The 71094-nt window shown below is 47.2% G+C and overlaps 5 protein-coding genes across 8 annotated transcripts; 4 read left to right on the top strand and 1 right to left on the bottom strand.

Moving 5' to 3' along the window:
* Window positions 1-879: 879 nt before the first annotated feature.
* On the top strand, window positions 880-11582 carry prickle1b (prickle homolog 1b; the record flags this gene model as incomplete). The annotated part of the gene is made up of 7 exons (XM_084482856.1): window positions 880-1030; window positions 3739-3852; window positions 5558-5695; window positions 8574-8777; window positions 9078-9264; window positions 9430-10431; window positions 10522-11582. Exons 1-7 carry the CDS (start codon window positions 899-901, stop codon window positions 11580-11582), a joined length of 2838 nt encoding a protein of 945 aa, XP_084338982.1. The 5' UTR covers window positions 880-898.
* A 1992-nt stretch (window positions 11583-13574) lies between these two features.
* pphln1 (periphilin 1) lies at window positions 13575-36241 on the bottom strand. 2 transcript variants are annotated; one of them, XM_084483057.1, is made up of 11 exons: window positions 36222-36241; window positions 35514-35569; window positions 35193-35257; window positions 33057-33335; window positions 31735-31796; window positions 29126-29254; window positions 28155-28336; window positions 27874-27954; window positions 24614-24669; window positions 20590-20739; window positions 13575-13914 (listed from the first exon to the last, which is right to left on the bottom strand). In XM_084483057.1, coding segments are annotated over exons 2-11 (1200 nt in total). In that variant the 5' UTR covers window positions 35515-35569; window positions 36222-36241; the 3' UTR covers window positions 13575-13719. The 2 variants fall into 2 exon arrangements, with proteins under 2 accessions (XP_084339183.1, XP_084339182.1); XM_084483056.1 differs by lacking the exon at window positions 36222-36241 and adding an exon at window positions 36067-36153.
* A 56-nt stretch (window positions 36242-36297) lies between these two features.
* On the top strand, window positions 36298-40633 carry zcrb1 (zinc finger CCHC-type and RNA binding motif 1). 3 transcript variants are annotated; one of them, XM_084482688.1, is made up of 8 exons: window positions 36298-36417; window positions 36539-36644; window positions 36790-36818; window positions 36995-37106; window positions 37606-37713; window positions 38043-38152; window positions 38859-38940; window positions 40209-40633. In XM_084482688.1, exons 2-8 carry the CDS (start codon window positions 36561-36563, stop codon window positions 40365-40367), a joined length of 684 nt encoding a protein of 227 aa, XP_084338814.1. In that variant the 5' UTR covers window positions 36298-36417; window positions 36539-36560; the 3' UTR covers window positions 40368-40633. The 3 variants fall into 3 exon arrangements, with proteins under 3 accessions (XP_084338814.1, XP_084338816.1, XP_084338815.1); XM_084482690.1 differs by having other exon boundaries at window positions 36303-36353; XM_084482689.1 differs by having other exon boundaries at window positions 36326-36457.
* Window positions 40634-41071: 438 nt separating this feature from the next.
* LOC311363500 (YY1-associated factor 2-like) lies at window positions 41072-58269 on the top strand. Its single transcript, XM_084483446.1, has 4 exons — window positions 41072-41211; window positions 41686-41811; window positions 53654-53812; window positions 55606-58269. The coding sequence occupies exons 1-4, from the start codon at window positions 41186-41188 to the stop codon at window positions 55943-55945; spliced, it is 651 nt and encodes a 216-aa protein (XP_084339572.1). The 5' UTR covers window positions 41072-41185; the 3' UTR covers window positions 55946-58269.
* A 351-nt stretch (window positions 58270-58620) lies between these two features.
* Window positions 58621-69581, top strand: gxylt1b (glucoside xylosyltransferase 1b; the record flags this gene model as incomplete). Its single annotated transcript, XM_084482749.1, has 7 exons — window positions 58621-58832; window positions 59629-59827; window positions 60734-60865; window positions 61547-61798; window positions 62998-63121; window positions 63588-63760; window positions 68134-69581. The coding sequence occupies 7 exons, from the start codon at window positions 58621-58623 to the stop codon at window positions 68320-68322; spliced, it is 1281 nt and encodes a 426-aa protein (XP_084338875.1). The 3' UTR covers window positions 68323-69581.
* Window positions 69582-71094: the final 1513 nt, after the last annotated feature.

Raw genomic sequence — 71094 nt, 5'->3', positions numbered from 1 at the left:
CTCGGTTCATTAAAAACTCTAATCAGGTTGTAAAGTTAAATGCTTGAGTGTGAGTGAGTGAGTGAGTGAGTGTGTGTGTGTGCCATCCAGATGATGCAATGCGTGACGATGCATGAACTGTATACCATTATATTCTTTCCTGGAAACACATTCGGACACAATAGGAAACACATTCACAACAGTGTTTGTCCGCTTCATGCAAAGCATTCGCATAACAACAGTCACTGTACTGCACTGCACATGTGCAGTGCAGCCCGTACCTACTCTGTGCATATGCCACATCTGTAAGCCCCCTTCACACTCCGCCAGGGGGCTTATACCGTATAAAAGCCCCAGACGAAGGGGACAAACAGAGAGACAAACAGGACAGGTAATCAGCAGTGGTAAACCCTCACATAAAGAGGCAGGATGTCATGTTAAATGGACAATCCAGAGTATTTTCATAGAGGATCTACTGAAAGCCCAGGTGGTCTTGCCCTCCGCACAGGAACTATCTGGGAGGACTGTGTGTGATGTTTGCAATGAGAACTTCATGATTTAGAGTAGACAGCACAAGGTGGGTGCATGTGTGATGCCACCATGGAAGGATAGACTAATTGAATCCATCTAGGCAGACCTTTGACCGAAGAGAAGCGTTGTTTCTGCTGTATTTTCTGAGACAACTCAACATGTTAATTGCGAGCAACATCCTCCTCTGTCCGCCTTTCACAAGAACAAGACTCAAAGAACCTGTTTGAAAACACAACCTGGCATATTGTCCACGTATAATCCAACTTTAAAAGCCGAACCGACCACTAAAACGTCTCTTCCTCTTCCTCCATTCCCCCCCCAGCGCCCCTGTGTGATGAACCTGGAGCGCGGCGAGAGAGGGGACCGTCCACCGGCCAGAGGCCCAGAGATGGAGCCACGCGCCGGGGCCAAGATGTGCAAGGTGCCCCTGGGCTTCCAGAGGAGCTCCACCTCGGACGACGACTCCGGCTGCGCCTTGGAGGAGTACGCGTGGGTGCCCCCGGGGCTGAGGCCCGAACAGGTACGGCCGCGACCGGGACCGTTGGGGCAACGTCACGGCATCAGGGTGTGTTTATTCTTGGGGGTTGTTTTTGACTCGTCTGGAGGAATCTGTAGTCCTAAGACGTTTGTAGGCTGGAGGGTCTGTAGGCCAGGGTTACGATGCACCTTATTAACCCCTTAGGCTACGGAACCACAGTGCTCTATGGGTTGGGTCTGTAATGGAGCACCTCATCCTAGCTATCGTTGTTGTTTACAGGGAATGGGTCAACCTAGCAATTGTAAGTGCTTGGCACTTGATCTACGAATATCCTTACTGTATCCGCAGCGATATATTGTTGTTTCTCTTTATTCTGACACATGTACTTACTGTAAGTCACTTTGGATAAAAGAGTCTGCTAAATGCCCTTTCAGCATAAAGTGTTTTCGAGCTCTATTCTTTCAAAGCCAGACTCCCAACAGCAATCATTGCAACCAGAGTGGATATTAAAGCATTACATTCGGTTATAAACATCCAAAATAACATGTGTTTCAACTAAAACTGAGGGGTAACGTTGCGTGTCATATAAAGTCCACCCGTACAGTATACAGGCTCCCAAGTCTCTCTCAAATAAAAAAGTTATTCTCAACCAACGCTACACCACCAGAACATTGAGTTCCTCTGACCTTGTTTAAGGACAAAACACGTGTGTGTGTGTGTGTGCGCGTGTGTGCGTGTGGACCAAACGTCCACACGCTCCGGAGATCCACAACCCCATATGATCCATCATACGTTCCAGATGTCCACAAGGAATACAAGGAAGACCTCAAGGGGCTTCCAACAGAAACGGGTTCAGGCAAGGCCGCTTCTGGAAACACGACATGATGTTTGTCATGTGAGGGGATTATCATCGCTGGGCTGCGTGTTCCATGCCGGCCTTGCTCATAAGCATTCACATGTGCGTCGGCGGCTTTAGTTTTAATGAGACTTTAAACATGTTATGTAGATTTCACCCAGATTTGTTAGCGATTGGCTTTCCCTCCGGGCAGAAACAGGAATTCTGCTGCGTGTGTGGCTTTTTTGTTTGTACGGGGGTTTTTTTTGCCTTTGCGGTGACAAGTGGAATCCATCGTAAACGGACATAAACTTCCGTTAAATAGGAGAGGGACAGGCTGTGTTCGCCCCCCGAGGAGCCCCTAAACACGGACACACATCGTAACAACAGGCCTTTGACGGCAGCGTCTCCTCCTCTCTCTCCCCTCCTCTCCTTTCCTCCTTTCCTCCTCTTCGGCTTCTCTCCATCTTATTCCACGTCTTACCCTTTCTTTGCTCTCCTCTTTCCTATCATACTTTTCTCCCCCTTCTTCAATTCCTTTTTTTTTCTATCTTTCCTTCCCTCTCTTCGTCTCCTCTACTCTCTCTTCCTCTCCTCTACTCTAGCGTCCTCTCCTCTCGCTCCCTCTCCTCTTTCCATCCACCCTTGTGATTTCCTCTCGTCTCCCCTTACGACTTTCTATCATTTCTCCCCGCAAACCTCTCGCTTCCTCTCCTCTTCCCTCCACTCATCCTCGGCTCCTATCCTCCTCCCTTGTCTCCCTGACTTCCCAACCCATATTCCCTCTCCTCTTCTCGCTTCCCTCTCCGCTCTCCGCTCTTTTTCCCACCCACTCTCATCCCCCTCTGTGAGACCGCTGTGCTGTCAGGTCTCATTTTAGCAGTGGGTTGAGGCCGGGCCGCGGTGAAACCACAAGCCATCTCTACAGCGAAGCCATGCAACAGCAGCAGCAGCAGCAGCAGCAGCAAACCACCGCCAGAACAGCCTCTCGCTTCTCCACGACGTCTCAAATGTGTAACCACCCCCGATGCCGAACCCCCCCAGGCCCGTTTCCCTTCGCAGTGTGTGCACTGCAGCGTGGACCATAGCGCCTTAGATAAGTTCCTTGACTTTGAAACACAGTTTTTTTTGGCCGGGGGAAGCTTTGTTTCTAGGCTGTGTGGCACGTTCCGAACAGTATTCCCCTCTTTCTCTCTCACTCTCTTCGTCTTTCCCCTCCTCTCTGTCGTTCTCCCTCCCGGCCGGCCTCGACGTGTGGCTGACTGGTTCAGCATTCGTCGATTGTTCCTTCTCGGTATAAAATGTCCCAGGAGGACGAGGATCCATCTGGCCGGGCCTGCCTCTGATTAGGGGTTCGGATCACGTGATGCTCTGTGGAAAACTAGATCACACTTTGTTTGCTTTGTTTCTTCCTTCTTCGTTTCTTCTTCTTCTCTTATCTTCTCCCTCGTGGCTTTTCTCTCTCGTACGTTTTCTGGTCGGAAAACAAACCGACGTCTTTGTACAACGTCTGTCTTCTGGTCTTTCATTTGCGGTCGGTTAGGATGACAAATGTACTTTTTGTACTTTTTCCTAAATGTAAATGTCAATGTAAAAGAGGCCATGCGTATTCAGGACATTAGTCAGGACATCTCGTCCAACGACTGCTACAGGTTAGACTGCATACATTTTGGATTCAAACCCACAACCTTTCGGCTGGGTATCAAACACCCTAACCACTGGACCGACCGCCGATTGATGGAGGCCACCAATCAATCAATCAATCAATCAATCAATAAATCAATCAATCAATCCTAGGGGCCACTGGGGCTGAGACAATCGAGCCAGCGGTGAGCCTATCCTAGCCCAAACGGCCTCATTGATTGTCCTCCATCAAGGCTGACCTTTGTCCCTCCTCCCCGGTGCCCCCCCTCAGGTGCAGATGTACTTCTCCTGTCTCCCCGAGGACAAGGTGCCGTACGTCAACAGTCCCGGAGAGAAGCACCGGATACGGCAGCTCCTCTACCAGCTGCCGCCACACGACAACGAGGTACTGGTTCTGGTTCTTCGTGTTGCTGTTGAACAGACCATCGTGTTCAAAAGTGTCAGTGTACAGTGGGAGAATAGATATATAAGAGAGAGAGAGAGAGAGAGAGAGAGAGAGAGAGAGAGAGAGATACTGATACTACAGATACTTGGGATACTACATATAATTGGGACTTAAGTATAGCTGTCTTCAAATAATCAATGTTAAGTTAAGAGGGGAATGCAGTTCCAGGCAACCAGTAATGTATCATCCATTAAATGAAATTGAACCAGACCCAAGCAGGTAGACAAGGGGTCTAATAAGACACTGCTCTTAAAAAAACACACGCACACGCACACGCACACACACACACACACACACACACACACACACGAGCACACACACACCCCACCAGGCTTTTTCCTTTAAAAAAACGAACCAACAAACACAAAACAACACATTCCCTCACAGATAAAGGATTTACTTCTCTCTCTCCAAGTACAATTGTTTTATGGTGTGTCAATTTGCTCAGCTTTTGTGAATCCACCCCTTTGTCTCCAGGCTCACCTTTGTGGGTAAAGTTGACATTAGGAGATATGGTGGTTATCACCACACACACGTACACACAAACACACACACACAGCTTTTATAATGTTTGCCGGCTGACTCGGCGGCTGAGGAAGCAAACTGCTGAAGAATTCCTCGCATAGCTGTGGTTTGCGAGGATAAGGGCGAGAGGGGGATAGAGAGAGAGGGGGAAAGGAGAGAGAGAGAGAGAGAGAGAGAGAGAGAGAGAGAGAGAGAGAGAGAGAGAGAGAGTGGGAGAGGGAGAGGGTGTTAGGAAAAGAGAGGGATACTTAGCAAGAGAGAGAGGATTAACAAGAGAGCGAGAGGGGAAGAGGGAGGGAGAGAGATGGCTATTGAAGGAAAGGATAGTGAGATGGGCAGAGAGATAGAGTCGGCAAGAGAGGGAGAGAGAGAAAGAGAGGGAGAGGGAGGGAGAAATAAAGTGAGCCAAAGAAAAGGGACAAGAGATAGAGAGAGGGAGGCTGTGAGTTAGAAAGACAGCGAGACAAGGGGAAATGTTAGCAAGGGAGAAAGAACGGAAATTCTGTAAGTGTGTGTGTGTGTGTGTGTGTTGCCAATGTTTACTGTTGTTTGGAACACAGCCCGGCCGGTTGTTAGCGGCGATGCATCGTCCTTAATCCACTTCCTGAAGCGCTGTCTTCAAACACAGCGGACGGCTTTGTGTGTGTCACGAACGCCGTCCGCATGAAACTGCACTGATGGGGGGGGGGGGGGGGAAACCACACGGCATCGTACGGCCTGCTGTTGGACACACTCGCTCAGAACAGCGCGCAAAAGACGTCTATAAGCGTTGTATACACATGCATGTCTTTTTCGATTGCTGTTCTTCCGTCGTCCTGTGTGTTTGGACTCCTCGTTATCCTGAGTAGGTTTCTTAAACAATCCTTTCTCTTTCTCCCTTCTTTCCCTTTCCTTCTCTCTCTCTCTCTCTCTCTTTCTTCCTCTTCCCCATCTCTCACTCTCTCTCTCTCCCTCTCTCTCCCTCCTCCCTCTCTCCCTCGCTCTCCTTCCCTCCTTCCCTCCGTCTCTCTCTCTCTCTCTCTCTCTCTCTCTCTCTCTCTCTCTCTCCCCTTCCTCCCTCTCTCCCTCCCTCCCCCTCCCTCCCTCCCTCTCTCTCTCTCTCCTCCCTCCCCCCTCCCAGGTGCGGTACTGCCAGTCCCTGAGTGAGGAGGAGAGGAGGGAGCTGCTGATGTTCAGTGGCCAGAGGAAAAGGGAGGCTCTGGGCCGCGGGACGCCCAAAGTGCTGCCCCGTGCCCTGCAGCACAGCCGCTGCGAGAACGTAAGGCGCTGCCGCCGCCGCCGCCGCCGTGCTAACGGGCGTGTGCGCCGCACGCCACGCGCACACGCCCGAACATAAACACACACGCTTACAAATGTACACACGTTTGCTGGTTAACAATCATACACACTGTTACTGATCAACACACACACACTTGTGACCCCCATAGTTACACGTGTATACTCGCTCACATCGGACACACACACACACACTAATGAACCAGAATACACACGCGCGCAAAGACACACACACACACACTCAAACACACACACACACACATTCTTCACGAGTGACTTCAACTCCATCTTACAGTGACACATGCTGCACCCCGAAGCTCCATTCTGATTGGCCAATGAGATGGCTTCACTATGATATCACCCCAGTACAGTCACCGTCAATAACTACAATTGCCAATACAACCGTATCATTTACTCAGTATATATATATATACTGTGTACATACATATATCTATATATATACATATAGATATCAAACATACCATTCCACAGCCCTCAAACCTCAACACAGCACTTTTCAAACACAGTACCCCACAGACAGGCTAACTCTCCCAGACTCCTATTTCCCAAAATACATACATACAGTATCCCCCCCACCCCCACCCCCACCCCCACCCCCAAATCCCCCCGGGCTTACCCTGAGACAAACACAGGGGTATTAGCGAACGGATCGCTCCCGTGCTAAAGCCATGGTGACGGGAAACCACATCCTGCTGGAGGATGTGGGTGGTGGTGGCTCGCAGGCACAGGGGCTGGGCAGCACCACCAGCACCACCAGCACCACCACCCCCACCACCACCACCACCACCACCACCCTCAGTGAGAGGGGCTCGGTAGCCCAAGGCATGCTATCCAGGAAGAACACACTCAGCCCTGATAATCTCCCCCCAACCCAGAACAGCAGATGTGGCTTGTCATCACTTAAGTCTCTGAGATGCAAGGTCACCCACATACACACACACACACACACACACACACACACACACACACACACGCAAGCAAGCAAACACATACACGCACACATGCGCACACAAATGACTGCATAGTAACAGATGTACACAGCTATTTTATCTCCCCTGCATCACTGTATTTCTATCTATCTCTCTCTGTATATCTCTGTCCCCCTCTCTCTCTCTCTCTCTCTCTCTGTAATCTGTATTAGAGAGAGAGAGACATATTATACTTACACACATCCATTCATACACATGCACACAGAGCCCACACACACTCCTCTATTCACGATGCATGTGTACAGCACATAGTAAACTCATGTTGATGTTTCTATGTAGTAAGCCAACAGACACACACGCATGCACGCACACACACGCACACACACACACACACACACACATTCCACATTCCTCTGCTTACTATGGGTGTACATAGCACATAGTAAACATTTATGAAGTTTCTACACAGTAACAAGCACAAGGCCACACACACACACACACACACACACGCGCACACATGCACACACACAAATTCCTCTTCCTACTACGCATACATATGCCGCGCATTCTAAACATATTGATGCAGCTACGTAGTCTCTCACACACACACACGCACGCACGCACGCACGCACACACACACACACACACACACACACACACACACAAACACACCCATACACACACACACACACACCCTCAGGATTGAGTTTCCGGGTGCTGGGGCTCCTGGGGATACATTACACCCCGTCGTTAAGGCCTGGGTCCGGCGTGGTAATAATGGTTAACAGCTGGGCGCGGTATCCCATGGCCACCACCACCGCCCCCCCCCCCCCCCCTCGGTGCGTCTCATGGTTCCACGGGGTTATATAAAGACTCGTGGTTTGTATGTCCGGATACGCTCGACCGAGCTCTCTCTCTCTCCGGGGTCATATGACTGCCCGAGCCGGGGCCCCGGTGCCCGGCCGAACAACAGGAGAAGCCCGTCTATAAATAATTAAAGACTTTTGATGCGCGGGGCCGAGGGCTATGCCAGTTCCCGGGTGTCTGCGCGCTCGCTGCGGTGTGTTTCAGGGGTTTCCGTGGCTGTCGCGGTGCGCCGCTTGAAGGTTGAAGGCTGAGCGCTTCAACCGGAACCGAAACCGGCCCGAAAATGTTAACGATAACGGGCGAATTGTATTTAACAAGCCGTGACAGCTGTATAAAGGATATCGGGGATCTACTGTAAATATCTCCGATTCCGTCGACGGTATAGTGTATCTCATATGGCGCGAGCACCTGTTGTGCGGAACTGCCATTGTTGTCATCCCACTTGTCACTGAGACGTCGAGCTCCGCCAGTGGCTCTTCTTCCTTCCCCCTAATGCTTTGCTATTTATTGGACATTCCACGTGTGTCAGGGGAGTTAATATAATCACACGGGCCTGTTTTTAATAGAGATCCCCCATAAAAAGTCTTAATGTTAACCATATTTACAGTGCTCAGGGTCGGTTTACGCCACAACCACATACAAAGCTTCTCCCTTGACGTCCGAAGTTACTCTGGATTTTTTTAACACAACATTATTCATGTATGGTAAATGGACTGCATTTATACAACGCGCTTTACAATATTGCCTGACATTCACACACAAATTCACACATCGACGGCGGAGTCAACCACGCAAGGCGACAGCCAGCTCCTCTGGAGCAGTTAGGGTGAGGTGCCTTGCTCAGGGACACCTCGACATTCAGTTAGGAGGAGCCAGGGATCGAACTAGCAACCTTGCAATTACCAGCCAACGTGCTCTACCACCTGAGCTACTGCCGCCCAAAAATTAATATAGCCCTCCTTGATAGTGATGGCATTTTAAAAGTCATTGTCCGTCCATCTCTCCGTTTGCTCATGTCATCTCCATTTTGTTTGGTTCTAACAGTGCAGTGGTGGCATCAATGGAGGGGAGATGGCCATCTTTGCGTCCAGGGCGGGGCCAACCCCCTGCTGGCACCCGGGATGCTTCTCCTGCTCCACGTGTCAAGAGCTGCTGGTGGACCTCATCTATTTCCACCACAACGGCAAGATCCACTGTGGGAGACACCACGCCGAGGTGCTGAAGCCACGGTGCTCCGCCTGCGATGAGGTAAGACTTAGGTCCTAAACAGCCAGCCAGCCAGATGAATGTCAAACAAGTCTGCCAGCGCTCGATGAATGTCGTTCTCATCCGGTTCTCAGACATACCATAAGGTGTCAGTACATTGTATCTCTGCTTGACTTTCTATGGGTACCATCTACTACGTAGACGCACAACAAGAAAAGCAGATTTGTGAAATACGTCTATGCGTTTCTGTAGTAACAGTAACACTAGCATTTACATTGAATCTCGTACAATATGCTATACTGACCAAATAAAGCTGTAAACTGAAACGTGTGTCATTCTCAGATCATCCTGTCTGATGAGTGCACAGAGGCCGAGGGCCGACACTGGCACATGAAGCACTTTGCCTGCTACGAGTGTGAGGCCATGCTGGGCGGCCAGAGGTACATCATGAAGGACGGCCGCCCGTACTGCTGCGGCTGCTTCGAGTCGCTCTACGCCGAGTACTGCGAGGCTTGTGGTGAGAATATCGGTAAGCCATAAGTCTTTGGTTTTGTTAAGCAAGGAACTTCTGGTTCCTTCTTCAACTTACTTGTTCTGGTGGCAAATGAGGCAACTGCATTTGCTGTAGTCGGTGAGGTGGGTCCCTTCGTTACACGTTTCTAATGAAAGTGTCGTCTCCCTTTCAATCACCTAGGTGTGGACCACGCCCAGATGACCTACGAAGGGGTCCACTGGCACGCCACCGACCAGTGCTTCTGCTGTGCCCAGTGCAAATCCTCCCTGCTGGGCTGTCCCTTCCTGCCCAAAGAGGGTCGCATCTACTGCTCCAAGGCCTGCAGTCAGGGCGAGGACGTCCATGCCTCGGATTCGGCCGATTCGGCATTCCAGTCAGCCCGCTCCCGCGAGTCCCGCCGCAGTGTCCGCATGGGGAAGAGCCGGCCGGCGGATCAGTGGAGACAGTCCCAAGTGTTGAGCCCCCCGCCTGCTGCCGTGAACCCCTCAGAGTGCAAGTGCACCAACGGCGCCGTTGATGGGGGCATGGACACCAATGTCAATCAGGACATTGATATCGTAGGGTGTAAGCTGGCCCAGGCAGGGCTGGAGGAGGAGAGGTACTGGAGAGAGAGGGAGGAGCAGGAGGCGGGCGGAGACGAGGACCCGGAGGAGTGGGCGCAGCACGAGGACTTCATGACTCAGCTTCTGCTGAAGTTTGGCGATTGCGGGATGTTCAATCAACCCTCGCCCGATGCCACCAGCCCCAGCAGTGAGCGAATTAGACCGAAGGAGGTCTCTGATCCCTGGCTGAAACCTGATGCTACTTCCATGGGGATGAACCTATCCTCGCCAACTTCTCCAAGTCCATCTCAGAGTCAGATCTACAGTCAATCCCAAAGCAATAGCCTCAGCCCTGGATTTATCAGCAAGAAGAACCTCCCTGAGATGTACTGGACTCAGTCCCAGGATGGCTTGGGAGACTCTGCCTACGGGAGCCACCCTGGCCCAGCGAGTGCCAGGAAGATACAGGAGCTGGAGCTAGACAGAGAGGAAGACCAATGTGGACCAGGCAGGCAAACCTTCTGGAGGGACCCCAGGCAATGGTACGAAGACTCCTTGGAGTGTATCACCGACGAGTTGAGAAAGGCAGAGCAAGGCGTCGGAGACTCCATGGACTCATTGGCCCTTTCCAATATCACCGGTAAGAAGCAGACTTTTAATGACATGGATATGCATGTAAACAAATGTTTTGATGATATCTGACCAACTCTCTCTTTATTCCTTGTCACAGGTGCATCGGTAGATGGAGACAGCAAAGAACGAACCATCCTATACTCGCTCCACGGTTTAAAGCCGCCTCTAGAGTCCGTCGAGGACTGCGAGAAGATGAGCAACATGGGAACTCTCAACTCATCCCACCTTCACCACAGCGCTAACTCCTTGATGGTCCCAGAGCTGGACAACCACCACCACCAACACCAGCACCAGCACCAACCCCATCTCCTCCAACGCCAGCAGAGGTCGGCAGTGGAGGTGGACCAGGAGGCCTCCAACGAGATGGGAATGATGGGAATGAGAGGATGTGCTTCCGGAGGTTCCTTCTCATTATCTCCCAGCTCCCAGGAGGTCTCGTCTCCGTCGCTGCTGCTCCAGGCCCCGGCTCTGAGGAGGAGCCGGTCCCAGGGCCGGCCTCCGCAGATGGTCAAGTTCTCAGAGGACACCGTGGACAACGGATGTTACGACGGCATGGAGGTGAACGTCAGGCAGCACCCCATGAGCGAGCGGCCTCAGCGGAGGGTTCACCGCCGCGCCGAGGAGCCGGCCCGGGAACACGGACGCCCGGCCAGCCACCACGGTCGGAGCAGGCCGGCCCACCACAGCGGCAGGCAGCGCCGGAGCCGCAAAACCCGCTCGGACAACGCCCTCAACATGGTTCCCCTGGAGCAGATGCAAAGGCCCTACGAGACGCAGCGGGCGGGTCCGGGCGAGCCTCAGGGTGGAGCGCTGTTCGGCCAGCCTTCCCAGTGCAGACTTCCCCCCCAGTTTCCTCAAAGCCAGGTCGATTACGCCGTCGCGAACTCGGCGCCCCTCGGCGACCCGCGGGTGGAGCGCATCATGGATCTGTACAGAGACGAGGACGACTGGTGCTCCACCTGCTCCTCCTCTTCCTCCGACTCGGAGGAGGAAGGGTACTTTTTGGGTCAGCCGATCCCTCAGCCTCGTGCCTCTGGTCGCTACCAGTACTATACCGAGGACTACCCCACCAGGGTCACCGCTCTATCCCCACAAAGCCTAGGCTCACGGACTAGTCGCCGCAAAAGCCACAAAGCCAAAAACTGTATCATCTCTTAACATCGTGAGAAAAGCTTGCCAGACCTGTATTTATATAAAGGGGATGCACTCCATTAAGCAAGGAAACCAGAATTTCTGATTTGATAGTTACTTGGACGTGGATCAGGTTTGTGAGTTTAGACAGCAGTGTGGAAAGAGTTTTTGTATAGAAAGTCATCAGGTAGCTCACTTACATCTTGAGTGTTTGGATTTCAGGTAATGATTTACCAAAGTGACTGCCACTTCATTTTTTTGCAGTTTCAAAAGGTCATTCCAGAAGTGTATAGTTGTTATTATAATCTATTTAATTGTGATTCATAATGCTTTTTTCATGGATGCTTATGTGAAGTAGTGTGCAGCGGACCGCATGGACAAATGCTGTGTATTATCCTTTTTTCTTTCATGGACTCTATACCCATTTTCCTCTTATTGCCAAATGCCATACATATCAGCTCTGATACACATTAAGTTTATCCTTCAAATATGGGACACAAACTTCTGAGTCAGCAAAGGACTAAATCTGATCAGTGCAATATAGAGTTTGAATATCAGGCTTGTGCGTTTGCCTGACTTGTGGAATTATCTTTTCTAGCACTATAATGGAGGGCTTCAACAAAAAAAATGTTTGGAAGCATTTTATTGTATCCCTATAGTTTTGATATTTGCCAATAAACAACTTTGATTTGTTTTTCAATTTGTAGTCTGAAAGTTTTGGAACAATCCCATTGTAAAAACGGAAGTTTGATTTTTTACCAAGCAACTAGAAACTAACCGAATAATAATTTAATAGAGTAAAATGATACTGTATATATTAAGTTAAGAATTTAATACCGGTATTTTTGTATCCTTGTTTTAAGTTTTTTTGTCACATCATTAAAAAAGAAATGCCATTTGTAATCACAACTTCATAGGTCTTCAAAACACAATTGGTTGCTACCACACAAGTCAATTTTGGCAGAGTAAAATGTCAGCTTCTCATTATTCTACAAACAAGTCTCAATAATATTTCCAGCAATATTATATTGTAAAAGTACACAACGCTCTTGTCCTGGTATTAGTGCTTCAATTCCTATTCAGTCAAGGTACTTGCTATGTCTGTACCGCCGTATAAATGCTTTGCAATATAAGAGCTTTTAATAAAAACACTTTGGAAAGCTTCATATGGGACTAATATTTCATTACAATTGAAGAAATGTTTTGTTTTCAAACCATAGTTAACAAAAGTTGTTCACTATTTACCTACCAAAGTGCTCTTGAGCATATGGTGTGAGGTATCCTTATTTAATTGGGTTTCATGAACTACATCAACAACATAAAGACATGTATTTGTTAAAGGGTTTTATTTTATTTTCAAAAGTTAAATCAGAATACATCATTTTTAATCACAATACACAAACATTGTGCAGTATGACAAAATTCCCCTTCCTGTTTCAAAGGCAAATAAAATTCGAACAAATCAGAACCATCCTCGGACAAACTGTACACAACTGGAGCATATTTGGAGGCAGAAACTGACAAGTCCACAATGTCAAAGTCTACTGCGTAACGACACACATGCTACAAAACAGCTCAGTGTCACTTATCTGCGTCCACATACGCAATTCCTACTCGGTTAACAAAAACAGTCAATTCCATGGAAGATGTAAGCAAATTAAAACCGCATTGGCACCGTTTGCTCCAGAAAACGACTTGACAACATTTAAAACCATAACACATCTTTAAGAATAAATAAAAAAAGGGACCATACATTTTTCCGTTTCATTTACGCTTTATTCGGGTTTTCCGTTATATGAAAAGTAATAAAAAGAAAACTGTTGCGAGTACGTTTAACCGGCTCCAAAAACAAAATGGATGTGTACCACAGCAACACTGTTCATCACCACCGACGTACGCACTGTACTCCCAGCATGCCACTGGGTTTCCCCCCGATGGGGTGACCCTGACACACAGGAGGTATTGTTCACGCGAGTGGCTCGACACTGAAGAAATCCAGCACTCCATATCTTCAACACCGCCCCCCCCCCCCCCCCCCTCCCTCCCTCCACGCCCCTCCACCCAAAAGAACAGACCTGTTCTGCTCACGCGTCTCTTCAAGATCTCCGGTCTCCCGATTGGCCACCGTTTACGCTAGAGAGTCTGTGATTGGACGAGCAGCGGGTCAGGCTAGCGCGTCCGGCTGCCGTACCGCCTCGTCCAGCTCGCTGATAAAGTGCTTGAGGTCCTCCAGGCACCGCTCCCGGATCTCCCCCAGGTTCTCCCGGAGCGGGACCTGCAGCTGCTTTTCCAAGTTGGGGTCCTTGGCCACCAGCATCTTCACCACCATGCCGAAGGTCTCGCAGTCCTGGCGGTACACCTGGAGGAGAAGACGGGCAGAGGGAGAAGGAGGTGATGGAGCAGGCTGAGTGCATCCCAGATGGGAGGTGCTACGATCAGGTCGGTTTAATGCCCAGACGTTGTACGTCCTGGCACTTAATGTACGCACCCACTGTACGTCGTATTTAGTTACAGTACTTGGTAATGTAGCGTCTTCTCCTAGCTTTCTTTGTTGTATACGGGGAATGGGTTAACCTAGGGATTCTTAGTGCTTGGCACTTGGTTCTATGAACATCCCTACTGCACCAACATGTGCAGTAGGGATGTATATTATATGTTTTTTCACTAAATAAGTCGCTCTCGATAAAAGCGTCTGCTAAATGCCCTAAATGTGAATGCAGACGTATATTTAGTCATTTAGCATGATTTTTATACAAAGTGCCTTATAAGTTGGGGCCGGTCTCGATGACAACATAATTGAAAGTCGTCAGGAAATGGGTCAAGTTTTGGTTTGGTTTGCTACAACCGCTGAAGGGACAGAAATAAGGAAGGGAGAGGTGATGAAATGTCGGTCTGGGAGCTACCATTTCACGCAGAGCCACCTCAACAAAACGCCTCGTAACAAAACAGAAAACCTTTAAAAAAGACAGACTGTCTATCCAACTCAAACTTTTTCTCTTATAAAAACAGATTTCTTTCCTTTGTCCAGAAAATACTTACAACTACAGATGGGAGACCGCAGGGTTCATAATGTATTTGTCAGGACTTCACAGTACAGGGGAGAGAAAAATTGCAAATACTATTGTTTCAAATTTTACTACTACGGTTTCCAATTTTAAAGAGAGTCAGTAAAACTTGCAGCCAGTGATTAAAGAAGGACTCCCAGAATAGAGAAAGCAATATATTCATAAAATAGTCTTCTTTGAAACACTACACTTTCTTGTGAGATTAACTGAGGTCAGGAACTACTGGTTTACTAAAGCAAACAACCAGCATATGCTCAAGCAAAGCTGCCCAGTCGACCAGTTGAAATTTACATTTTGTTAATTCACATCTAATTAGGCACAAGTCACCCCTGCTTTCAAAGCTTGAATAACAGAACAAATCCCAGCCAAATTAGCCTAGAGTCTTACAGCTCGAAAGGAGCTGTGGGCCCTAATGCATGGCGCCTTAGACAAAAAAAAAAAAAATCATAAAACAAAAAATGTAAATGATTTCACTCAAATTGCCCACGGGTAGAAAGCAAATAAACGAAACAACGCTGTGTCTGCATTTCTGCTCCTTGATTGCACAGCACAATTGCTCCACTTTCCTCCAGAAAACACTAAACCCACTCGTTCCAGCCTGCTCAGCAGCGACTAGTGGACTCCGTTCCGTATCCTCCTATTTCTTGTGGTTGTTCGGTCTCTTCACGACTCTTGACAACTGTCTCGCTCTTTTGTCTGCCGCTCACTATCCTGCGATCCCCCCATTGGATGCTGGTTCTTATTCTGCACTCGTCTCCGTTTTCCCCTTCTATTGTTTCTCCATTCCGTCCACCCTGGCCTCTCGTTTCTCCGGTGACCAGAAGCGAAGCGTCCCCCTGTTATTTCAGCTGATTAAGTCGGGTATCGAGAGCAGAGAGGAGAGGCGAGCGCTTCGCTAGGGTGCGGAGGGCAAAGGGCTGCGGGGCGAACACACACAGTCCCGTACAGTAATGTGTGCGATGGGATGTATGCATCATGAGAAGCCACATGCATTAGCACACATAACCAGGGATGTTTGTGGGGACTTTGGGGCGAGGGGTAAAGGCAGCGTCCCCGTTCGGTGAGGAAAAAGGATGTGTGTGTGATGGGCTGCAGGCATTATGAGGACCTGCATGCATTTGCACACATGACCGGGGTTATTTCTGGGGCTCTTTCCCCCAGATATTAACGATGACTACTGTGCTTCCGAGGACAGGGTGGAGCGGGGCGGGGCTGGCAGACTCCCTCTTGGGTTTATTTATAGATGGTTCGTTAGCTCCAGTACAGACCATCTGTATGGGCGAGAATGTGCTTTAAAGCAGAATGATGGGGAGAATGTTTCCTGGAGCCCTGCATCATTATAAAACCTCTGCTTCCGTTTTTATTTTTGAATGGATCTACGAAAATAAGGACTCAAAAGTTTCAGTATGTATATCTGAACCTTCTTCTGGTTAGTGCCTAGTGGACATTTGCACACTGACCAGAGATCACTCTATTTTCTCTGTCCGGTGGTGCAATGATACAACACTTGTCCTAAGTGGAGGAAACAAAGAATAAACACAGACAAGACTCTGATGTTGCAAACAGTGACAGGAAGTATTCCAGAGGGGAAACCTGACTTGCACTCTGGCCCTTTCTGTATCTCTGAAGTACAGCCACATTCCTTGGAAGCATGCAAGGGCCAAACTGATGTCACAAGTTGTTATAGAAACTTCATGTCTTGGTTTGAACCATCTGTAAATTGGTCAAATAGCTACATAGGTCAAATCGTCAGTACATTTATGCATTGCAATGATTATGCAATGAATTGATACAAGAAAATACAATACAAGAATCAATCATGAATGTACTGAACAATACATGAATGCACTGATGTATCAATCATGAATGTATTGATTTACCGATTTTAATGATTTCATTCCAAACTCTTTAATTCAAGTAGCCACTCGTGAAGGTCCCAAGACCCCAGAAACCACAGAAGAAAACTACTTGGGGCTTTACCCTATTAGAGTAGCCCTCGGGTGTTTGCTGCAAGCTTACTTTTGACGACCGTTCTCGAGGAAGTATCCAATCACACCTCTCTAAACAAAAAAGGCAGGCTGAAAGTACTTCGTAGATAACAATGTGCTGAAGTAGTACTTCCTGTATTCAAACGCATTCTCTGAAACCCCTCCCTTGTTATCCAATCAGGAAGGAAGCAAGCCGGGCCCCAGGGTGGAGGGCCCTTCCTGATTGGCTCTAAGGAGACATTGGATCAGTCGTAGAATAGATGATTTTATGCAGTCAGAATGTAAAAATTAAACTAAACATAGTCACGTAAATTTGGTCCCTTTTTGCAAGTACTCGACAGAGGATAAGTGGATATTAAGCCAGATATGCTACATTGGTGAAATACTGCTTTAATACCAATGTGTTGAAGGAGAATGAAGCCACGTTTGCATGAATTCGCTTAAGATTCGCCAATGTATCCAATGAGCAGATTTAGCTCTGTCTGCATAAAACGTTCCAACGCCACTTGATTGCCAAAGAGAACTGTGAGGGAAAAATCTGTCGGGTAATCAGTCAATCCTAAACTCATTTGACAAATCTTCCCCCCTGCTCTTCCCTATATTATTCCTAGACCTGCATGGGAATCTTCATTCCATGAGTGGAAGGTGAAAGAGTCTATGACGGTCTGGCCAACAGGTCTCTGGAAGAGCGGAGAGAGCCAGCGCTGGAAGCTGCTAGAGACATCAGTGAGCTTAAATCAAGCCCCCTTCCCTTCTACCCCTCATAACCTTAAGCAATCGCGTTGGTCGTGTCCATGACAACAACAATATTTAGCCACGGACCCGACCGGCGCAGAATCCCCCTCTGTATCACGGCCCATGAACGAGCAGACGATAAAGCATGGGGCTCGTATCCGTCGGTGCCTCTCGCCGTCCCGTCGCTGAGGCCTCCAAAGTCAACGTTGTGACGGCGAGGGAGGGAAGGAAGATGTGGTCGAGTTTCAGCAGACCCTGTTTCACTTAGCAACGTATACACGCCCCCGTACCGACGCACGGACCCGTCGGGGCTGGGTCGACATGTTGCGTACGATGAAACGCTCCGTTCTCTGTTTGACGGGAGTGGCAACCCCGTTTTCTTTCATGAATGGAGGCTGGCGTTGAACTCGGCGGTGTGTGTGTGTGTGTGTGTGTGTGTATAGCGTAGATGGCTGGACCAGATTGAGGCCCTGAAAAGGTAAAATATGTGTCAGACGTAATCCAAGCGACTTAAAGACCAGCGACAACCCACGACAGAACCAGTCCTACAGCAGCTAGGTGGGGAGTGTCCGACACAAGAAGGAAAACCATATCTTAGACTCTGTTGCTTCGTAATGCTTGTTACAAGAAGGCAAAGCAATGGCTAATAGTGCATTTATACAGCGCCTTTCTAACCAGTGGCCACTCAAAGTGTTTTACAATATTTCCTAACATTCACAGAAGGAAATATGCGCTTTGACACACCGACGGCGGAGTCAAACATGCAAGGCGACAGCCAGCTCGTCGGGATGAGGTGTCGGGGTGCGGTGTCTTGCTCATGGACACCTCCACACTCCGGAGCCGGGCATCGAACTAGCAACCTTCCCGGTTGCCAACCCACTCTACCTCCTGAGCCACATGTCGCCTGACAGTAAGAGCTAGTACGGCCCAGATGGTATTAATGGAGAAAGTGTGACCATGTGACTTATACTAAACATATTGTGGGAGACTCCAAGAAGAGAAAGACGGCTAAACAATCGAGTCCTTCATGAGGGAAAGCTGTGTAGCCTCACTTGAGCAATGCTCAAGAGCAACCGCCACCCTTACAAGGAAACATACAGTAAATCCTCCTTGCGTTACAATGCACTTTTCCATGAACCACACTTTCACAGACACTTGGTTCCATTACAGGAGCGGTAATCCTCCTGTAAGCAAGCCCTGTTCCGCTAATCCTTCATATCCTCGGAGAGAACACAGGGCCGCATGCAGAGGCCGCGGCGAACGACTCCCAAGTGTTCCCGTATGAGGAACCTTCTTCCCTCGCGTCGAGCCCCTGATCAAGTCCAAATAGGAACCAGCCGCGGTTGTAAACTCTACTGCCGTGCCGTGACGCCTCCTTTCACATGCTGTGCACCATTTACAAGGACTGAACACAATGCCCTCGTAAATAACCGAAAAATAAAAAAAAAAAGGTCCGAAAAACGTCCAGCTAATCAAGTCCACACACGAGGAGGAGGGTGGAGGAGGGGGAGGAGGAGGGGTGGAGGGTGGAGGTGGGGCGGGGGACGGTGAAGGAGAAGGGTTATGTGGACGGGCTGGGGATAAAGAAGCATCAGTCAGCGCGGCAGCATGTCCTGATAGTTGAAACGGGCTCCGAGGCGCTGCTTGTTAAGGCTGCTCCACACCGGGCCAACCGTTGGCCATCTGAAACGTTTGGGGAGACTCTGACGAGTTCGGGAACAGATCTGTTCTGTGTGTTCAGCTGTGTTGGAAGCTTTTGGAACCAAGTGGACGGTGTCTGGTCTCTCTCGAATTTTAGCCAAGGCTAAAATGAATTCAACATTTCAACTTTTCTGCCGAAAGGGTCAGACAAGAGGCAACAACAGAGTGGTTGGATAAAGGCCGTTGGCCGTTGGTTGGAGTGTGGGCTGTGTGTGGGCCCGTTTAGGCTCCGTGGTGCAGCTCCACGAGAGGGCCCTGTGGCGCACCAGCTCCGCGTGAGGGCCTACTCAAGGGGCCCCATGTTGCGCATCTTGGCGCGAGGGCCCCGCGAGGGCCCGCGGGGCAGAGCTAGGTTCAGCGGGTGCGTTAAGGCAGCGGGACAGGCGGTGCAGGAATGCCGTTCATTAAGAGCGGAGGTGGGAGACTGTGGGAATCCTTAGACCAGGAATCTTTTACACTACGGTACACACTGAGCGCTCATTAACAAGATAGAAAATGTTTGCCAAATGTCCTCCATTAATGTGTTTATGGGTTTCCACCATATGTGCGCGGTCACATCTGCGCACCGGCTGCGTCTGTTTATTGATAACCCGTGTATAGACATCCATCACGTTTCAACATTCCTGCAGATTAGATATGAAAGACGTGCTGATCCTCATCCTGGCTTGAGTAATATGTAATCATGTGCCAGGTGCAATTTGTCTCTCTGTGTGGGTATTTCCAAAAGGCACAAGTGTGTGTGTGTGTGTGTGTGTGTGCGCGTGTTTCGTAGGAACCTATAGGTGCCTTTCCAGTAAAACAACAAGAGCCAGCGTGCACATGTCGGTAATCGCTGGGCTTTGAGATCGTAAACTTTCTCATCCCGCCTTGGCAGGGAACCAACAGTCATTTGTACGTCTTGCTCTTTTTGGGCATAAAAATAAACGGTTTCTTCAGGGTGAAAAGGCATTTAATGGAGCTCCTCGCTGAGGGGAGGACCCGACCGGCTCTCCCTGCCACGGGAGGGAATGTATTAATGACTGGTTGTTTGGTGAACGTCAGCCAGGCTGTAATCCACGAGAGAGACACAAGACGGAGGGCCAGGCCAGGCCGGGCCAGGAATATGTGCTGAAGACAGATATACAACGGTAGAAAATATACAACGGTAGAATTGAGTTTGTGCGATCACAAAAAGGATGCTCTCACTACTCATAAATGGACTGCATTCATACAGCGCTCTTCTACCCAGTGGCCGCTCAAAGCGCTTTACAATACCGCCTCACATCGCTCAGGGACACCTCGACACTTCGCTAGGATGAGCCGTGGATCGAACAGGCAACATTCCGGTTACCAGCCAACCTGCTCTACCTCCTGAGCCACATGTCGCCTTGGACTATCGTGGGTATCGTCTGACAGGTTTTACACGCCACAACCATGCCGAAATATAACAGCATGGTATAATAACATGGTATAATAACGGGCATGGTATATAACGGGCTTTTCAGTCAGTTCTTAAAGAGAGCGTGGAGACTCCCTGAGGAAGACACAACGGGACGGACGAGGCACCTTCTCGATGTCCAGCGCTTTGGCGGAGATGGCGTGGGCTCGCCGCTCTTGGAAGTCGTCGGCGGCTTGGCCCTTGTGGAGCTCCTCCGCCGGGGCGACGGGCGTCGCCACGGGCTCCTCACGCTCAGCCTCCACGGGGTGAACGTCCTCCTGGGAGGGGGAGAGAGAGAGAGAGAGAGAGAGAGAGAGAGAGAGAGAGAGAGAGAGAGAGAGAGAGAGAGAGAGAGAGAGAGAGAGAGAGAGAGAGAGAGAGAGAGAGAGAGAGAGAGAGAGAGAGAGAGAGAGATGATAGAAGAAAGGGAGGGAGGGGAAGAGAGATAGGGAGCGTGTCACAATCGAGAAGCAAAAAAGCCCCTGGGCTCTTAGGAGACTCCGCTGGAACAAAAAGGTTGAGCAAACACATGGAGGTGGACGTGCCAAGTGCTGATAGAGCCAGCTGGCCTGTCCAACCGCGTGAAGCCTTTTGCTTGCACACCAAGATAAAAGGTAACGTACCAGAGTTCAAACTGAAACACAGACATAAAAATGACTTGGTTATGCGTATGAGTAGATTATTTAGGATAAGTAAATAAGATATTAACATGCGCCGACATTCAGCTAAAAATACATATGGCCTCTCGAGGGGCCTATAGGAATGGACTAACAAGGGGAAGGGAAAGGAGTCTCTGGAACGGACAATCACAGGGAGACGACGAACAGAGAGAGCGGGGGAGAAAATGAGGCCAACTTGGAAGGCTGCTTGATTTTCTCCTGCTCGTTTCTTGGCCAAACTACGCTAGCGCGAAGGGGGCTGTGACGAGAGAGAGCAGGCGACGGTGAAGGCCAAGGGAGGAAAAACGCTACGGGGAGAGAGAGAGAGCGAGAGAGGGCTATAGGAACCGCGTGGGCCAGCCTTGATTAAGGAGCCGTTGCTCTATATGCACACAGCGTGTGCGAGGGAGCGGACAGAGTCAGGATGCATCCCTGCGCTCTATGCGGGAGTGGAGACGGGGAGAGAGGAGGTCACTGGGGGCCCGAGTGTGGTCCGAGGGTCGAGGTAAATAGATGGAGAGCTCCGTGTACATAGGGCCATCCCAATTATTTCTCCTGCTTTCCCCGTCCCCAGCCCCTGAAGCTGTATTCGGAGGTTGATTCTGGTCGGAGGGTCTTTGTGTGCATGGACGTGATCCCATATATACTCCGGTCATGGGTACGGCTATTCTGTGTGATCGACTATCAAGTGTTCTGTTTGTGTGTGAGTTTGGAGTTTTCCAGTCTTCGGCGTTGGTCACATTGTGTGTTTCGATGTTGAAGAATAACATGTTTTATTAAAAGCATAAACTGAAAATAAGTCAGTTTATGAAAAGATGATGTGTGTATTTAAGACATGATTTGTATTCCATGATATGCTTTAAGGATTTAAGTCTGCGGTTGAGAATCCACTCGGATGAAGTCATGTGTTAGGGTTTAATTATTTGTTTTATTTACTTTTATTTCCATTAAAACTAGCAGGGCTATCCAGATTTCTTTGGCGTTTCTTAACCAGTCTCTGCTCTCCGAGTTCACTCGTTTGTATTTGAACATTTCGTTTTTCGTATATAAACACATTTAATCCTAATCAGACGTGGCGGAGGAGCCACTTTAAAAACGCCAATCGTAAAACGTTTCTACATGTCGGCCGAAATCAACAAGCCAGTCCTGAAAGCCCGGCAGCGATGGAACAAGAAGGAGGAAAACTAACAGTGGAGGCTCAAACCTCCGTGACAGGAGCGCTTGTGTACCTTCAGCTAAATCAATTAGCAGTGCTTCCTACGCAGCGAGCACGGGGCGGGGGGGGGGGTGGGGGGGGTGGGTGGGGTGGGTCTCGCTAACCCCAACACCAGCCCCGGTTGAGTGACACGCTGCATGTTGTGGGGAATTAAACCCTTTCTTGAGACGAGGTTTGGGCAGGGGGGGGGGGGGGGTAGTGGTGGTGGGTGGAGGGGAGTTAACCACTAACCACTAGACCACCCTGTTACTGTTCTCCCGGGCACAGCCTTAAAATGCTTTCCCTCCACCCCCTCCAGCCCTCTGAATCCCCCCCCACCAGTTACCTATCCACTCATTTGGGTCGAAACCTGGACTGGTTCCAGAGTGAAGCCGTGTTTGTCGAGTTGCCCCAGCAGGGAGGCAGGGCGGAGGAGAAGGGAGGGGAAGGGGGAGGACAGGGTAGTGGCCACCGGGGGCCATTAGGGCAGCTTTTACTGGGGGCACGGCGGGGCCCTTTCATCTCGCCCAGGGTTACGGGTCTGTGGCCCAGAGAGCAGAGCGCAACAATGTGGCACCGCAAGGCTAGATCAAACACGGTAGTGGAAGAGTGAGAGTGTGTGTGTGTGTGTGTGTGTGTGTGTGTGTGTGTGTGTGTGTGTGTGTGTGTGTGTTCACTCGAGAAAAAGACTTTCATCACAGCAGTTGTTGGGAGGGGATGCTTTGGGGAAACTGTGTGTGTTTGTTATTCCATTTTTGTGTGTGTTTGCATTCTTGCATGCAAAGCTCGTGGTGGGTTTGCTCAAGAAGACGGCTTGATGCCCTAATTAAAGAAGAAAAACTGTCAGTATATGTGTACTGGTGTACCTGTTTACTTAATGAATAAAACATACGTTTAAACTAGGAGTATCAATACAATGTCAGCAACTTCCACATTGTTTTTTTCCAGCATATGTGGAAAAAACAACAACTGTTAATGTCATGTTTAACCAAGTGAGGTTTGTGGCAGGGGAAACCAGCTCTAATCAATTAGCCTGAGAGAAACTTCCCCAAAATGAGGTCAAAGGCTTCAACTCTGCTGGGCGCGGCCGCAGCTCTCAGCTTTATGATATGGCACGGTGTGGTGTGAGATGTATCGGTGAAGGCCCGAGGTCTGGCGTCTCGCCGGTAAAGCCGCAGCTGACGCCTCTTCTGACCGATTTGCGTGGTCAAGGGCAACCCGTGTCCCCCCCCCCCCCTCGTCTCTCTGCCCCCCCCCCCCCCCCTTCCCCCACCGCTTCTGCGACCGATTCTGTCAACTCCTAGAGTGGTCGGCTACTGGGACATTTGTCACACATCCGAGACATCTCACACACGTGTCTTCAAGGCCGAGGAACCGGCGAAAAACAAGCGCTGCGTGTGAGGAGCTCTGAAACACACCGACGGTGTTTCAGAGCGCCTGACACGCAGCGCTCGACTCCGGGCCGAGTGCGGTTAAGATCCTGTGATAGAGCCGTGACTCAAGTTATTAAGTGGAACCACGCTCCACCCGGGGACTGGCCTGGGTGGTCCCTTATCAGACTGCCCCGTCTACCCCCCACCACAAGCCTAGACCCCCTCTCCTCCTGCTACCAATTCCGCCCCTCGCCCGCTGGGGGTGTCACTTTACCATCCGTGTTTGACGACCCGAAAATGAGGGAGTGCGGCCCCCCCGATCCAGAGCCGACACGTTTTGAAGTGTATAGAGTTAAGGCCAGAGTGACAATTTCTTTCCCCCCCCCCCCCCCCCCCGCCCTAAAAAAAAGCCCTGCAAAGACTCAGGGCGACAGCAGTGAGCTCCCCGCCCCAGGTAAACAAGGGCCCCGGGGCTCCGCACCCCGGCTTTCAAGGTCCGCGTGAGGGCCACTTTAAAAGCCATTAACATACTTCAGAATGGGACCAAACATTTCAGGAGCGGTATGAGAAGAGAGAGAGAGGGGGATGATACTTAAGGGCTTCCAGATGCCCCCCTCCACCCCCTTGGACAGTTATATAGAGGTCTAGTTCATGCTATAAATTAAATAAACATTTCTTATCGAACCCGGGTCTTTTTGGGGTGGGGGTAAGGGCCTTGACGAGAGGAGTGCTTTCTTAAAGTGGTGCATGGGAGGTCATTATGGAAGCCTCGTGACCAGGAGTGGAATCGGTCGTGTTTTATGTTTTGACCTCTGATTGGGCAGTTCACGAAGCATCGACCATTGCTCGTATTTCTCATGTAAATGTGAAGAGTACCGTGTGTGCTTGTACAGGTGATTCCTCGTGGATCTCTCCATGAACTCACCTTGATGGACGGTGTGCTCTGCGGAGAGACATCTCTGGACAGGCATGGGACTTTGTCTGAGCACGAGAGAGAGAGAGAGAGAGAGAGGGAGGGAGCACAGACACGGTGAGACCCAACTCAATGAGGGATTAACCTTTAGTCCCTTAGCAGATCACCAAAAATGATCAGACACATGTCATCCAGGAGGAGCTAGGGCTGCGGCGTCACTACACTCGTGTACCTCATGGGATCGGGGAGAGGAAGGATGGATGACTGGAAGCAGAGGGTAGAATTACTGACAGTAAATCTGTGGACTCGGAAGACAGTGTGTGGGCGTGCATGTGTGTGCGCATGTGTGTGCGTCTATGAATGTGTGTGCGTATGCATTTTTGTGCGTGTTTGCGTGTGTGTGTAAGTGTGTAAGTGTGTGTGTGTGTGTGTGTGTGTGTGTGTGTGTGTGTGTGTGTGTGTGTGTGTGTGTGTGTGTGTGTGTGTGCTGTGTGGTAGTAAAGGGGGCGAATGCACTGTGTCAGCATCCGGACGTGTACCTGAGCAGGCACATCTGGAACATTCTAGAAACAGATGGTTGGCAATCAGGCTTCAGACTCCAACGGACAGTTTGCCATTCGCCCGGGGGGCGGGCAGGGGGGGGGGGGGGGGGGTTGGGGGAGAAACGCTTAAACGCAGCGGGCCAGTGCCCAGTCTATGACGATCGCCGCACATTTCCACTTTAACGACCATGACGTCATCCCGCTCTGTCTCTGCCTGTCCGCCCTCATACCCCGTCTCTACTCCTGCCTTCATGCCGCGACCGGCTTTTTGAGATGTCTTTGGAGAGCCGGGCCGTGCCACCCAAGGTTCCCCTCCGTGGCCAATCGGCCGTGTCTGTGACCGAAGGAGGGAATTCTGGGTAGTTTTGTAGCGTGGAGAAAAAATAACAACGTCCCACTGTGGCGACTGTTTTGCTTCTGGAATATATCGCTCGCACACACACACACACACACACACACACACACACACACACACACACACACACACACACACACACACACACACACACACACACACACACACACACACACACACACACACACACACACACACACACACACACAGCGGGTGGAGCAGAGATACAGATGTAGTGTGCCGGCGACATTAGTAACGGCTCGCTCCTTCTGCGTCTAGGTTTCACCAATACCATATCCATGATTAGCTGCATGAACCCTGACACGCCACTCAGATATCAACGCACCGGCCCAATACACCATAGTTGTATTTATTCGACAGAGTAAACAGCTACGTATCCGTTTGTGGAACGCCCCCCCGGCCTACGATGAAACTATGGCCAGTGTGCCACCGTGTGAAAATAAACTATGACCTCTTCAACTGCAAGGGGAATCCGCTGGCCGCGATGGCGGCTACATGTCAGAACTCGTCGGGGGCCTTTCTAGCGTGTGACCGGCCACATTAAAGTAGCAGTTACTCCAGAAGCCGAGCCGTTAGTGGCGTTGTGAAGTTTACCAGGCCAAAGCCACAAATTACCGTCTGGGAAAGGGCGGTAAGGTCTTTAACCTTTTTCCACGGCCGGCCGCGCTCCCGAACCGTGCCTAACCGAGAATCTTGTTTCGGAGAACAACCCCTCGTCTAGCCTCTGGTTTGGGTGACCAAAACCACAGCAGTCAAGAGTGTAAATCATAGCGGAGGCCGGGTCTGCTTTGGTTCCCAACGCGATTCCAGCACGTGCGTTTGTTTTCAATTGCGCTTGACCTGTCGGGGTTGGTTCTCTACGACATAAATCATGGGTATCTGGATTTGTTAAGAGTGGATTTATCTTTAAAAACCCAAGCATCAAATTGTCTACCGTTTGGACCATGTTGGCTTATCTCACGTCTAGTCACTGAAATCCACAAAGATGATATAATGAAAGAATCACAACGACAATCACAGTACTTCATACATCAGTATCCATTTGGTAGATACTTTTATCAAAAGTGTCTTCAGATACAGGGCCTCATGGAGCCGGTAGGGCTTAGGGCGTCTAGCTTAAGGATGTTCACAAGTGGGTTGTGGACACTTGGGATCGACCCAGTTCCTCCAGTCCTTGACTGGAACACCCTAGCCACTACATGATGCTGCCTTCATTTCAATGAAGTGAGACGTTAAATAAGGGTTGAACATGTGACACTGTGCAGGAACTTTATGGAATAACGTGAAGACTTGGGTGGAGTTGGGGGGGGTTCAACTAGCTATTTTAAATACAGGATAATGGAACCACTATGCTGAGTATTTTTTTACAATCCAACGCCCATTATGTAGAGTGCGTTGCTTATGCTGTGCCCACAAAACCAAAATATGTTTTCATTTGTCTTAACTACGACATTTTCTTTTACAAACAGCCACTAATATGGACGTTTAAGGCTTAACATCTTAAAAGTGTTTTCTTTTTCTGCTGAGTCACCCAAACAGCGCTCACTTGGAAAACTGGCCACAACCAAATATCAGCAAGAGGAGGATCGGGCATAAGACATAAACAAATCGATAGAAGCAGTGATGTCCAGTTAAAAGCCACAACGTTGAGACCGATTACAACCAGGGAGGAAAATAAGTATGCCCCCACAGCACGAGACAACACACTGGTGCACCCTGGGCTTGATGGAAAGCGATCCAGACAGTAAATTACAGAGCTTCAATGCATTTTTCCCAGCTCGGAGAAATTCCCTGATACGACTCCAGACCTAGACGATTTTCTTATTATGGCGTGTAAAATACAGTACTCTGGGACTAAGGAGCCGGTGATGGGACTCCAGCCCTCACCACTGAAAATGACTCGGTGGTGAGTGAATGGAGGAACTATTACTATTTAATGACTGATTGGCAGCGATATACCGAATGCCTTTACAACTAAAGACATGACAAAATATGGAGCTGTATTCACTGTCGTATTGGATATGACCGAAATGTTGACATTTGCTTACTTTGAGAGTATAATCTAGTGGTGGATGCTAATAGGTGGAATCTCATACTCAGTATTTTTGAAAAGCCTGGAAATTACATTAATGTATTAGTTTTTGTTTAATCTAGCAATTATATATAAAAAGGAAATCTCAAATATAATATACCACGCTCAATGCGGACATTTTAAATCCAAAAGGACATCCGAATCCCTACATTATTTAACATTGCCTCCCTTAAAATGGATCAATAGAAGGAACTGCATGGAAGAGAGAAAGACAGTGGGCGATAGCAGGGAGACGACTCAAATTACAGCGTGCGGTACTGACCTAAACCGTCGTGGCCGCTGTGGAGGGGAAAGTGTGCCCCCCAGAGGTGATCGGCTGCATGTCCCTCCGGGGCGTCCACAGCTACAAAAGCCAGACATCGATGGAATCAATCAGGAAAACGAATGTCAAACATAATTCAAATCGTTCATCAGGTTAACTTCGCACAACTGCTACAAAACGGACAAAAAAATAAATTAAAAAAAGTGTAAGGAACAGACTTAGGACAACTACAATGCACTTGCTACATCAAAGAGCCAGTCAGAAGGGGCCGGGGGGCTGACCTTTGCCCTGCTGGGGGGTGAAGGGCAGGGCCTTGGCGCGCTCCGGGGAGTAGCTGCGGCTGCTGACGCTGGAGCCGGAGCGGCTGTGGGGCGAGCGGGGCAGGTCGGTGCGGCGCACCGGGGAGCGCTCACGCAGGGGTGGGAAGGGGGCCGCCTTCCTCCTGTAGGTCTCCCTGTCCTCACTGGGGTGGGGGAAGAGAGAGAGAGAGAGAGAGAGAGAGAGAGAGAGGGGGGGGGAGACAGAGAGAGGGGGAGACAGAGAAAGAAAGAGAGACAGAGAGGGAGAGAGAAAGAAAGAAAGAGAGGAAGAAAGAGAGAGAGACAGAAAGAAAGAGAGAAAGAAAGAAAGAAAGAGGAAGAAAGAGAGAGACAGAGAAAGAAAGAGAGAGAGACAGAGAGGGGGAGAGAGAAATAAAGAAAGAAAGAGGAAGAAAGAGAGAGAGACAGAGAAAGAAAGAGAGAGAGAGACAGAGAGGGGGAGAGAGAAAGAAAGAAAGAAAGAAAGAAAGAAAGAAAGAAAGAAAGAAAGAGAGAGACACAGAAAGACAGTAAGAGACAGAGAGAGAGAGAGAATGAGAGATGGGCCAGATCAATGCACTTTTCAGAAGGTGAAACTTGGACTTCTATCCCATCTACATACCCTACGCACTGTTTAGTGGCCCAACAGGCGCTTTAGCCCAAAACGACTTCCATGCGTTCATATACATGTCATTATGGAACAGGTTCAGGGTCAGGGCGCCGTGCTCAAGGGTTCCAGCAGGTCTCAGTGGGGGGGGGGTAGAACCCAGGAGCTTAGGGCTGGCAGGCCAACACCCAGTGAGCCAACAACCAGTAGCGCTGGACCGCTGGCCCTTAATCGAACCTGGCTCCCGACAAGACTAGCTAGCTTAGGCTTAGAGGCGCGGGCCACTGAGCCGCGCCCGAACCGGGGGCTTCAGATTGGACTTCCCTCCCCCCCCCCGCCGACCGACCTTCTGTCCAGGCTGAGGATGGCCTGCATCAGGGAGTCGTCGCCGCTCTCTGGGAGGGTCCTGGCCGCCGGATACATGCCCTGCTGGCTCCGCACCGCGTGGGGGGGCGGCGCTCGCATGCTGGCAGGACTAGAACCATAAACATATATAGTATCAGTATCGGACACACACACACACACACACACACACACACGTATTTATACTCTATATGGTGATATGCCTCTTTAAGGGAAAGAGCTTCAAAGAACTATGGTTGCATGTGCTGTATCACGGTTGCTTGGGAGAAAGGCCAGACTCCCAAGAAATGAATAATCTTTTAGTTATTCAGCAGACAGATTTAATCCAAAACACAATTTGTAATCTTAGTCAGTCCCTTCATTTAATTAGATAAAGGGACAGATTCATGAGCAGGGAGGGGTTGGGGTGTCCTGCTCAAAGATGCCTACACTCAGATGGCCTGCAGGCGTTGTGGTTCACACACAGAACCAGGGAATCAAACGTCCTACCCACTACATTATCTCGCCTCCAGTGGCCGTCGTTGTTCGCTACCGACTCAACGCATGATGTGCAATGCGGACGAGATGCCGATGCGTCGCTGTGCAGAGAGCAGACGCTAGAAGCAGCATCGTGAAGTTTTTCCCACTGCAGTTGTCCTGTAAGGCAACGAGGAAACCCATTCACCTCACGGTTATTTAAAAAGTAGTGATTGTGCTCCCCACACCCCCTGATGTCGGGGAAGTTCACATCCTCACACGCTAGGTTCTTCCCTCCGACACTTTACCGAAAAGAAAAACATCCGTGGGTGGACTTCAGTCACGGGTGGAAAGGCTTTATCTTTTTGAGAGCACAAAGTGATATTGAACTCGACTCTGTGTTTGGAACAAAAAGCGAAAAGCAGCCGTGGAAACGTTCCAAAGAGCAGGGTTCAGATAAGAAGGGGAGGGCGAGCAGCGAGCCTAATATGGCCTCGCCTCGGCACCAGCATGTGGTGTAAACACACACGGTGGAACGGGTCCAGCGGGCCCAGATAATGGTCCAGGAATGTGGACACGACTGTTTCCGTTCCTGCGCTTCGTCAAGGATCCCGACACCAGGATCCAACATCAACTGGACCCGATAACACAACCGGTCCAAGTGTTATATTCCTTTATGTTCTTTATACATTACAATGACTGGTCAAAAAAAATCTAAGTGTCTCATTTTAACATTTATACTACTTTATTGTGTATGTGTATATGAAGTATTCTTTTTATTTGATGTGTGTCTTTTTTCATACATGTTAGGTTGAGTATGGCAGACTGGCAGTTTGTATACGCTTACTTGTTTCTGACAAACCAAATCACAGCCATGGGAACTGGTTCAAAACCAGCTCAAAGCTGGTTGGAACAGAATGGACGTCAATGGGTCTCCGACTGCACAATTACAGACCGTGGCTACACCACGAAAGGGGGGGTGAGCTGCACAAAAATACTGGCAGATTTTAATCTGAACATAGAAAGAGTCATCAATAAACCTATTAAAAACCTGGCCAAATCATTTAAGGTTGAACTATAATTCTGCGCTGAAATAGCAACATGATTGAGTTACTGAGTATCTGGCGATCTACATAACAAGAAACGTTGTACAAAATGATCATGTAAAATAAGAAAACCTCCAAAACGACTCTACCGGGACGTAGCAGGAAAGCCGCCTCAGTGTGTACATTCTCTGGAGGGTGCGTGTGAGCTACGGCAGCACCGCCCTGTGATCTATGCCTGTGATGCAGAGACCCACGAGGCAGCCGGAGCTGGCCAGTGGACGGACGCAGAAGTATAATTCACCGCTCGGCCGCAGCACAGCCCGGGTGTGAGTCTGAGCCAGCCTCGAATGGAGTGCGGCGAACGGGGAACGAACAAGGTGGAGGCAGGGCCGACGCAGGTTGGACCAGACGGCCGTGATTTACGATGTACTGTACTATACAAATAAACCTTTCACACTAGGTTATTGAAGAATGGAGGCGTGCCCCAGCCCCCCCTCTGCTCCCCAGGCCAGAGCCCTCCCTATGGGATAGACCGGAGGCAGGGCCCACCACACTCTGGTTCAGAGCACAGACCGGATTGTGTTGTGGTACGGCGATGAGGTTTTTACAGTGTCAACCCGTGATGAAATAAACTATTTATATCTATTGTAAATATTTGTCTCTTATGCCAACCAAGGTAATGCAAATAGGTAAAAAAAAAAGGGGGATATTACTAGTTTGTAAGGCAAGAAGCGAGTAAGCCACAAGGGCAACGTAAACAAGACATGGCAAAAAACTGAGACTGAGAAATTAGATATACCTGCACTGTGAATAAACTAATGTATTTTAATAGTTTACTCAATAAAAACAAAAATAAAAAGGTTTCCAATATGCAGTACTTTACAGTTTAAAAAACGGAACATAATTGGGGAGGAAACAAATACACAGGGCAAGGGTTAGGTAAGTGTTAGTTACCCTAAGTAGTGCTACTTAACCTAAGGTCAACTTTACCTACCCAAGGTAAAGATTAGGTAGGTGCATCACGCTATACACATCGCTGCATGCCCTCTGCTCCACATTCTCTTCCGCATTTCAAACCAACAAGTCTTACCCAAACTCCACCGTGCGTGCTGGATGGGGGTCTTCCCGAGGTACTCTGTATGGATATTCCTCCTGACAAACCAAAAGGCACACATAACATGCACGGTTATGGTGAGAAAGACACAAGGAGAGAATTCAACGGTTCAAAAACATAAAACACATATTCCGGCTTGTTTTCTTTAAACAAACATGACATCACCAAGTGCAAATGGAGGTGGCTGTAACATATCGTCGTCCTCCAATTACTCGCCTCATACAGCAAATCTAATCCTTTAGGATCAATAATACACACCCCGGCCGCGTTAAGTGCTTCCTTAATACCCTCGCTTATTGGATGCCTTGTATTACAGTAACAATAACACTCGCACTCTTAAAAGTCTACACGTGTAAGAGTATAAGGTTTCCATAAAAAACAGCTCTTCATCCCCATAGATTTGAATCACTGATTGTACCTAGGAATGTGCGCAGAGTGAACACTAGGGGGCGGCACAGACCAGTGCTCCACTATAGATTTTGGATACCGTCAGTGCATCACGATTAAATACAGAGAATGACTCTTCCTAGTTTTCCCCATCTTCTCTCTTTACGTTAGTGAGAGTGACCTCTATGGTCGTTGTATCCCTGACCTGGGAACCAGACGTATCTGCGAGCTCAATGTTTTATTTATTTTATTTTTAAACACGACAGTTTGGAACAAACTGGCCAGTATATTTTCTCCAAAAGAAACAGCTGCATTTAAAGCAGTCGTTGATAAGTAAAGATTTGTTTGCCGTACTTCTGATTTGGTGATCGCCGAGTCTGAGCTAAGTGTCCTGCTCTGATTAGACGTCTATCCAATGACGTCCAGAGGACTTTCGGTCCGTTGGTAATGCCCCTTGGAAACCGAAACTGAACTGAGAGACTCATTTACATTGACATTGACATTTAGGGCCTTGAGCATACGCTTGTATCCAAAGTGTAGAATGTGTAGCACGACCTACATAAGTACATTTGTCAGAAGAAGAGAAACAGCAATATATCACTGACAGTACAGAAAAGATGTGCCAAGCACTAACAATTGCAACGTTAACCCATTCTCCGTACACAACAAAGAAATCTAGGACAAGACGCTACACAATGCTATTACTATAGGTTCCAGACTACTTCCGAAATTGGTATGGCGATGTAAGGTAGCCGAGTCATCCAGTTTTCTCCCACACTGCTTGGCCAAAGGGAACCTTATAATAGGAGAGTGCAGTGGTGGGGTGTTAAGACGCCCCAGACACAAATAGAACAAATGTACAACCAATAAAAAAAATATATAAGAAAATGAGTAGCTCAGGAACCACTCACCCTCCTCGCCGGCGGGCCGGCCCTGCGCTCGGCGGGGAAATGGGGGTTGCCATGGCCGTCGCCATGGTAACCTCTCTGCTCCTCGGCGTGGTAATTGCGAGGGCCGCCTCCGTTGGGGAAGTACCGAGGAGCTCCCTCGTACTCGTACCCCCCGCCGCCGCCGCCGCCGCCGCCTCCTCCTCTTCCGCCGCCTCCGCCCCGGCCGTAGTCCTCATCGGGTCGGCCGAACGGACCCCTCCTCTCCCCGCCGGCCCCCCCCGGCGCTCGGGGGTACGACATCTGGAAGGAACACAAGGAGAGACGTTGTACCGTCGTCTCATCGGTGCTGGTCGCCCACTCTTCGTCACTCTGGGGGTAAGGTACCTCTTACTTGACCCAAAGAACATAGAACTGCTTGAGAAGCTTGTGAAACTTCATATCCGTGGTACTTCAGCTCATACCGAATACCATCTAAAACGCACACAAGATGGAGACTGACAACATGGTTATTTTTGAAAATAAGTATTGCCCTAATTTGATGTTTGCTTTGGGTTTTTATCGCACTTATGAAAATATAAAAAGGAGCCAGTGGTCCCTGAAACGGAGCAATATTTACCAAGGTCGAGTAAATATTACCCTAATTAAAATATATTTTGGGTGGAAATGTGCCATCAAATACATCAGCTGGCGCAGACACTAATTAGAAGGCAACAGTGACCTAGGTTAATTGCCTCATTTCTGCAGAGGAATCTGATAAATCCTATTCTAGGATCTTTCAGCAGGCTCGCTTTCTCTGGTCAATCACAGCCAGTTGAAATCTATGTATCTAGTGGATGTTATCCAATTAATACAAGTGAATTTCAACTTTGTAGCCCACCAAAAACATGCTTGGATGGGCTTTAGGGATAACTGGGGGAGAGAGAGGTGAGGAGCAGAGCTTTTAATTTTCCATTTCCATTCCAGGTCCGAATGTTTGGTTTTTGTTTTGGCCTGTGTTGTTATCATCCACTATTCTCAGAGTGCCCCACGTTGCAAGATATGAAATAATTGGCAGACAAACAAGAGTCTGCTGCAGCCATGGAAGCAAGCAAACAAACTGAATCAAACGAGGTAGTACTAGGCTCAACCCCACCTTAAAAGCCTTGTCCTCCTTTGAAAAAGCTCAATGACAAAGCTGTGCTAAAACATGGCTAAATCTTTTGAGTTGAATTTGAAAGATGGAGACAGCTTAGAGCCCCAAAAGATTTCTAGACGGATGCTAGATGACCTGGTTTATTATTTGCAAACAATAAATAAAGCACATTAGCTTATCCCTCATCATTGTCAAAATGTAACAATTACACTAATCTCAAAATATAGAGTTGCCCATTGCTCATTTTCACTCTTGTTCATACAATGTTTCCAACCTGGCAACCGGTGTGAGCTTTGGGTCTGGGGAGGAGGGTGTGGGTGGACAGCACTCTCTCTGATTGGTGAATTTGGTCTGCGGTATCCATTATAAACGGCCAGTGTCGATTTGACGTTTTGGTACATTTGAAAGGTAGCTCATTTACAATGTTGTCCGCCTGAGACTCATTCGATAATCATAGAACGAGCCATTACAGATGATTTACATCCCACAAGAACGGAGGCGTATCACTAATGTTGAATCTTGTCATGCATAACAGAATCTGTTTCACAATGAGAGAACAGGGATACAATGTGAGGGATCCACAGATATACAAATACTGTGAAGGGCCGAAAGTTCAATCAGATCAACTGTTATGCTTGGCCCCATGTAAAACCAAACCATGCCTTGCCTAGGCTAAAGGGCTTATTATGGTCCCACGTTCACAACGCAAGGGGGTTAGGGAACCCTTACATCCTTGCGGACCCTCCTTGCGTCCACCGCAAGAGCCTGACGTGCGCCTCCCGAAAATGGTAACCTTCTGTTGAGGCGACGCAGCCGCAAGGGCTGTGATTGGTCCGCTCACTAAAACCCGACGCAGAACCATAAAGGTTGACAACTGCGTCAAAGTGTCTGCGTGGTCGTTGCGTTGTGTGAACGTGGAACCATAATCAGCCCTTAAGGATACTCAAGTCATTCCCTTTTAAATATGGGGACACTCCTGCCATGATTTATTGTTAATGTTAGATAGACAGAAACAAGGGACTCACTGCTCTGTCTGGTATGAAGCGCTCCTCGTAAACATCCCGTGTGCTCCTTTCTCTTCTATACGTCACTGAAAGGGGGAGATCAAAGATTAACAGGCAGTTTCACAAAGAAGTTTACCTTAATACTCACCTTTACCGTTAATGTTCACATTTATATTTGCATCATCATTGATACAAATCTTATTGTGTATAAAGTATGTTTTGGTTTTATTCTTAGTTTATAGTTGTTTTTAAATGTCTTTAATACCATCCTGTTGTTTATGCTGTATTTTTTTAACCAATGCTGAATAAAGAAATACAAAACAAGGATGAAAAGAGACTTACTTGTTAGCTAAATAGCTTGCAGAGGGTTTAAACCAAAAAAAGCTCTTCAACCCGATCTATGGGAAGATGAAGAAAAGTTTAGTGCAAGCAGGCAAGACTACTATTGATCAATGCAAAGAAATATGTCCCCTTGAAGTGGACTTCAAAGGGACGAGCACCTGTTTAATATTTTAAATCATTGACAGAGTTGTAGGTCTTATTTAACCATGAATCTGTGGATCAAATACACATATGCATTTTAAGTTCATCCCTTGCAATGTCCCAGAACTGAAATGAATGGAAATGCATCAGAACGAAGCCAATGTGAACAACGTTACAAGACAACACAATTTGGACAGTTTCCAACAGCATGCATCGTGTTCAACTTCACATGCACATATATCAGATTACTTCCGTACAACTTGATCATTACAGATAGTTCAGCAGAGGTGCAACTTTCAGACAACAGTTAACTTTGTGTGGAGGCAGATTCCTACCCCATGGTCCCCTGTGGCAGAATGAAACTAATGCTAATGCCCTAACAGCACAGATTCGTCAGGAATAACCCCATTACCTCGGCTAGGAACGACCCAGCCCCACCAACCCCTGAATAAAACCACGCCGACGGCTTAAGGCAACGTGAGCACGTTGACCCGACGCCAATAATCGGTATGAAAGCGAAATAATAACCATGTAGCTGTAGCATTTATGCTAGGAAAACAGTCTCACCTCGACTCCGTCGGTGTCTGCAGTGACAGTGGCTCTGATTGGACGAGGCGCGCCTCACGTCACTGACCCGCGACACGATGTTTTCCCCCTTCGTCGGATTCGCACCATGATACACTTTAATATTAGACTTTAGTACGTTTTTAATCCTTTCATTTTCCCGTACTATAATCGTTTTTATTCGGGGTTCACGTTGTGGGTAAGTTGTCTGTTCAAGCAATAATTGATTATTTAAATAGGTAAATTGGTGTTATTATGCATTGGTCTGCATGTCTTTGACAATTCACATACTACGCATTAACCCCAGTGTGTGTTTCCAGTGCCTTGACAGATTAGACCAACATGAGCGGGGGTTTGGCACCAAGTAAGAGCACTGTGTATGTGTCGAATCTACCTTTCTCTCTGACCAACAACGACCTGCATAAGGTATTGTAGAAGTTTAAGCCATAATATGACCTAATGTAAGATCAATACTTGGTGATTTTGTTTCATATATTCATAGACAAGCTCCAAGTATACTGTGTTTGCCAACAATTTCGGCTCAGGTATTTGTCATCTGTTTTTGTTTCAGCTTTTTACTAAGTATGGCAAAGTTGTGAAGTAAGTGCATCACATTAAAAACCCTATGCAGTAATTGCAATCAACCTGTATCTTGCGTGGTCCTCAACCATACATAGTTGTGTTGAAGTTTCCTTGTTAGTATATCAACATAAGTAAATTATCCTTGTGAAAATATAATTCATAATATTAACGATGTGGCAATGTGTTTTTCCAAGGGTTACAATTGTTAAGGATAAAGAGACACGCCAGTCTAAAGGAGTGGCGTTTGTTCTCTTTTTGGACAAAGAATCAGCCCAGAACTGTTCACGAGCATTAAACAACAAAGAGGTGAGACTACCCTGAATGTGAAGGCTTCAACTTACCTTTAAGCCAAAACCTACCCTGAATGTGTAGGCCTCTAATCGTACTCCCAAGATTGATAGTTTGCTTTGTTTTTAACCACACTAGTAACTCAGATAAACCGCAGATAAAAATATATACTTATTGACTAAATGGATCTTGTCAAAGTGAAAACAATGATTGTGGCTTTGAGTTATTTCATTGATGTCGCCGGTAATAACAAAACATGGATATTTGGGGTGTTTTTTTAATGTAAATTTGTAGGAACCCAGGGGATGAGGAATAGATTATAGATGCTCCTATCAAAAGCCTCGGTTACACTCGTCTTTTCTTTATTTCTTCCTTTCTTTATTTTCTTTTGGACTTGGTTGCAAACAGGGATTTACCATTAATTTGTAGGTCCATGTCATTTATCAGGAGGATGGGCATAGACATGGCAGCACAGCTCTATCCCGCCCCTACTTTAAGCTAACTCTTTTACCTTCAGCTGTTTGGCAGAACAGTGAAGGCAAGCATCGCCGTTGACAACGGGCGGACAACAGAGTTCATCCGCAGACGGAACTACCAAGACAAGACAAAATGCTACGAGTGTGGGGTAGGTCTGTCCATCTGCTATGTTCAGTAGAAGGTTTATATACATGGGAGGTTTGATTTCTAAGGGGTCTAAGTGCTAGGGATAGTGGCATCGGTTTAAAAAAAGGTTACCTTTTAATAGATTCAAATTATAAAACATGTTGGAACATGATAAGATAAATAATGTGGTTATGAGTCTTATAAGTCAATATTCGCAGCTGGTCCAACATTCAAAGACTGTGCCGTCTTTACTGTTAAAGTGATCCAAGGAATGGCTTTGAAAATGGTGATATCCCCATTAGTTAGAGATGGTCCATACATGGTCTTACACTCTTGCGTCTTCTACACTAGGATCCGGGACACCTGAGCTATGCTTGCCCTAAAAACATGCTGGGAGAGCGAGAACCACCAAAGAAGAAAGAGAAAAAGAAGAAGAAAAAGGCAGGGCAGACAGACCATGTGTAAGTAATCACCTTAGCTTTCATCAATGTCCAGTCTTTATATGATAATGCCTTATTATAGTACTGGCTACATTTAAATGCATATGTTGTAGATAGATAGATGAAGACTTTATTGATCCCCAGGGGAAATTCAAAGTATGTATGTAATTCTATGTCAGTTTTTTTTTAATATGCATTTAGATTTTGAGGTCTGTTTGATGCAGTAATATTCAAAATGTAGAGCTTTACTGAAAAACGGATTTGTTAATTAAAATATGTTCAAATAGAAAAAGCACGTATGACTATTAACACACAAACACACACACCTCCATTTCCTATAGGTCAACATTGAAATGATTATGTGTATATTAGTCAAGTATATTCATATAAACATGTTATTTATATGCACTGCATGTACAGCATAGTCACATTAAGACGGCATAGAACATACATGAATATGACAATCATAATTTATACACACAGAATAACCAATACACTAACAGACTGAAAGATCAGCACAATAACTCAGCTGGAATTAAAAAACAATGACAAAGGAGTTTTGTATGGCAGGTGTTAGCGGGTGTACAAGAAAGAGACACGAAGATGGAGTAAGAGAAATTGTTTAAAAAAATAATTTAAAAAATCGAATTAACAGAAAACAATGAACCAAAACTGTCACACGGCTATTTTTGTTTCTCTTATCATGAATTTTTTTTTCCCTCATTAGTGAAGAAGAGGAAGAAGAAAGTGAGGAAGAGGGAGGTGAGGACCCGGCCCTGGACAGCCTAAGTCAAGCTATAGCATTCCAGGTTGGTACCTCTATCTCAATAAGTAGACATGCTACTGCTCCGGAAACAGAGAATGTGCTGTGACTGAAAAACAATTACCTTTGGATTACTGCTCTCTGTCTTAAACAACTGGTCCCCACCCGTTGGTTGGAACACTGTACCCCTGAACAATTTCATGCATGGTTTCTCCTATTTCATGAACCACCTTTTGTCCAACATACCTGAACAAGGGGACACAGAGAGTTGGATAGGAGCAATATTGGAGCATACAACAGAATAACATACATTCTGAGAAGGCCTTGGTTAAACTCCTGTAGTTAAGATCGAAGAGTTCTAAAACGAGAGAGCTGAAAAGTGCAGAAGATAATAATAAACGACAAAAAAGCCCCCTTGTCCCCTGCTCCCTCCCACCCTAAATTTCTCCATCAAAGAGAAGTGTTGCAGTTCAGTGATTGACAGGCAAGAGACGCCCTGCTTGATCAGAAATAAGCCAGAAGCAGTACAGAATCTAAATAGGCTTATGCAGAGGCAGGCGATGTCCAATTGAAAAATACTATTAGATATTCTCACAGAGCTTTGCTGTAGCTGAACAAATACACTCAAATAATAGCTCTGAAATCTTACCTACAACACCATTTGAATACATTTTAAGAGTTGCATACAGTAGAAGCGTGATCATTGTATTGTATTGTTCTGTTTTACTTAACCATTACAACACATACCCCTAGTAATGTGTGTAACCCTGATTGGGACACACCGTTTCAAAAATGTCAATGGTATTAGGTGAGATGCTGTCTGTACGATTCAAGAGCTGTTAGAAATCCTCTGGCCATCTTGTCAGATATTAATCTGTCTCGCTATACTGCATGCCTGCCTGCCTATGTATCTGTATCTGTATTCAGAGTTGCGACCACTCCCTGCTTATTTCTGACCAATCAGGCTATCTAATTTGTGATTCATTTTTGAGAATCCATGTTGCCCGTCAGTCACATTGTCGCACACCCCTAGAATCACAAAGGGTCTCACCGCTCCACCACAGGTTGGTCTGAATGCAACACTTCCCAATGCTGGAGCTGGATTTTGATTTGCTTAATTTCTTAATTTCTCCCTTCTGTTTCCTCTTCTATCCTCTCTCTCTCTCTTTACATATCAAATCGTACCTTCAGCAGCTCTGAGTGTGAATGGAATGGAGGGATTCCATTGCGTTCCCTGCACACAGACACTACCACAAACTCTCCATTCTTTGAGGTGCCGTCATCCTTCTTCTTCTGTTTGTGTGTCCTTCACAGCAAGCTAGTATGGACAGTGACCAGCAACGCAAGAGGACCAGGGAACAAGCGGCCGCCCTTAACGACGACAGACCTCAAGCCTCCACCTCCGACGACGCCAAGAAGCCCAGGATCAAAAAGAGTGCATACTTCAGTGACGAAGAGGAGCTCAGTGACTGACCCTGTGTGGATTGAGGTCGTAGGCTGTGTGTAAAATGTGGCCTACGTACTTAAAATGTGTATATTGAATATGTTTCGGTTGAATAATGTGTCAGCGTTTTGTAAAACAGGTGTTTCACATTAAGAGTAAAATGTGTAAAATGAGCTCTTTTCCATTTTTAGCCTGCCATTATTTTTTTTTCCTTTTTCATGTAAATAGTGTTTTTTTTGTATGGATAACCTCATTTAGTCTTATGCTTGCCAATAAACATGTTTATAGAAAACAACGTCAACCGTTCTTTGTTGATTATTTGAATGTATTTAAGGTATAAAAACACGTCGATGGTTGTGGTTAACCAATCTCTTGCACAGTCAGCATTGTGCTCCTGTGCTTTTATGGGGGGGAAAACAAGCAAATCCGGAGAGGGATTCCCTGGTGGGGTTGTTTGAAGTCGATCCGGTGGATGGGGATATCGAGTAAAAGGATAGTGCATGCTTAGACATTAAAGGGGAGGGGGGGGAGGAGAGGAGAGAGACAAGCCACATTGAGGTTGTGACATTGTAACCGCTCTAACACAACGCACACAGCGACGGCGGCATTGTGGTCGGGATGTATTCATCATCGAGAAGAATGTCAGCCTCAGGAAACGGCTCGGCCACTGATTGGTCGGGGGGCGGGCCGCTGATTGGTCGGGGGGCGGGCCACGTGACCGGTTTTCCCGACCGGAGTTTCCACGACAGCTGGAAGCCGAGCGGGCACAGGCGGCGCGTCGTCGGTTTCTTTGAAAAATAACAAGGACTATCCTCGTTTCAACACCTTCAAATAAACCCCGTCTGGCATGGGCGACAAGAGGAGTCCTACAAGGTAACGACCGAGTTATTACTTCCTCCTCGACAGGCGAGCACGAAAAACGACAGCGACGAGCTCAGAAAAAAAAAAAAAATCGGAATTCTCTACGGTCGCACTCGCTCGCGCCCTCCCTCTCTCTCTCTCTCCCTCCCTCGCGCTAAATGCCCATCTTTAGTGTGTGTGTGTGTGTGTGTGTGTGTGTGTGTGTGTGTGTGTGTGGCTTCCTGTGTGTGTGTTTTATAACCGTATCGCCAATTACAATGTCGGATCACAGAGCTCGGGTTGTGATTTTCTCACCCGATAGCCTTTCTCGTAGAGTGTAACACCATCCATGGCGCTGCTCTACTATCACCCCTACTCCGGTGATGCGGATATGAATTAAAACTCACTATTCCCGTCTCTCTTCTCTCCCCCCCCCCATCCCCTCCCCTCCCCTGTCCTCCTCCTCCTCCTCCTCTCTTTTTTTGCTGGGTTTGTTTTGTTTTAAAGGCCGAAGCGTCAACCGAAGCCCTCCTCAGACGAGGGGTACTGGGACTGTAGCGTGTGCACGTACAAGAACACGGCGGAGGCTTTTAAGTGCATGATGTGCGATGTCAGGAAAGGCACGTCAACAAGGTAAGGGACCACCGTGCGAAACGACCGACCGACCGTGCGCACGACTCGATGCATGAACGCTGTTTGATTTATTGGAGATGTTTCCTAAAGGTGACGTGCACTAGTGCGATCCTCCGTTTGTTTTCTTTGAAAGGACCACGTATGATCGCCAGTGCAGCGATTAGTTATTGCGTAGCGTTTGCCCCCGTGTTTTATGTGCAATGTTGTGCAGCCTATTTCTCTCTGTGTGTGTGTGTGTGTGTGTGTGTGTGTGTGTGTGTGTGTGTGTGTGTGTGTGTGTGTGTGTGTGTGTGTGTGTGTGTGCTACCGTGTTCCGATTTCGACCACGGGAGTGATTGATCGAAACCACTGATTGTTTCTCTTTTAATCCTTTTAAATCCCTTTTTAATTTTATTATTGTAGGTTGTTGCCACGTTTTATACCCGGAAAAATGCCAACATTGAAACTGTTAGAAAACCTGCCCGTCTATCTATCCCTTTTTATTACCCTGGAGAAATCCACAGCTACAAATTTGATAAACACAGAGACACCTGCTAGGGGCAACAAATATAATTACCCTCCAGACCTTGGCAGCATCCACACATGTATTTACCAGAAGTGTGTGTGTGTGTGTGTGTGTGTGTGTGTGTGTGTGTGTGTGTGTGTGTGTGTGTGTGTGTGTGTGTGTGTGTGTGTGTGTGTGTGTGTGTGTGTGTGTGTGTGTGTGTGTGTGCGTGCGTGGGTATTTCTGTGCACTACTATGTTCTCCAAAATCCAGCTGATATTTGCCCTAGCCAGCATATCGCAATGAGTGGCACTTAAGTCATGATCATATTGTGAGAGGGAGTGGGTGGAAGAGATGGAGAGAAAGAAAGAGGCATCAGCTCAGACTGTGGAAAACATCCAGGGTTGTGAGCAGAGGTTGAACCTGACACTCGTCTTCAGTGCATAGCTGTGTACCCCCCTGTATGTTTCCCCACAGGACCCCACCACCCACTATGTAGTCCCAGTGGTAATGAGTGTTTGCATTTTCCTGGTTTCCTGTTAGTTTGCCTAACACATCCCGCTTATCTTCACTGACACCCGGCGACGGGGGCCTTTACGCACATCGGTCCGGGTTCACACGCAGCCGGATGTGTCCGCGCAAGTGTTGCACATTTGCGTTTGTGCGTGCGACGTGCGTGGGAGGGCGAGTTGTGAACCGAGGGTTGTCAGAACAGCTGCCAGACAGACAGCCATGGCTCATTACTATGCAACAGCTTAATCAGCCTGCTGTCACCTGACACACACACATACACACATCACACATATACACACATACACACAGGCAACAGACACAATTATAACACACCGAGACAATTGTACACTAAATGTGCATTTTCTTAAAGGGTGCTTTGTTTGTGCGAACCAATTCACAAGCACAGATGCACACAGACACACACACTGTTATGCATGCAGAAAATTAAGAAGAGGCGACCCATTGAAATAACAATCTACTGCATGTTGTTGTTTTTGGTGTGGCGTTTACCTCAACAATCTGTCTGTCTGTTTGCACGCTAAATGCCTCCCTGAACCCCTCCGTGCGTCAGTAAGGCTTCTGATGCCTCGAGTACTCCACAAGTTTACCGCCAGGATGACCAAATAGGCCGCTTCTAAGAAGGGCAATAACCCATTTTGTGTGTCGCTTTTACAGTGGAGAGGACATAATACTTTCACCCGAAAGCTAACTGTAGCAGAACGGCCACCCGGCTGGTTGGTGTTCCATTCCGTCGAGGCATGTAGTGCATTTAAAACGAGAAGAGAAGTGCACCTTTGAGAATCAGAATAATAATAAGCTGCCCTATAAAGGGGTCAACCACCCTAACATAATAGTGCACAGTGCATATTTAATCGCTGAATACATCTACGTTGTCTCAGAGACGGTGTCGAGAGTCGCGGTCCCACCCCCTCCCAAGACAAGAAATGTACAAGTTAAAAAAAGAACTTCGGCTCACTGTTACCATCGGCCCTTACCCTCCATCCCTTAAGGGCACACAATGGCCCTTATTCACCTGGGGGCCATCGTGGCTCTGTCTCGCTTCTTAAAGCTAGCTGGATGCTGGAATTGAATTCCACATTCCTGCTGTGCGAATATGGCCCGTAGACCCTAGCCTGCCATCTCATCGAGTATCTGGTAGGATGTATTCTCGGCTTGGATCGACTCCCACATTTGAATAGGTTCTGGGTTTGAACATGCAGTGTACTTGGAGGCGTCCACGAGCCAGACGCCCTAATCCCTACCTTTTCTTTAATGGTGTATTGGAATGGTGTAAAATGTTCGTTTGGCTAAAGGCCACTAGCTACAAGGCTAGTACTAACTAGTTATAATTAGAGTACACACATCGTTAGCGGTCACACCTGGTACAATTTAATTTGAATGTGTAGTTACTGCATATCAGGGCTACATTTGTGTAAATTGAGTGAAAATGGAAAGGAGGCGGGATGTAAAATATGGGTTGAAATGCACCACAAAGGATTAAGCAGGATTCAAATGTATTTATCATTATATAATGTGCAAAAGGATTGGACTGTTCAATGTCATTCATTCAATCATGTTTCTCTTTCATAAACCAAGTATTTCAGGCATGGTCAAGGCCATCAGTGCAACCTCATCTAAACACACACACTCTCCTGTCGGGTGCTTGCAGCCACCGTCAATGTATTCTTCAAGTGAATGGTTGAATGGATCCATTCTCGAGCACCGACCTCTCGATGAAAATAAATAGCATTTTACCCCGGAGCGTGGTTGAGAGGGAAGTAATCCAAGACTCTGCCTGTGCATCATCAGCGATACTCCCGAGACCTCCACTGCTTCTTCGGAAAAAGCCTGTCCCTAAACCCATATTCATTCGGGATCGCCCGACCTAACCCATCCCAGGACAACGACACACCCCTCATCGGATGAGTCACCGTCCGGATGAAGGGGTTAACGTAGCGGGATTCATTTCAAACGGGGGGGGGGGGGGGGGGGGGGGGGGGAGAACAAAAAGAAAGAGAGAAACAATCCAGTAAACAAACGTTGCGGTTGCTAAGTGCTGTTTGAAATCTGAAGTCTTGGGAGTCGACAATTTCCAAAAGCGCCAACAAATCGTGCTGACATGGGAGGCGTGTGCCAGAAGGAAGAGAAGAAACTGGGTGTGGGCCAACAGTTTGCGTTTGACCTTCTCTAGTGTCTGTCTACACAACACCGGCATTGGCTTGCGCAACCTCTCTTCCCTGTGAAGAAAGGCCCGCATAAGACACACACTTACTCTGCTTGCTTTGATAACAACCCAATAGGATGATGGAGGCTTGTGTCTGGATATTATTTGCTTGATTATTATTATCAGTTCCACAAGTCATGACAGTCAGTGTAGAGGGATGTGCTTATCAATGTCAGGATATTTTACGACCCATTGAGATTTTCATATTCTTAACAGTTTGCTCATTCTTCCTCTAGCGTTACCTTTTTCCCACATCCCGGATTTAGTTCAGTCTTTCATTTCATTTCCCCCTCCCCCCTGTGTCTCTGTTTCTATCTCTCTCTCTTTTTTTCTTTCTCTGCTGCGTCTATCTCTCTCGCTCACCGGGGGTTGAACTTAACCTGGGGCTCTTGTGGTGACAGATTGACTGATGTGCATGTCTCTCCGCAGCTCAACCTGAACACGCATAAGCCGTCCTGGTTGGCTGAGAACACGGCTGTGTGTGTGTGTGTGTGTGTGTGTGTGTGTGTGTGTGTGTGTGTGTGTGTGTGTGTGTGTGTGTGTGTGTGTGTGTGTGTGTGTGTGTGTGTGTGTGATAGCCATTGTTTTCAAACGGTCTTTATTGTTGGCTTTTTCTGATGGACACATAACGATTCTAGGGTGAGGCACTTGATAGCCGAGTGGCTTGTTAAAACAAATCCATTTGAAAATGATTGCAAATAGACGTCAAATACAGCCAGCTGTGAAAATCGCAAAATGCCTTAAAGATGATAATGTTTAAAAAAGACAAACATAAAAATGATGCATCTTTTTCATGTGCATTGTGTGAAAAAAGGAAAATCCAACGATGTACAAGCATTTGTGCTCATGACTCATTACAGGGATCCAGATTTCAGAACGAGTTCTCGAAAGAGTGGATTATGACCCACTAATCAACTGCACCGCTGCCATCATATTGAATCCTATTTTGACAAACAACGAACCGCCTTAGGCCATTTCCACCACGGGGATCATTCTCAAAATATGACCCTCAAAACTGTTTCAATATGCAAACAAGCAGGAGTGTGCATACGTTTAAAGAGCTCTCCTGACCCATTCGCTATCCATTTGTAAATTGACTGCATAGCTAGAAGCTAGTGGGGTAGTATACTGACGTTTTACTATTTAGTAGTTAGCAGGCACTTGTGTGACTTGCAGTGAATTTGGATGACGTGAGACACCATTAAGGGGCCGGGTAAGAGGCTAGGCATCTTGCCCAAGGCTGCAGAATTGGGGTTGGAACCTTCTTTCTAACCACTAGACTAGCATGCCGCTACATAGATCTTTCTGTCCAGAGTCAGGTAGCAAGGGCCTCAAAGATTAAAATCAGGCGTTGCATCAGAAGAGGTCCCGTTTCACAACGACTTTTGGGCCAAAGCAAATCAAATCGTCACGTTTGTTTGCCGAACTGCGGTCACAAATCGGCTACCTGCACAAAGTGCCTGATTAATCAGGACATTAGCTGAATTCATCATCGGTTATGTTGAGTGCTCATTCTCTAACCAGCGGGTCCCCCTCCCCACCCCCTTCCCTCTAAATCCATCCCTAATTCTTAAAAAGAAATAAATGAAATGAGTGCCGCAGCCCAGACGATACAAACGATGAGATTGGGCTGAAGCGCCTCCGTTTGTGTGAAGCCAATTGCTTGTATTACTCATCCGGAATACAAACAGCAGAGAGATGGAGCCGGGGACAATAACGGCAGCGGTTTTCATGACACACACACACGTGCTTACACACACGCACGCACATACACAGACGCAGACACGCATACACACAGCAACACACACACACACACACGCACATACTCAAAGCGACACATGCATACACACACACATAGACATGAATACATACAGACACACACACATGCACACATGTGTGCATGTAGACACTTGCGTGCACATATACACACAAAAACACACAGATATAGAGACACTCCCACACATGTGTGACACACATTAAAATCAGTATTCTGTGCATCAGTGCCACAAAGTAATTACGGGCTTATCACGTAGCCATAATCTTGAGAGAAAGAGGGAGAGAGAGACAGAAAGAGGGAGAGAGCCAGAGAGAGAGAGAGAGAGTGTCTGTGTGTGTTTGTGTAACAGATGGCTCTCAATGTCCTGTGGTTTATGACACTGTCTAACGCCCCCTCACTGCTCAGTAACGTGTACACACACACACACACACACACACACACACACACACACACACACACACACACACACACACACACACAGTAACATGCTAAAGCAGGGTGAGCCATTAATCATCGAGTTGGATGAGCTCCTGGGAACAACACAGCCTCCAACTTACGGATGCTGCCACATGTGTTTGTGTGTCTCTCTCTCTCTCTCTCCCTCCCACCTATTCCTTATCTATAAACATATCAGTCACATTCATCTCCCACAATCACTGCAGAGGATTCATTTGATGTTTCCATTGATAACTGTGAACACCAATGTGCTGACTTACACCATTGGCACAAACTCAATTGCCTTTTATTTTTTATGCGCATTATGCAATCATTTATTCATCTATTCGTGTTTTTTTTTCTTTTCCCTCTCTGACGGCAGATTTACAATTTTTCAAATGTTGTGTTTTATCTTGCGTGTAATGAAGAGAAAATGTGGGAAAAGGCAGAGGGGGAGCGAGAGAGAGAGAGCGCCGTCTGTCTGTCGCGCTTCGATTCCGTACAGACGGACGGCGTACACACACGAGGCGTTGCTGACGGCTGAGTGAAGGCCAGGGACGCTCCGGCGGCCCACCTGAGGACGGGTAGAGGTGGAGCACAGCCAACAATAACCTCACCGTGAGGAGCACCGCTGACGCCCAGCCCAGCTCGAGCAGAGCTTGCCCGCCTTTTGAAATGCATCCCAACCGTCACACATCTGGAGGCGGCATGTGGCTCAGGAGGTGGAGCGGGTTGGCTGGTAACCGGAGGGTTGCTGGTTCGATCCCCGGGCTCCTCCTGAGCTGGAGTGTCAAGGTGTCCTTCTGGAGCGAGACGCATCACCCTGACTGCTCCCGACGAGCTGGCTGTCGCCTTGCATGGTTGACGCCGCCGTCGGTATGTGTATAAGAATAGTTGTAAGTCGCTTTGGATAAAAGTGTGTGTTAAATGTAAAATGTAAATCTGGAGGGCCCCCCCCCTGCGTTACTGTCAGGTGTGAGGCGGTCGATAAGCTGTTAAAACGGAGGCCCGAGAGAAGGCTGGTGATTTGTAGTGTCATCCCGGTGCCACCTCAACGCGATTTCCTTTTTCGTACTTCCTGTGAGAACGTTAACAGTCTCTGGTTACGAGAAGGATGAGAACATGCCAAGCATGACAACAACGACGACGACCTGGAGAGAGAATACGCCGTTTGCCGAAGAGCAGAATAATAACAGAATATGTATATCCCCTCTTATCGGATGTCACGCCCTCGCTCTCTCGTCGCTAAACCCTTGAAACAAACCACTCTCTACTGAACAACGCACGCTTGAAGCAAACCATTCCGAACGTCTGGTAATGTGAGCTAAAAGTGAATTTCAAATGGGCGAGTGCCCACCCCAGATGTTTGCTATGCTCGATGGATTGATTCACCTTCCAGCCTACCCAGTGGACCAGCGTGTAGTTATTAATATTGACATGGCTTGTCACGGCTAATCAACATCACAGAGGGTGGCTAAAATGGCGGGCGATGGTGGAGGGAGGTTTTCGGTTTAGATCTTTTGTTGTTGTTGTGTTATTCAGTGTCATTTCGGGAAGTGCGTAGATGGTGGCGCTATCTACGTGATGGTTGTGGAGTCAGCCGTGTTTGTGTACTTCACTAACTCGTCCCCACTGTGTGATTGGGAGCACAAGGAAAGCTGTAAAAGCTGTAAAAAAAAAAAAAAAAAAGAAATCAAAGGAGCTCAGACATTGTGGGGCAACAAGAGAGAGGTTAAGGGAGGGAAATGTTTCACCACGGCGGCCGTGAGCCTGTTATAAGTCTGTCATAAGAAGTGCAAATCTCTCATTTTTTCCTTGCGGTTTAAAGACGGAAGCTGTTTGTGTGATGTGTTTACTGCTTCAGAGGATGTAAAATAGATTGAATTTGACCAAAAATACGGCTTGGTCGTTACCGCTATTGATTCATATTTTCAGATGCCATTTTAGATGTAAATAATCGTTTCGTTTTAATGAAATCACTTGGAAGTTGATACTGGCCGTTAACATCAACCACTTCAACACCATCTAGCACTATAACTCATTTTTGAGGTACAAGGATACTCCAGCGCCCTATAGATCCTAGCAGCCCCGGAAAAAAGTAGCATTTAATAATGATGATCATCTAGTTTGAATCACACGTGTTTTGTTACATTCAGAGCAGCTGATGATCTCACGGCCCTGCCGCGTTCCTTTCCTCCTCCTCTACGGTTCCTCCCAGGCCTCCATCGTCTCGCCCTGTAATGGAGAACGCTCAGCGCGAACGCCCAGCACGCGTTCAGCGTCCAAACTCACAGCGCGCCTCCATTAGCCAGCTGTCCTAGCAGACGAGCCGAGAACGGCGCTAATATCGATCGGCAGCAGCTCTGTTTCCACACACACACACACACACACACACACACACACACACACACACACACACACACACACACACACACACACACACACACACACACACACACACACACACACACACAAGCGGTATTAATGTCAGACAAAATAGCTCCCTCTAACATTAACACCCACCACCCAAATGTGCAATTGACGCACACGCACTCGCACACACACACGCACACACACACACACACACACTGCACGAGGGCCAACATGGACGCCGGAGGCATACACTCCTAGATAATAACCACTTGATTGGGTTTACAGAGGCAGCTCTGTTTTGTCCTTCTGCTCCAGCCCAACCCCAATATTATGGTTTGTGTGTGTGTGTCTGTGTGCGCGTGTCCATTTTCACCCTCAGGTCCAACACGTCGGCTGGCTCAGTAAATATCTACTTCATCGCTCTCCCACTTGAGGATGACGACAATATGTACAAAATAGGATCTCATGTTTCCTCCTCTCTGGAGTCCTCCAGCAGGGGGAAAAAAACAAACAAAGAAACAAAGTCCGGAACCGCGCCACGCCGGATCCTGATTGGCCGGGAGCGGGCGCGACGGGCCGCGTCCTCGCACGCATTGGCGAGGATGTAATCAAAGGTAGCACGCCACACACGGCACTCTGCCCCGGCGCATAAATTAGACAACAGCCCTTGAATTCATTACAGACGGTAAATTATGCATACGCAGCCACAAGTCATTTTCAAGGGCCAACCAGGAAAAACATTTCCTCATGGTTTGCGGGCTCCGCCGTATGTGTGTTAGGGAACACGTTGTGTACAGGCAATGTGTTATCGGTCGTCTTTGATCTTATCTATAAATGTTAATTTCATCTTTTTAATTCATATGGCTGACCTGCATATTGTGTCGGCTGTGACGCGGTTATTCCCCATCTGGGATTAATTAAGTACATCTTCTTATCTAATGTGAGTTCTTGGTTATGGCTCGTGTTTGGTTTTATTTAGATTTAAACCATAATCTACGCTTGCACTTCAGACCAAGACCAAGAGTAGGTCTTTTGTTTTGTTGAGAAAATGGTTGACACGGTTAACCGCAGAAGAATAAATATTTGGTGGAAAGTGATGAACGTGAGAAACGCAGAGCCACAATGGGGTACTTTTTTATTCTGCTTGGCACAAAAGTTTAAAAGTGATAAAGAGAGAGAGGGGTTTTTTTGGTGTGAAATTCAAGCCAGAAATGACGTTTTTCTTCAGCTTCTTGGAGCAGAAGTATAACAGTGATAAAAGAGAGAGAGATCTCAGCATCTCAACTTGTCAGCAGTTTTTATGGCCGACATATTAGCAGATCCTCCTCTCGTCTCCCTTCCCTGTCAGACGGTTATGTAGGCCAAGAGACACCATTTGCATTTCAGTTTGGCCTTGACAACGTCTCTCTCCCTCTCTCCCTCTCTCCTTCTCTCCCTCTCTTACTGTGTTTCTGCGAAATGAATCACGATTCCCACTAAACCCAGGGAAAAAAGTGGGCGAGAATGATTGAGATTTTTCTTTTTTTGTGTGTCTAGTTGTCGTAGTAGTGCCTCTCAGAGTACAGATGGAGTCCTTGGTTCCTAAACTAGATGAGATCCATGACCGCAGAGTAAATCACCCTTGAACAGTGCAAAAGTAAATTGCAAAGGGCTTGGCACAACTGTTTTATTCATGTGTGTGTTCTGTATGTATGTACGTGTAGGTGACTAGCCTTGCTGACCAGTGGTGTGCCTACTTCAAACCTGAACCCTGTTCTCTGGGGCTTATGGTCAATAGTAATGAGGTGGAATCAAACCTTTTTGCCCATTGAACATGGAGGACATTCCATTGGTTCGATAACATATTTTATGATTATCACACGAAAATCGGGACCGGGCCACCAAAATCACCAGAAAGTGTGGTAAAAATGATAAAAAATAAATAAATGTAATCAATTATATATTTATTACACAGTTTTGTTGAATACTCGATTCTGATTCTGAATAGCAGACCATTGCTATGACCAAGAAACCGTTGCTATGGACGCCGTTTCCAACCATAAAGAATCGAAAGGACAATCATCTCTTCTGCGAAAGCAATAAAATCTGTTTTTGTAAATCAACCAGATCCTTTTTCCATCGTTCGTTATACTCTGGGGACCAATGATTGATCTCTTTAATGAGTAGCTGTGGACCAAGCGGCATAACCTAGTACAGTGAGGCCAGGCTGTATCGCGGTTAAATAAACCCTGACGGCAGACCCCCCCCTGGGGGGTCTTGAATCAAACCTGAAGGGCTGATCACGACCCAGCCTGACTCAACCCTATCCCTTACATATGAGACTGGTAAACTACACGGCTCTGGCTGCCAGCCACGCTGGCATGTTAGCCATTTAACAAAATAGTGACGACAAGCTAGACCGATATCTCCTGCTTTTGATTGTGGACTGAGGAAAAACAGTGGCTGGTATTTTTCGCGCCCGAGTCTTGTCTTTTCTAGCGAGGAATCCAGCACACTGTGTTCCTTCGTCGTCGAAGGTTCAGCATGGCTCCAGGCCTCATCTGCTCACTCTTGGCTTTGTGTGTGTGTGTGTGTGTGTGTGTGTGTGTGTGTGTGTGTGTGTGTGCGCCTACATTTGTCCTCACTCACACATCTCGACCGGGCGCGTGTGTGTATTTATGTTTTATTTATACCTATCCGCAACAAGATAGCTTGTGTGTGTGTGTGTGTGTGTGTGTGTGTGTGTGTGTGTGTGTGTGTGTGTGTGTGTGTGTGTGTGTGTGTGTGTGTGTGTGTGTGTGTGTGTGTGTGTGTGTGTGTGTGTGTGTGTGTGTGTGTGTGTGCGTGCGTGCGTGTCGGTGCACGTGGAAATGAGAGATCACTAAACATGCAGGCGGTAGGTACTATGTGCACTCCAAACAGATGGCTCTTTTAACACACTGGCATCACCACCGTGGTACTGACTTCCCCTAGCGAACACACACACACACACACACACACACACACACACACACACACACACACACACACACACACACACACACACACACACACAGAGAGAGAGGCTCAGATACCCGACATTCACACATGTGCACCATTGCCAGCACAATTACATAACGTATCGTTTTAAGAGAGTGTTTGTACATGTCGCAACAGAACGCCACGTCAGGGAACATTGTGTTTAATCGCATCCAAAAAAGAGACTATTATAGGCAGCTTGTTGCCCCGGGATATGACGCAGACTCCATACTTATTATGGATTATAACCCTGTTATGAAATGCACACACACACGCACACTGGTAATCTGCGCTGCATTATTGCGGCACTGCATGTATACATTGGCTCGATGTCCTTTGACAGATTACTGCAATATGTATTATACATAGGTTTTTTTTTTTTTTTCTAAGTATGGCTGTGAAGTCATGTGCACACACACACCGCCGCTGTGTGTGTGTGCCGCTGTAAAGATAGTGCTTTGTGCTTCGACTGAAATGTGTTCAAAGCCGCCCCATCCAAATGAGCTACGCGTCTGTAATGATTTTTTTTTTTAATGAAGATCTCGTCTGAAACGAGCACACGCATGTTAAGCACAGAGTGCACCCTCGGTCGGTATGAAGATCCCTCTATATAATTGAATGTCATTCATTCAATAAATCAAGAGTAGTTCAGCCACTGGCTTAATATTGGAGCTTTTGGAGATTTTTCCCTTTTTAATAATTTGCCCATCTCTCTTCACTTTTGTGTCACTCCATCTATCTATTCCTTTCATTCTTTCCCCGGCTTATTCTTCCTACATTACCACCCACCTCTCTCCATCTCACCGTCTCTCTGTCCGCTCTGCCAATGTTTCTCATTATCACCTTTTACTGCCATCTTCTCTCTTTTTATATCTAAATATGGATATATATTAATATGTCCTCCATCCACTTTTCTCTCTCTGCCTCCCTCTCTCCTCTCTCTCTCTCTCTCTCTCTCTCTCTCTCTCTCTCTCTCTCTCTCTCTCTCTCTCTCTCTCTCTCTCTCTCTCTCTCTCTCTCTCTCCTATTCCCCTGACAGGAAGCCTCGCCCGGTCTCCCAGCTGGTCTCCCAGCAGCAGGTAACGCAGCAGTTCGCCTCCCCCACGCAGCCCAAGAAGGAGAAGAAGGAGCGGGTGGAGCGAGAGAAGGGCGAGCGAGAGCCCGCGCCGCTCAAGAAGAACGGTCACAAGAAGATGAGGTAATGGACGGGCCACGTGGGCGTGTGGATGTGTGGCCAGTGCCACAATAGGCTTTCGGTTGCTGGTGTGTGTGTGTTTTTGAAGGTGTGTGTGTGTGTGTGTGTGTGTGTTGCATCAGTTACTATAAATGTTTTCAAAGTGAATGCGCTCCAGAGATATTATTATGGAAACACATGAAATGATACTTAATTACTGTCTCATTCTAGCCGTTATTCTTCTTGTGGCAGGTTTTAAAATGGTGAACATCCCCAGCTGGAAATATGTCTCGATGTGTATTGCAATGCCCCAAAGCTAAGCGTACAAGGACAGCTTAATGAATACGTCAGATCCGTTATAATCCTTATTTTATTTTTATTTCAAAATTGAATTGGAGGAACAACCCCTTGAGAGGCAGCATTGCGTTTTCAAAGGGGGTCCTCGGGCACAAAGCATGGAAGTTAACAGACTACACAATATGAAACCATCCACCTAATAACATCAACGAGGAGACGCATATGAAGGGCTCTCCCACCATCACACACCATGCCATCTGGTAAAAGTGTAATCTATTCAAAAAATGAACGAGAATCCAATAAATGAACAGAACCAAATAACATGTCAAAGTATTGGGTCTATTTATAAACTAAAAGGGAAGGCTTATACAATCAACAACAAAACAAGTAGATTCATGGTGAACGACGCAAAGAAGCCTTGAAGTCACGACACAAAGTAATCCATCCGAATTAATGTGGCAAATCATTCCTGTCTGCTGCTTTCAACTTGAAAGCACCCCTCCCGATTTCTTTAAAGGTTCTGGGGACAATAAAAAAAAAGGTGGTTGAGTGTGTCTAAGTGAATATGATGATCTAAATGGCCCTGAAAGCCGTTTTTATGTTTAGTAAAGGATAGTTAAAGGAAATGCGTTTAAAAACAAGGAGCCACCAATGAAAGTGTCAGAGTGAAGGGCTGGTCTTTTAAGTGTGTCTTAAACAAAGCGACGAATGCGTGCGTACGGTAAACCTCGGGACAAACCTACAAATACGATTTGTAAACTACAGTTTAATGATGAAGCTGTGTTTCAGAGGTGTTCTGGTGTACCATATCACCATAATCAATAATGTGAAATACAATATTCAGAATATTCAGAATGCTGCTCACTATTGAACCATGCGACACTGATACTGATAGCCCCCTAATAACCTCTGCTATTCTGGGTGTTTGAGTTGATTAGCTGATCTGGCAAAAAGCAAGAGGGCAAACGAACTCTGTATTTGAATATAAATGACTGTATTAATATTAGTGTCATAATAATGAATCTCTGAATCATTCAGTTCCCGCTGAATTTATGTCAACAGCATGTCGCGACGGCCCGCCTGTTATTTTGCGCACTGATCTCCAAAGCGAGATTGAGTTCATCGGGTCATGAATGTATTATGATCCCATAATGTATCGTAGCCACTGTCTCCGTTTGCATCGGGTTGAAGCGCTTCATAGACTCTTCTAGTCTTGTGACAGTTCCTCTAACCGCGCCCGGGTCATGTTGCATGTCCCGTTTTTGTTAACAGCTTGTTTTTGTTAATCGTTTAAAAAAAAAGACGAGTAACAATTAAGTAATACAATTCAGCGATCGCATAAAATCATGCCGGAACAGATTTTTTCGTTTGTTTTTTCGATTAAGATCTTAATAGCCATGAGCTGTATCTAAATCAAACTTTGGAAAATGAAGCACAAGAATTGCATGAAAAAAAAAAATAACGAAATCATTTTAAAATGTTCCTCCTCTCTCTCTCCCCCCCCCCCCCACCCCCCCCAGGCCGCGGTTAAAAAACATCGACCGCAGCAGCGCGCAGCACCTGGAGGTGACGGTGGGCGACCTCACCGTCATCATCACCGACTTCAAGGAGAAGGCCCGCCCCTCGCCGCCCAACGCCTCCGCCGCCCCCGCCGCCCCCGCCGTCCCCGCCCCCACCAACACCTCCTCCTCGTCCTCGTCCTCGTCCTCCTCCTCAGGCGCCGCCGCCGCCGCCGCCGCAGGCGCCATGGACCACCACAGCCACAACGGCTCGGGCTCGGAGAACACGGACCGGGGGGTGTCCCGCTCCTCGTCCCCCCGCGGCGGCGAGGGCGCCTCCGTCAACGGGGAGTCCCACTGAGGGCCGGGGGCCGGGGGACGGACGCCCGCTTTCTTTTCTGTCTTTCTTTCTTTCTTTTTTTCTCCTCTTTCCCTCCTCTTCCGTCGAGAAGACTGTACCTCGATCTCTGAACTCTGACCCCCCCCCCTCCACCTCGTCGCCGTAACATCTCCATCCTCAGCCGGTCGGCTCTTGAGTTCTGGGGACCCCCAGGGGAGGACGTGTCTGACCCCTAGCGTCGTCGGGGGGCCGTCGTCGACGGCGACGGCGACATGACTTCCAGAAACAAATTCTAACAACAAAACTATACTTTGTGCTTGAGTTTTTTCCCCCCTCTCTTCCCCTCTGCCCCGGTCTCAACAGCCTCTAGAACATTTGGGAGGGCTTTTCTTCTCTCTCTTTGAGCGTCGGATAACGTCGAAGGCAACAGGGGAGATGTCGGACCGGTCGGGGGGGGGCAAAAAAAAACTCCCGACGCCAGCGTTCCGCGGACGTGCGACTGTTATCAGGGGAGGTCGGGACTAATGGCCGAGGACGGCGCGCCGTGCCCAGGTCGACGCCCCTTCTCACGGACAGCATACCAGTAACTCGTCTCCATGGGTTACGGTTGAAATCGGACGTGACTAGAGAACCGCGCCGTAGCCGCGGCCGTCGACGTAGAGCTGCCCACCCCCCATCGCTGGCCGGACCTTTCTGGAAGCCCCTCTTTTTTTGCCGCCACACCTCGCACAACCCCTCTCTCTCTCTGGATTGTGTCCCTGAGTATCCCCGAAAATGGGTCAATTCTTACCGCACACTTCCCTCCTCAAACCCCCCCCATAACCCCTTCAGTCCCGGGTCCCCCCCCTCTCCCTCTGCACAACGTGCCATAGCGACACCAGCACCGGTCGTCCGTACCCCACACACACACCCCGGACTCTTGTGTAAAAACTAAAAAAACATGTCGCACTCGTTGCCGACTTTTGTGAGTTTTCTTTGTGTGCAACGGGGGTAGACTAGAGTGCTGTCAGGTCCACCTGTCCCTTCCCCCCCCACCACCACCACCACCACCCACCCACCCACACCGCAACCCCCCCCCCCCCCGCAAAAAAAAATAAAATGGGACGAGCCGACTTTGACACAAAAAAAACGAAATGGACGCCAGGCGGTGGAAACGCACCCGGGCGGTTGTGCTACAAAAGAACCCGCGGGGCTTGGGCCGCCGATGCTGTCTAGCGCAAAAACCAGTGCGACTAAAAGCCCACTGGTGTTGGCACACTTCTTCCCCCAGTGGACCCAGTGGGATACGCCGGGCGGCGACGTGCTTGTACGACGGAAAGTTACAACAACAACAAAAAAAAAAAAAAGGAGAAAACTTTGGATTTGTTCTTTAAAAAAAAACAAAAAAAACAACGCGAAACGGACCCTCCTGGACAAGCACATTACGTAGCTGTATAGATGAAATAGCTTGCAATATGACAAACTTCAGAAAACTGTTAAAGTACCACTTAAATGAAATGTTACGGTGGGGGTCGGGGCGAGACTTTTTTTTTTTGGTTTGGAATACACTACACTCTAATGTAAAAAAAAATAAAAAATACAAATAAGACTAATAAAAAAAAACATACATATATTACACTGCAACTCTAAATCACACTGTCTAAAGGATGGCTTTTGAAATTGTAGAATAATTTGTTCCACAAAGTGTATTTCTATTGTATTACAATGTTTTATCGTGGGTGTATCATGCATTAAAAACCAGTGTTATCGTCGAAATGTTCACTTAGTACAGGTCCTAACTGTCAGGGCATGATGACACATTCCCTGGAATATAAACGTACGTGCATACGAGAGAAACGCTGCCTTGTACATTTAGGATGATATCATTCAGTGTGTTCTTCTAATAAAACTAATAACCAGGTATCGGCTCCGCCATACTAGCTGGGACTAGTAGTGTGAGCTCATGAGTAATGTTTGAAAATATCATTTTGCGTCGAAAATGGAAGACATTTATCATTGGTCGGAAATGCATTATCATTCATTCTTGAGACAAGTTTGCGCCATTTTATTTTTTATTTTTGTTTTGACACGCTCTCCTTTTTCAACGTGTGTCTATTCATTTAGTAGGCCTACATGTCGAAATAAGAGTGACTAAAGTTGTGTGTTTGCATCTTTTGTTTAGTCTGCGGTCATTTTCTTTCTCACACACGCACAGATTCCGGGGGTTTCCGGATCACATTGTCATGTCAGCATTGATAAGATGTATCTGAAATGCTTGAGTTTCAAGCTTCCTCAACAGCCCAAAACAAGGAACAGTGCAAACAAGTAAATACAATTAAAAAATGTAAGAATCTTAAAAATGTAAACTTTGATTGTCTTTTTCTCTGTCTCCATCTGACAAATGAATGAACATCTACTTAATCGCTAATACTTTCATTTTTTTAATACATGCTTTTTAACACGCCTCCCTAGTCCTTGGCAGCGAATGGGAGCTTTCGTCGTTTTCGTTGCAGCAGACAACCGGAAGTGGGAGGGTCTAATGTCGTGCGTATCCTCCTCCCACGGTCCACCCCTCCCCCAGAAGAACAAGACTTGGCTGCAGTCAATCGGTTTCGACTCCTTCAATATACCCCCCCCCCCCTCCTTCCCTTCCCCTCCCCTCCTTCTCTGTGTTATTAACTTATTAAACCATGTTTTTGTGGTAATAAATCTCGAAAATGCGGCGTTACATCCGTGCACTCTTCCTGTGCACGGTGTTTGCCGTCTTTTCGGGTTGGTACTTCTACAGTAAGCTCTTCAACACGGACATCTCTGTCAGACAACATGATGCCGATCCTGGGAGAGTTCACATCCCGGCGGCTCGGATCCAAGGTCCCAGGCTGGGATCGGCAGACAAAACAGCGCAGGCCAATCCCCACTGGTACCATAGGTCAGTGTTTTTAATCATAGCTGTTTCAGAGGTTAGTTTAGGTAGTCGATACTCTGCAGGATCGGCTGACGTCGCGTATGCATGGGAATGTGGACTTGATATATCAGTGAAAGTTCCCTTTGTTATTGTCCCCACGTCACAAACTTGCCCGGACTTGCATGCAACCTTTTGGTTGCTGCATTTGGACATAGCCTGCTTGTCAGTCGATTACATTGCACACACTTTGTTTTTGTGTATTACTGTGGTTGATACGGGGGTGCTGCCTTTAATACCAGTCTTGAAGCCAGGTCTAACCGTTTGGTCGTTTTTGTTTTCCACACAAGGCTTTGAATCTTGGGCCATTACAGGCTATCTTTGGTAGGACGATATCACGCAATGGAAAGACATCCGTGAAAACGATATAACAAGCAGAGGAACTACCCGACATTTTGCTGAATATATTTACTGATTCAGGAGTATGGGCGCCACCTAGTGGTCCGACATGAATGTCTACTAACTCAAGATTTCTCTTCCCTCGTTTTGTTGAAAAATACACATTTATTAAAGGAGAAACGGAAGCACCACATTCTATATTTTACACAGGTTTATTCAACTCGACAGGGTAGTATAGAAGTGAGGATTTTCCTGCCCTGCAGAGAGGTTCTTGGTTTGAACCCCAGTGTTGATCAAGATGCCCTGACAACCACTATCTGCTCATTGATGACATCCATCTAAAATAACCACTGTGAATCGCTTCGGATTAAAAATGTGAAATATTAAACATAAACAGTTTCTTCTTCTCTCCCTCCACCGTCAGGTACATCATGCGCCAGCGCGGGGCCGACGGTCCTCCCCGCCGGGCCGAGGCTCCCAGCATGCACCTGGCGGTGGTTGCCTGCGGCGACCGGATGGAGGAGACCCTGACGATGGTGAAGTCTGCCGTCCTCCTGAGCTCTGGACGCCCACGTCTGCACATCTTTGCTGAAGGGCCTCTTCACGCCGGCTTCAGGGAGACGGTGAGTGGCGGGAAAGCGTTGGATGAACCGCTGGCAGTGGTGGATGAAAGTAGCACATGCATGTATCTGCATATATCATATATCTTCATCTGACATCAGGGATGAGCAAGGCCTAGTTGTGGATGTAACTCAAACAGAGGCAGTTGGAGACTAACAGGTGAGGCTGAAACATTCAAAACCTAGTAGTAAAAAAAATAAATTTTATATATATATATATATACAAGCAGGTTGTATTTTTAAAAAAACGTTTATCATTCAGCACCTTTTTCCAGAGATATATATGTGACCAAACTCTGGAAAAAGGTGCTGAATGATAAACGTTTTAAAAAAAATACAACCTGCTTGTATCTGGAATCTGTTGAGTTATGGTTAGTTATGTATTTTTTCAGGATTTTATCTATGAATATATATATATATATATATATATATATATATATATATATAGCGGGTTGGCTGTTAACCACAAGGTTGCTGGTTCGATCCCTGGCTCCTCCTAGCTGATTGTCGTGGTGTCCCTGAGCGAGACGCCCTCACCCTAATTGCTCCTGACCCGCTGGCTGTCGCCCTGCATGGTCGACTCCGCCGTTGGTGTGTGAATGTGTGCATGAATGGGTGAATGTCAGTCAACACTGTGAAGCGCTTTGAATAAAAGCGCTATAGAAATGAGGACCATTTATATGCAAATCTTTATTTATTCAAACTCATTTTTGCCACTGTGATATTTTTGATATAATTGTATTGTCTTAATGTAAAATATATCTCAACTTCTATATCTTGAGCAGTGAAACTGTAACAAGGAACATGTAGAATCATCTCAATCGAACATCTTTGTGTATGTGTGTGTCTGTGTTGGGCGTGTGCGCATGTGTGTGTTGGTTGTGTGTGTGTGTGTGTGTGTGTGTGTAGCTGGGCTCGTGGCCTGCGGCGGTGCGCTCCCGGTTCAGCTACACCCTGTACCCCATCAGCTTCGCTGGAGACCACGCGGCCGAGTGGAAGACGCTGTTCAAGCCCTGTGCCTCTCAGAGACTCTTCCTGCCCGTGAGCGTCTCCTGGGGTCCAGCGTACCGTGTGACCTGGGCTGTACCACCTCCTCTCCTGAGCTCCTCGTCATCCTGACCTCTGCCCTTCCCCTCTTAACCGCAACCCTAGACTGTTCCTCCTTTTCCGACCTCCCTCCTTATCTCCTTCCTCACGTCGTCCCCTCCTCCCTGGATCTCATCACCGCAGACGTCCTCGTCTCCCCTCTTTGTCTCCTCACCTCTTCCCCTCGCTTCCTCTCCTCTCCTCCGCTCACCTCCTTTCCTCACCTCTCCTCACCTCTACTCCTGACCTTCTTGGATCAACTCACCTCCTCTGCTTCCTCCCCTCCTCTGCAAACTCACCTCCTCTGCTTCCTCCCCTCCTCTGCAAACTCACCTCCTCTGCCTCCTCCCCTCCTCTGCTTCCTCCCCTCCTCTGCTTCCTCCCCTCCTCTGCTTCCTCACCTCCTCTCCTTTCTCAACTCCTCTCCTCACCTCCCCTTCTTCCTCCCCTCCCCTCCTATGCTTCCTCACCTCCTCCACCCTACTGAATGTTTCCCTTAACGTAATGTGTTTCTAACCGCTCCACTTCAAAACACAGTCAACCTCCTCTCTCTGTTCTCCCAATTCTAACGGAATGACGTGTTTTCGATGATGACCTCACTCCTCCCTCCCCCCCCCCCCCCCTCCCCCCTCACAGCTGATCCTGACGGACGTGGACTCCCTGGTGTACGTGGACTCGGACGTCGTGTTCCTGTGGCCCCCGGAGCGGCTGTGGGCCCTGCTGGCGCGCTTCAACGCCACACAGCTGGCGGGCGTGGCCCCGGAGCACGAGGAGCCGCGCGTGGCCTGGTACAGCCGCTTCGCCCGCCACCCCTTCTACGGCACCACCGGCATCAACTCGGGCGTCATGCTGATGAACCTGACGCGCATCCGCGGCGCCTACTTCAAGGTGAGGCTTTTTAATCCGTTGTTTACTTAAGCAATCTTACACTCGGTGGCATTCTTCAATGTCATATTGGCACGCGAAGCACAGCCGTTGGAACGAGTTCCGAAGTCCTGTGCTTCAAGTGTAGTGACATTCAAGAACGCCATCGAGTGTAAGATTGCGATTCAATAACACAAACCATCTTCATTATCAACAATATTGTAAAAATATTTTCATATTGTGGGTTAATTTGCCCTCAAATTCAAGCTCTCTGCCCGAGTTCATCTCCATCAGAAAATAGTTCCTATAGTAACGATAGCCGACTCTTGGTCAGTTGAACGTTGTTATGGAAACTAGGCTCATGAAAGTAGTTTCGGCTAGTTAGCGTAGCGATACTTTCTGTAATTAGGCAACAATCTTTTTGTCCGTTCTTTCACCAGGCATTTAAGCACGCTCGAGAATGGGAGTTGACCAATCGGAGTGCTTGCTTCAACTAAAGCTTAAACTGTTAAACTGAATTTGTTTTATTGGCTTCACCTTCAATGCGTTGAGTTCAGCGCGTCTCTTTTTAAAGGGTCACCTGGTGACCAAAGGGAGCTGCATCATTTCTTTTTTTTATTACTAGGTTTTAATGTTTTCATTGTTAAAGTGATGATTGGATTGTTTTTATGAATAGTATCATTTTATGAATTATGATGATTATGATTATTTATTTTTTTAATAGGGAGCTGGATAGTACAGTGGTTATGTTGTTCCACTAAAACTCTAGGTTTGAAGGTCAATATCCTTGAGCAAGATGCCTTAACCTCTACTTGCTTGTTGTATATAAAATAAAATCCCTGTAAATTACTTTTGTTTACTGTTTAATATTAAATGTCTTAATTGTATTCAGCAATTGTAGTACTGTCATACTAATGTCTCGAATATTCCCTTTTAATTTCTTTGGTTAAAATGCTAAAAACGAAATAGTAGGCAATAGTAGCAATACTGTAATGCTAATGTTGACCACGAGAGGGAGCCAGTGTACTATAGTTGAACACATTACTATTCGATTTATTTGTAGTGCAGTATATGGCTGGGAATTGTAGTCCTGTCGGAATGCCTTTGCCAATGTATCCTAAACCATGAGATATTTGCCACATTATCTCTACTTCTTTAGTGTGTGTGTGTGTGTGTGTGTGTGTATTTGTTAACGACTTATTTAATTATGTGTATTGTGACAGAATGACATGACCTCCATGGGGCTGCGTTGGGAGGAGCTGCTGATGCCTCTCCTACAGAAATACAAACTGAACATCACCTGGGGAGACCAGGACCTGCTCAACATCATCTTCCACTACAACCCTGGTGAGACACACACACACACACACACACACACACACACACACACACACACACACACACACACACACACACCTTGCACATAAATAGTAGGTTGTTTGAGATTACTAAGTGTAGCCTATATATCTGCTTATATCCTGCGTCACTATTTACTATTTAGTCATTGAGCACACGCCTTTATCCAAAGTGGCTTGTAAAGTGTACTGAGAAAGTTCTTTAAAGAGCAGGTAGTGGTTAGGCAATTTCTTGGGAATCATACCCCAGTCCCTTTGAGCTGCTAGGCGACCACCTTCAACCACTACACACTATGAAAAAACATAAGCATGTAATGTAGGACGGCATACAGAGAATTAAGTGTGTGTGTGTGTGTGTGTGTGTGTGTGTGTGTGTGTGTGTGTGTGTGTGTGTGTGTGTGTGTGTGTGTGTGTGTGTGTGTGTGTGTGTGTGTGTGTGTGTGTGTGTGTGTCCACAGATTACCTGCTGGAGTTTCCTTGCGTGTGGAACTACCGCCCGGACCACTGCATCTACGGCAGCAACTGTGTGTCGGCGGAGCAAGACGGCGTCCACATCCTGCACGGGAACCGCGGCGTCTTCCACAACCTCAAGCAGCCCGCCTTCAAGGCCGTGTACGACGCCATCCGCCAGGTAGGGCCGTGTGTGTGTGTGTGTGTGTGTGTGTGTGTCTGTGTGTGTGTGTGTGTGTGTGTGTGTGTGCATATTACACGTAAGCCGGCTGTCCCAGATTGTGATTCCCTTTTTTTCTTTTAAGCACAAGTCTAAACATTTCAAATGAACATTTAGAGCCAGCTAACTTGCCCAGAAGTTAAATTATCAAAAGGTTTCCGTTAAGCGTATGTTACTGCAACAAGTAGCTGTGTTGCCTCAAAAGAATACAAATATTTCGGGAAAAAAAACAAATAAAAATGACCTTTATTAAACGTGTATAGGTCGAATGTTATTAGAGTAGTTACTAAGTCCAGGTTATTTGAGTCACATAGATCAACGCTGTCTGACCTCAGCACAACCAAATATCAATTAGTGTCTCTGACCCCACACACACACACACACACACACGCATGCACACACGCACACGCGGCGTCACAGTAAAGACCAAGGGAAATGAAGAGTAAAATAGGCTCCTTACGTGCCCTCGCGAGGCGGTTTACAGGTTGTTTACCGTCCAGTCAATCATATCGACCGCCCAGGGTGGCATTTACCTGTTTTTAATGAAGCCATCAGCGAGGGGCCGGGGGAGGGGGGGGCAATCACTTCCCTATTGAGACGGCATTGAATATACATCAGGCTGATGGGCGATCAATACGTTATCCGCGGTCGACACGAGGGCCTCGGCTCGCTGAGGTTTATAGGACAGCCGGATCAATTAAGAGCATAAAGAGATGTGTGTGTGTGTGTGTGTGTGTGTGTGTGTGTGTGTGTGTGTGTGTGTGTGTGTGTGTGTGTGTGTGTGTGTGTGTGTGTGTGTGTGTGTGTGTGTGTGTGTGTGTGTGTGTGTATATATGTGTGTGTGTTATTTGTGTGTGTAAGCATGACCACACACACACAAATAATGGTTTTAATTGCTTGGAATGTTTTTCTTAGCCTTTTTAAAGGGTTGACAGTTAGTGGAGGCTGTGTTCTATGGTGGTCTAGTGGTTAGGGTGGGGGTGAGACTCCCACCCAAAGGTGGTGGGGTTGAGCCGTATATATGATGCCTTTAGGCATCATATATACGGCTCAACCCCACCACCTTAACCACTAGACCATCTTGAGCAAGATGCCTGTCCTCCAACTGCTCATTAAACAGTGACATGTAACTGAACCTCACACTGTAAGTTGCTTCAGTTAAGGTCTCTGCTACGATTAAGTCACACACACATACACACACACACACACACACACACACACACACACACACACTTTAATTATGTGGAATCGTAAAAAAAAACATCCACACACTCGTCCAATAATGATTAATTAAACTCACAATATGGCATCCACACGAACGCACACAAAACGCTCCACGTTAATAAAAGGAGACGGCTCACTGTGTAATAACTTATTCTTTATTGATACTTTTATTCCAGATTTTTACGTCCGCACTGATTTCTGTCTAGCCAGAAGGCTGTGGCTTTATGAGTTAGTTTACGGGGAGTTTAATAACCAAAACAAACACACTGGTGTTGTTTATCGCTTGTTTTTAGTTTCTTCGTCTATCTGAGGCGGGATCCCAAAGCTTTTCGTTTGAGGGTTGTGATAAAAGAACTCAACTTGAGGGTTGTGATAAAATAACTTAACTGGTTGATAAAGTCAATAAGAACCGGCATGGTTAGGGGTTCAAATCCCTGGAGGGGTATGTTTATAAATGTATGCACTCATTTCACAGCATGAGTAAAGCATTGATACAATAATCAATGGTTAGTTTTTCATTCTGATTTTTTTCTGATTATGTTTTAGAATCCCCCCTCTCCATGACATTTCAATTCAGGGCATTAAGCAGATGCTTTTATCCAAAGCGACTTACAATAAGTACATTTGTCATAAGAGAGTGAAACTAAATATTGCTGTGGGTACAGTGAGGTACATGAGCTCCTAAAGTGTTGCTTATGCTGATGGGAAAGGCGTGTCTCTCAATCAAACGACACCCAGAGAAAAGTTTTGCCTTTTTACTTAACGGGAGAAGCTTTTCTCTTAATGAAGATGCTGATCTAGTAAATATGATAAAGTGGGTTTGAAACAGATCCAAAGACCCAATATGGGGTCGACACAAGGAACGCTACAAAGACAGAATCCAAACGCGGACGCTCATCTTTTCCTTTGTCTGTCTGCCGGGGACTGGGTCTGAATCCTTTGTCCTCACTTCCTCACCTCTCGCTCTCTCGCTCTCTCGCTCTCGCTCTCTCTCTCTCTCTCACGTGCCCCAGGCTATTAAAGCCAAGCCCGGGAAACGGCCATTAATTTTTACAGCCGCCTGTACATTTAGGGTGTGTGTGTGTCTGGGGGGGGGTCACCTACACAAAATCAATGCTCCCCCACTGTAGATGCAACTTTATGACCAATAAGTGTGTGTGTGTCTGTGTCTGTGTGTGTGTATGTGTATGTCCGCACAAGGATGCTTACCTTCATAAAAGATCCATTCAGTTTGTGACCAAATAACGCTGGGGGGAGAGAGAAAGTGTGTGTGTGTGTGTGTGTGTGTGTGTGTGTGTGTGTGTGTGTGTGTGTGTGTGTGTGTGTGTGTGTGTGTGTGTGTGTGTGTGTGTGTGTGTGTGTGTGTGTGTGTGTGTGTGTGTGTGTGTCAGGGGTTTTCGACCACAAAACAAATGAGCTGGCATGAAGCATCATAATTCCGCCTGATTTCCTCGGAGCGTCGTAACGGGCGGCGGCGGCGGCTATGGAGGAGAGGGTCGTCACACGGCCTCAGAGTGAGCCGCCGCCGTCGCACTCTCTGTCTCCGGAGCTCATTTAAATAAAGCTCACTACTTTGAATTGTTTTTATTCTATCAATGAATTTAAAAATCCACCGGAGGAATGTTCGGCGTCACAGTTTTTCGTGTTTTTTTTCTTTTTCAATACAATGAAAGTCAGGTTGAACTGAGATTTCCGGCATTTGTGTATATTAAACTTATATATATATTTATTTATTATCTCCCGCCGTCGGTCCGAAGCGAGGGGTTTTATGGTTTTAATTGCGTTCTTTCCCATTAAGGGGTTAGAAGAGTTAGTGGATGCTGTGTGTTCTGTGTGTTCTGTGATGGTCTGCTGGTTAGAGGGGTGGCCGGGTTTAAACTGTATGTATGAAGCCTTGAGGCAGCCTGGAGCCAGATAGCCGAGCCTCTAACTGCTCATTAAATAGTGACATGTATCTGAATGTTTCACTGCGAGTTGCTTTAGTCGAGGTGTGTGCTGAATCCCTCCTCGATACACTTAAATTGTGAATGTAGAAAGATCTTTATGAAAAACATAATTCATCTTTAGTAATTCTGTTTCAAATAAAAATCCAACCTCAAACATTTAAGCGTGTACACTGTATATCCCCCCGACCGTCTCCCTTTTAAGAGAAAAGGGAATGTTTTCTTTGTACGTGCTTCATCAAAGTTTAGCCCCAAAATGAGACCAATTATTCTATTCTCGAGAAGACTTTTGGAGTATATTCAATAATTCATATTGTACATAACTACCTCTAATCTCCTGGGTAACGTAATGCTACCAAGTCGGGAATCTAAAAGACTATTACTGAATCTGGTTTGATGTGTGGTGCATCAATATTTAATTACAATATGTGGTCTCCTTTTCACCTAATCTTAAAAGTATTTGTGGGAAAATCAAAGTAAAAAAATATGATTTGAAGTCCTAATATTTGAAGTCCTTAATTGGTAACGATTGCTGCCAACTCTGGAGATCCAGAATGGGCAGGGCAGTGTTGAATTAACTGGCTTTTTAAACATGTTAGCTCATTAAGCTCATTAATCAAACACATCAAAGGGCCCCAGAGCCAAAACCCTACTGGGTTCGATCCCCAATATGGGCAGCGTGACCTGTAGGCCTATCTTAACCCTACTCGCCCCTTCATTACTCAGATGTTAAAGGGCCCCTGTTCTACCAGAAGGTGTGAGTCCTAGCCACTACAAGCCATGACCTGCCCTGTGACATAGTGACCTGATGGATCAGTCTACCAGCCTACCCAGTGGACCGTAGCAGCTGGTAGGCTTCTCCGTCCATAAAGTAGAGGCCTTTTTCTTATCCAGCACAATTCAGTTAACTCTCCGAGACGTAGATGACATCCTAGCAAAATTTATTTGATTTTATTTTTTGGGGGATTTTATTTTTTGTTTAATTTTGAGAAGACCAACAAGGTCTTGTGTCTCAGGGTACCCTCTCTCTCTCTCCTTCTCCGTGTGACATGTAAGGGGTATTAAGTCGCCAAATTGCTTGACTTGAAAATCGTAGCGGTTTTGTTTCAAAGGTCCCAAAGAAAAAGCGCTGCCGACCTGATCTTCCGTCCTCCTTCCCTCCAACAGTACCCCTTCGGCGGCGACCCCAACGCCACCCTCCTGGCCCCGCTGGAGGCGGCGCTGCTGAAGACCACCCACACCTACTGCGGTAAATCCCGCGCCCTGCTCACCAGGACCCTCGCCCAGAACCTGGACCGCATCAACAACAACAACGCCCCCCCACCCCCCCTACCCCCCCTGCTGGGCACGACGTGAACACACGGCGCTGGCTGGTGTAGCGTCGGCCGCTAACGGCTTCGGTTTGGTTGCTAAGCTAGGCTAGCTACCGGCTCGCGGTCGGTTGGTCGTTCCTGGGGGGAGCTACAGGAGCTACCGAGCTAGCGTACTGAAACCAAGCAAGGACAAAGTCAAACCTCGTCGTCCTGCGATGCGTGAAGGACACCAAAGACGTGAGACGCCCACCCCCCCCTCTCTGCCTGTCTCCCCCCTCAGGGTTTGCGGCTGGGTCATCTGGGGGTCACCGAAGGACTAAATGGGGACCGCGTACGTTTTACGAAGGTGGGGGTGACCGGCGGACTGTTAACCAGTATGATAGTTGAGTGGTCATTGAACTCACAAGTGGGCCAGGTCCTTTCCCGCCCAATCGCGTTAGGGTTAGGGTCAGGGTTAGGGTTAAACGAATGTGACTACTATGACGATGCAACCTCCATTTTGGATCTGCTGTGAGGACAGGTACGATGATGATGATTCCTCTGGATTGAGAAGAACATGCGTGTGAAGGAACACGAGGCCGTTTTGTCCAGTGCCTTCTGAATGTACATGAATAACTACAGACTCTCCGAGACGTAGACGATATCCTAGCCAAGGAAAATGCCCGCCGCTGTTTCTAGTGGACTCCCAATGTGGAGTCTGGGTCGTGTTTTCTTCTTTTGTTTAATTTGGAGAAGAGTAGCGAGGTCGTGTCTCAGGTACCCCCTCTCCACGCCTCCCTCGGGTGTTTTTTAAGGGGAGCTTTACAATGCTTCTCTTTATTAAAAGTCAGTTCAGGTTTTAATTATGTGAGTCACCTAATGAAATATATCCCCAGAGAAAAAGGGATTAGAACTGGAAGAAATTCTCTTATTTGTAAAGGGATTTTTTTTTTTTTACAATTTTTGTTATATTTTTTAAAACATTTGATTTTAATAAGGTTGGGTAAAATGTGAATTTTGTCAAATCTGGCATTGTTTTGAGTGTGTTTAGATCTCATTTATAAAACTTTTTTTTACACTGGAAAAGACTAATGTGTCTCTGACATATTGCGTTGTCAAATCAATTTATTATATTGTTGTATTGATAAGGACAGTACTATCAAGACATCCATATATTCACAAATGTGATCCAAGCACACGGGTGTAACTGAAAGAGAGACATTTTTTATTTGGTGTTTTTTAGCTGATTCCAAAGATATTTCACTGTTTATGAGGATCTAGAGAAATAGGTGGCTTTATTTGTCATTTGTACTTTGTTCTGGGTTTTTTCACAATAAATGCTACTTCGATTTCTGTGAAATTAAATAATGTATTGTGTATTATATGTTGACACTAGAGGGCAGCATATTTTCATATGTATACAGAGATAATTAAAAAAAAAAAAAAAGCCATAGTAGACACATGGAAACAACGAAACCAAATCACTATCCTTATTACATCCGTTTTAGTTCGTCAGGATTTACAAGTTGAATGCATTTTACAAGAATTAAATCCCAAGTACTTTTACGACATATAACTCCAAGCGTGGCTCCGCGCTGTTCTCACACAAGATTGATAATCCAAACGCTGGAGCGCCTTCTTCGGACGGATCAATGCGATGGCCAATAATCCATGAGAGAGGGGACCACCTGGGGTAATACACCATATCTGTCAATGCGTCGGGTCTCTCATAAAATGTAAGTGATGGTGCAATAACGCAGACCGATAGGTCCCTGTCTGCAGGGGTGGGGCGTCCACACACCGGGGGACTGACTTTACGCGGCGCGCCGCTTCTCGTTAGGTGAGACGGAAGGGCGCGCGTGTGTGTGTGTGTGTGTGTGCGCGCGGGATACCACTGTACTGACGGGGCCATTATTCAACGTGGTACAAATAAGCCACATTCATCACTTTATATGCATATGAAAGCTTATCAATTACCCACGTATTGACCTGTGTGTTTAAATCGCGCGTTTACAGCTCGGAGCCCCGGGGCCCCCAAAAAGGCAGGGAAGGAAGCCGCACGAGTGCGCATGGGATTGAATGGAACATCCCGTAGGAAAATTCAATACTTTTATACCCGGCGTCCTCCCAAGGTTTCATGCACTTTTCGAAACTACAAATTTTATGTGCCAATAAATAACCCTCGATTGTTTTATTTCTCCAGTGTCGGAGGAGGAGACAAGTAGCCCAGGATTGTTAGGAATAAATACATACGTTACCTACGGCGGCCCGGGAGGGTCACCGCACACGCGGTGCGTGGCGAGGTCAACCACGAGGACAACCTTGAAGGGGCCTTCTGACGATGTGGAGAAAGAATGACAGACTGATGATCAGAGCAAGGAGACAAAGAGAATAATAGGTCGGGGCGGAGGGAGGGAGGGGGGGAGGAAGAGGGGGAGAGAGGAGGGGGAAAGTGGATTTTTTATTGTATTCTGTGTACGTTATTGTTCACCTGATTTGATATTGCCTCGTGGTGGAATACAAGGTTACGCAGTTGTCCAATAGAGCCCTGAAAATCCCGAAATCTCTCTCTCTCTCTCCCTCGCTCGCTCTGTCCGTCTGTCTGTCTGTCTGTCTCTCTCTCTCTCTCTCTCTGTCTGTCTGTCTGTCTGTCTCTCTGTCTGTCTCTCTCTCTGTATCTCTGTCTGTCTGTCTCTCTCTCTGTCTGTCTGTCGATCTCTCTCTGTCTGTCTGTCTGTCTCTCGTCTCTCTTTCTCTCTGTATCTCTCTCTCTCTCTCTCTCTCTCTCTCTCTCTCTCTCTCTCTCTCTCTGTCTGTCTGTCTGTCTGTCTCTCTC

Source organism: Micromesistius poutassou (assembly GCF_964030765.1).
Source record: "Micromesistius poutassou genome assembly, chromosome: 18".
Classification (NCBI taxonomy): Eukaryota; Metazoa; Chordata; class Actinopteri; order Gadiformes; family Gadidae; genus Micromesistius; species Micromesistius poutassou.
The sequence above is the reverse complement of the archived record's forward strand: the minus strand, read 5'-3'. Positions and strand labels throughout refer to the sequence as shown.

Coding starts and splice junctions, on each gene's coding strand:
- pphln1 (XM_084483057.1), bottom strand. Junction 33,336..35,192: donor GCTTCATACCAGACAGAGCA/GTGAGTCCCTTG, acceptor TGTTCCTTCCAG/ATGTCGTACCCCCGAGCGCC. Junction 29,255..31,734: donor GCACGCACGGTGGAGTTTGG/GTAAGACTTGTT, acceptor TTATGGTTCTAG/TCCTGCCAGCATGCGAGCGC.
- zcrb1 (XM_084482688.1), top strand. CDS start 36,561: ATGAGCGGGGGTTTGGCACCAAGTAAGAGCACTGTGTATGTGTCGAAT. Junction 38,153..38,858: donor GCAGGGCAGACAGACCATGT/GTAAGTAATCAC, acceptor TTCCCTCATTAG/TGAAGAAGAGGAAGAAGAAA. Junction 38,941..40,208: donor GTCAAGCTATAGCATTCCAG/GTTGGTACCTCT, acceptor TGTCCTTCACAG/CAAGCTAGTATGGACAGTGA.
- LOC311363500 (XM_084483446.1), top strand. CDS start 41,186: ATGGGCGACAAGAGGAGTCCTACAAG. Junction 41,212..41,685: donor GACAAGAGGAGTCCTACAAG/GTAACGACCGAG, acceptor TTTGTTTTAAAG/GCCGAAGCGTCAACCGAAGC. Junction 41,812..53,653: donor AGGAAAGGCACGTCAACAAG/GTAAGGGACCAC, acceptor TTCCCCTGACAG/GAAGCCTCGCCCGGTCTCCC.